Source organism: Telopea speciosissima, chromosome 1 (genome assembly GCF_018873765.1).
Source record: "Telopea speciosissima isolate NSW1024214 ecotype Mountain lineage chromosome 1, Tspe_v1, whole genome shotgun sequence".
Lineage (NCBI taxonomy): Eukaryota > Viridiplantae > Streptophyta > Magnoliopsida > Proteales > Proteaceae > Telopea > Telopea speciosissima.
In genome coordinates this window covers 13,196,212-13,253,838 of record NC_057916.1, presented here as the reverse complement: position 1 = coordinate 13,253,838, position 57,627 = coordinate 13,196,212, and the positions used below count along the sequence as shown (strand labels likewise).

The 57,627-nt window shown below is 39.3% G+C and overlaps 5 protein-coding genes and 1 pseudogene across 8 annotated transcripts; 3 read left to right on the top strand and 3 right to left on the bottom strand.

Annotated features, from left to right (window-relative positions):
* Nucleotides 1-3,406: 3,406 nt before the first annotated feature.
* LOC122645864 (diaminopimelate epimerase, chloroplastic-like) lies at nt 3,407-29,172 on the bottom strand. Of its 2 annotated transcripts, XM_043839262.1 has the most exons (9): nt 28,836-29,172; nt 28,541-28,708; nt 26,466-26,536; nt 16,920-16,977; nt 14,577-14,756; nt 13,005-13,089; nt 4,219-4,278; nt 3,865-3,938; nt 3,407-3,757 (listed from the first exon to the last, which is right to left on the bottom strand). In XM_043839262.1, exons 1-9 carry the CDS (start codon nt 29,103-29,105, stop codon nt 3,641-3,643), a joined length of 1,083 nt encoding a protein of 360 aa, XP_043695197.1. In that variant the 5' UTR covers nt 29,106-29,172; the 3' UTR covers nt 3,407-3,640. The 2 variants fall into 2 exon arrangements, with proteins under 2 accessions (XP_043695197.1, XP_043695204.1); XM_043839269.1 differs by lacking the exon at nt 4,219-4,278.
* A 2,032-nt stretch (nt 29,173-31,204) lies between these two features.
* Nucleotides 31,205-32,909, bottom strand: LOC122642331 (aquaporin TIP1-3-like). Its single transcript, XM_043835770.1, has 3 exons — nt 32,734-32,909; nt 32,401-32,651; nt 31,205-31,855 (listed from the first exon to the last, which is right to left on the bottom strand). Exons 1-3 carry the CDS (start codon nt 32,864-32,866, stop codon nt 31,481-31,483), a joined length of 759 nt encoding a protein of 252 aa, XP_043691705.1. The 5' UTR covers nt 32,867-32,909; the 3' UTR covers nt 31,205-31,480.
* Nucleotides 32,910-34,792: 1,883 nt separating this feature from the next.
* Nucleotides 34,793-37,968, top strand: LOC122660378 (annotated as a pseudogene).
* Nucleotides 37,969-42,699: 4,731 nt separating this feature from the next.
* On the top strand, nt 42,700-50,049 carry LOC122661559. 3 transcript variants are annotated; one of them, XM_043857008.1, is made up of 3 exons: nt 42,700-42,717; nt 47,251-47,302; nt 48,952-50,049. In XM_043857008.1, the coding sequence occupies exons 2-3, from the start codon at nt 47,267-47,269 to the stop codon at nt 49,897-49,899; spliced, it is 984 nt and encodes a 327-aa protein (XP_043712943.1). In that variant the 5' UTR covers nt 42,700-42,717; nt 47,251-47,266; the 3' UTR covers nt 49,900-50,049. The 3 variants fall into 3 exon arrangements, with proteins under 3 accessions (XP_043712943.1, XP_043712936.1, XP_043712927.1); XM_043857001.1 differs by lacking the exon at nt 42,700-42,717 and adding an exon at nt 42,854-42,858 and having other exon boundaries at nt 47,243-47,302; nt 48,952-50,048; XM_043856992.1 differs by lacking the exon at nt 42,700-42,717 and having other exon boundaries at nt 47,066-47,302; nt 48,952-50,048.
* A 481-nt stretch (nt 50,050-50,530) lies between these two features.
* On the bottom strand, nt 50,531-53,396 carry LOC122651665 (receptor-like protein kinase THESEUS 1). Its single transcript, XM_043845183.1, has one exon. The coding sequence runs from the start codon at nt 53,146-53,148 to the stop codon at nt 50,614-50,616; it is 2,535 nt and encodes an 844-aa protein (XP_043701118.1). The 5' UTR covers nt 53,149-53,396; the 3' UTR covers nt 50,531-50,613.
* An 872-nt stretch (nt 53,397-54,268) lies between these two features.
* Nucleotides 54,269-56,066, top strand: LOC122656741 (pentatricopeptide repeat-containing protein At5g42450, mitochondrial). Its single transcript, XM_043851379.1, has one exon. It carries the CDS (start codon nt 54,359-54,361, stop codon nt 55,940-55,942), a length of 1,584 nt encoding a protein of 527 aa, XP_043707314.1. The 5' UTR covers nt 54,269-54,358; the 3' UTR covers nt 55,943-56,066.
* The last annotated feature ends 1,561 nt before the right edge of the window (nt 56,067-57,627 follow it).

Sequence of the window (57,627 nt, the reverse complement as noted above, 5' to 3'; positions counted from 1 at the left end):
TTTAGGATGATAAGGACAGGATCAGTTTTAAGTAGTAGTGGTTCCCCTTGCTAATCCACCAATTTTAAAGGTCCAAAGAGAGAGAGAGAGTGGTTGTCAATTTTCCATTATTTGTGATAGGGTAGTTTAAAGAGAGAGTGATATGCAAGTAGACTGCTCGATACGTCAATTGAGTGTTGAAGTGGGGCATATAGTGCAAAACAGCCATTTCTTTTACAAATTAATTAAAGGAAAGGAGAATTCTACTTGGACTAGTGCGCTACTCTTGCGCCTAGACATAGGGGTGAACAAAATGACCACCACATCCCTGATAAATTCCGTGTTCTATCTACCTTAATTAAAATATACTAATAGTGCTAATAATGCTCATTCTGTTGGACAAACAAGAAAAGGAAATCCATAGATCTCTGTCATGGATATTCCACTTGCTTTATTATTGTTTACTTACTATATTGTACTTCATTTTTTAAGGTGAATCTGTTTAGATTTGCCACTCTTGGGTTGTCCATCTTAACCATAAAAGGCACCGTTCCACCATATAGTGGATGCTTCCCTTTGTCCAGCTCCAACAGAACTTCAATGTGCATGTCATGAAAGCATGGATCATAAGGTTTCAAGAAAACACTCACACAAAGTAATACATTCCCACTCAAACCAATTAAGACACTCATCCTTAAGCAAGCCATAAATTCAATCCTGAAAAAGCAATGAATATAACATAAAAGATAATCTCTTTCATAAACTGATCTTTACTGTAAAATTTGAACAGAATACTCCAAAGTGTTTTTTGGATCAAATTTTCAGAGTTGGAAGGGGATTAGATCATAGTTCAGATTTGTAAAATTTCTGATGAGTTCTTACCATCTATTTTTGGTTGTCTACCTATCATCTTCTTCTTCTTCTTCTTGTCCATCTAATGAAATCATTTGCTCAAAAGATAACATAAAATATCAGGCAAATACTACAAACCACCCATTAAGCTAGAATATCGCTATACACTGTTTGTCGGGTCTTTCTTAATCACGATCTCATTCATTTATATCTTGGACTATTTATCATTCCTTACTTGTCTTTTGTGATAAGAAGAGGGGTTGGGAGTGCGAAAAAAAAAAAGAGAGAATTAAGTAATAAATTAGTGTCCCTACCATCAACTGGGGGCCAAAAAGAGAAGAGAAGAAATGTGCTAATTAGGTATCCAAATTAATTAAAAAGCAATAAACAAAAATGGAATTCTGTATTTAGTATTTATAGGGCCCTACAAAGTGGAGGATAAGAGATAACATGATAAGAGAGATTTCCTCAAGACAAGGCTCCCAAATTATACAACACACTCCACAAACCATAAAAAACAACTCAAGCTGAATAAGCTGCTTTCAGAGAGACAAGAGTGGGTCCTCATGCCCAAGACCTAGTAAGCATCATGAGAGTCCAGTTCCCATATCAGTGCAACCTCTACTCAATGACGTTCCCATTATTTCATTTTAACTCATTTGATCTCCCCATCGGTTGATATGTGATGTAAAATATCATCATCAAGACATCAACATTTGTAAATCCAAGGCAACCGTTGCTAAAAAAAGGATTCTTAAACCCATCCAACCCAATGAGGTTGCTCACAACCTCATTTCCAACATTACTTGGTCCCTCCACCAAGTTGACATGTGATGTAGACCATCATCAACCTTTGCAAATCCATGATAAGGATTTGTAGGCCACAAATAAAGGGCGATTTTCCTTCCGCCATGTATTCTTTCACCGTGGTCATGATGGTCATGGGATGGCTTAAGTATTTTCAAAATTCATCTTAAAAGGGAAAGAAAATAACAATGGTCTTAGATTTGTGGGTTTTCTCCCATAGTGGAGGAAGACTTACAACCACATATAATGTTATAATGGACAAGGGCCAGACAGTTCTCAGTCCATCGTAGGAGAACTCACCGATCCAAACGACTGATCTGAGGGCCTATCAGGCCAGCTTTACTAAAACATTGGCGACTGTTGAGCAGTTTCAATTGGTTTTCTACCAGGTTTGACAGTAATCCTACAGCCTGGATCAAAATAGTAGAGGAAAAAATTGGCCACAATAGCAGGTTCATGATCCTGTAAAACCAAGGATTTAAAAATTGGAATTGAATTAGGGCAAATTGGCCAAGCCGGATAACGATTACTGCTGTTCTGGAACGGGAGATCCATACATGGTTTCAAAGGTTCAGGTGGAATCTAGCCGATTCCCAACCAATTCCAGCTGATCCAGAACAGAATTGGTATCTGGACCCGATTCGTATACGGATCCCTTGCTTTAAAACCCTGTGTATAAACCCACTGCATTGTTCCTGAAATATCATACTTTGTATAGTTTTCCACCGAAAACAAAAATCCCAAAGAAAAGAGGGGTGGGTGGATGACGCAACCGGAGAGATAAGATGGAGAGATAAGATGCCTATCCTTTTGTGTCAAAGAATTAAAAATACTATCTTATTTGACTTGAGAGTGTCTCAGCTTGTCTTCAACTCTTTTCTCAAACCTAACTTTTTCATCTTTTAGATTCTGAGAATCAGGCTCTTCAATCACATCTTTCAATCTTCTTCTAAAGCTACATGTCCAAAACATTTCTGATTGCTGGTTATTTGGCAAGAACTGGTGGTTCCTCCTTGTGGTCCCCTCCAATATCAAATATAATATGGATTGCCACTCTCTTCAATAATCCAAAGCCCAGACTACTCAACTAAATTCCAGCAATTTCACGTCATTCACATAATTGCTGGAAGCAACTTCCATGGAGATCATCACCAACTCTGGAAGCATTTCCAGGAAATGGTGCATCTACAACGTGGATAAAAGAATATCCTTCTTCGGGAAGGGGAATGAACTTATTTCAGCAGATGACCCATCAAATCCTTCAAGTAAACTCTCTAGAAGCCATTCGGACAGAAACCTGATGACTACATGAACCTAGCAATCCAAAATAATGGGTCCACTCTAGATATGATGATGATCAATTAAACATTTTCAATTCTGATCTACAGAGACATAGCCACCAATCGAGAGATTTTACTCCTGGTTATGTTTGACAAGTACTTGAGTCCTGAATGAAAAATATAAATGCATTTTAAGGGTGCAGAAATTTTGTTCGTGTTCTTCTGTAGTTTTAGGCTTTTTACTGCTTCAGAATGCACTCGAGACCCAGAATCTACTCTGAGAATGCACACCAAACACAGCTTGAGGTGGGTGGGTGTGTGTGTGTGCTTTGCATGTGGTGGGGGTGGGGGTGGGGGTGGGGGTGGGGGTGGGTGGGAGGGTGTGGTTCTCACATAACTGTGGGTACAGCATCTAGGTCAGTGTATTAAAAATCAAAAACTATAAATAACTATTGTCAAATATATAAAAAACAATGTCAATAGTAAGATGTCAGGGAAACTAATCACCATAATAAGAATGTTTAACTCATCACAGGCGTTATTCAGAAATATGCTATGGAAACTAGAGTCATACAGCTGTTACAAATATGGAACAAACTTCAAGATTTGAGATTTGCCTAGGTCTACCCTAGAGCTAGCATGTAAATATATGGATCTACAAAATCCTGGTTAAACCATCTGTCACTGTCAGCACGTGATCCTTGAAATCATCAGAATCTAAATTAAAGAGGTACAGATCCATAAAACACTACCTCGGCAGGCCCAGTCATGTAAACATGATTGTCTTCCTTACTCCATTGGATTTCCAAAGGACCCCCGGGCAGATCAACCGTGCAGCTCTGGGAAGACAATGAAGTATTGAGGAAACATCTATAAGAAAAACTAAGCATAGGGAGAAGAATGATCTAAGTTTAATTTCCATTAAATGAAATTATACTCTACTCACCCTCTCAGAACGGCCCTCAAGAACTGCTGCAACCACAACTGCGCAAGCTCCAGTTCCACAAGCTAGTGTTGCTCCTATTTTACAGAAAAGATTTAAAGTTTAGGAGCCCTTAGTTGAGTAATTCAAATGACTATTTAAATGGTCTGGCATGTTCCAACACATGGATCTTCTAATCTATGAAAAGACAGCTTAAACCCTGTTATGAACCACACACAGAATTGGAGCAGGAATTCATTTCAGAGGTCTTCTTCACCAACCAAACTTCAAAAGAAAATGAAACAAGCCCACATATCAACTAAAAGAGATGAATCAAGTCCCAGCGATAATAGTTCAGATGTGAAACAAATGACTGACCGGCACCACGCTCCCAAACACGCATTTTTAGGTGCGAACGAGAAAAGACTTGCACAAATTCTGAAAAAAAAATTAAATAACAAAGGCTCATCAGTCATTAAGATCCACAAGTTCATATAGAATCCAAAAGCATGTATGCAAAAGAAATGGAGCAGCAAAGACCAAGAAATAGTGCATAATAACAATAATAATAATAAAGCAGTGGGTGACCCTCAGAAAATATTTCAGCTTCAATAAGCCCGTGCACAGTTCAATACCATAAGTTAGACCCATAACCTTATGAGTTCATAAATCATAATAATGGAATCTGTGAGTTAAGATCAAGAACTGAAGAATGAGAATCATATCAAAATGGTATGATCCAAGCACTAGGTAGCCAGTCTTCTAGGTATGTCTATCATCATCAGTTCACCACCACTTGAAGGCCCTAAAAAACCAGTGCCCATGGGTTTTGCGGGTTCACCAAGTCCCAAAATTTTCCATGTGGTGAATGCAAAAAGACGTGAGTGGGTCCATGTGATAGAGGACACCACACCCATCCCACTGGTCAAATTTTAGCTCAAAATGAGAAAGGGAAGTGGCTCATAACTAAAATAATGTTACGATGGAACCTAGAGGCATTTTTAGGAATCTATTGTCACTTTTGCACTAGCTTTTGACGCAATTCTGTGTCTTGTTTGGGGCAGAAGTTTTGCCAGTTAGATAGGCTAAATTTGACCCTCTACTTTTGGCATCAAGGTCTAGCAATCCCTATGGTACACAATGAATCAGCTGTTGACTTTCTGCAAGGGAGAATGCTCACCATAAGATAATCATACTTTTTTTCTTCTTATGATGAATAAAGTTTTAAGTATCCTACTGTATCCGTCAAAACTAACCGATATGTATCGTATCTTTAAGTTACTGATATGATACCTAAAGAAGTTTGGTATCAGTACATGTAAGAAATCTCATTCTTTATACATAATCAATTGAATGCACTTGTCTCGTCGTACTTTATTCTCCTTTTTATAAGGGAGCGTTACAGTACACGAGGCTCCCGCTAGTGCAGGGTCTCGGAGGGGCAAATGTACGCAGCCTTACCCCCTGTTTCGCAGGAGAGGCTGTTTCCATGCGTATCTTAGAGTATCTTACATCTCTCTGATACGATACGATCCCCGATACCGACACTTTAAACCTTGATGATGATAGACATTGTACATTTTTTCATTCCACCAATGTCTTATTGACATTGCAAGGGTTCTCTCAATTGGAAAGGCTATGAGTCATCTCCTCATGGAATATATCTGGAAGCTTGTACCTTGCTTCAACCCTTGTACACAGAATCTTATTTATTAGTTCATAGCTAACTCAGTACAGTAACTGAAGGAAAACATAAGAAGAAACTGACTGAATCAGAACAGAGAAAAGGGGTGCCGCAGGGAGTATAGAACTAGAAGAAGCCAACCTGTGATATTGAAACAGAGATAGATAGTTATCCAGGCTAGAAATCCATCTAAGCCCTCACTTGGAATCCACCAAGCACATTACTGAATCCACAACAGCAAACTTCAGAAACTGAAGGCTATATTTCATAAATTCATGTACCTGAAAGGCAGTCTATATATATACACTCCCAAAACTCCTAACATTACTAGATAACAAAACCAACTAGTAATCAAATTAGCTACTTAATTGACCAATTAAAGACTTAAAAACAATTCCTATTCTAACTAGGACTCCAAAGTAACTAAGTAAATCCTGTATTCCTAACTACTACCCATATTTTAAGTCCATTAAAGTGGCCCATTACAATGAAAAGCCCTTGGACCAATGACCCAACATGTACAGAATCCAACCCAAGGCTTAATTCCACTAAAATATGCCCATGTATGTGATTTATCGACATTATGATTTGACTGTCAAGGGTTAGTGGTGGGCAAGGTTTAAGAAGTTGGTTTCAACCTTGGTCAAAACCAAAATATTTCACGAAACCACCAAAATTCGGTTGAAACTCTGCACATTTCGGTGGTTGGTTTCGTTTGACCATTTCAGTGGTCAAATGGCCAAATTTAGTTCGAAACTTCATGAAGACCCTAATTAAGCATCCCTAAATACAATGGAACCTTTAGATTGTTAAAAAACACACTCAATATGTTAGTTCAGTTTCATACCATAGGTTGGCAGAGTATGGCGTACCTTGGTTGTATATTTCTCAAATACAACTTATGCTACACATAATTGAGTACTATAACACACCAAAAAAAATGAAAACAACTAAAATATGCAATTGCAATTTACAAATGGAGAAATTTATTTAATATTATTAAATGTCAAAATGTTACAACCATAGTTCAAAATTTCGTCTTGTCTCGCCATTTCGGGCTGGTCGAAATTTCCGAAATTTCAGTAAAATATGGTAATTTTTCTGCCATATTTCGACACTCCATCTCGGTGGGTTTTTGGCCATATTAAGGTCTGATACTTCATGTACACCCTTATTTAAGCTAAATAAACATATTTAAACATTCATATGGCAAAAAAATGAACTCAAAGTGGTGTTTTGGGTTTGCACCCTTGATTGACAGTATAAGATCAGACCCTGATGTATAAATAGTTAAATATACATTGTTGAAGTACTAAAAGACATAATAACAAATTTAAACAAAGTAATAAAACAAAAATAAAGTCAAATGTAGCCTTTAGTTGAAACTTTAAACTCATAAAGTCATAAGAGCATAACATCATAAGTCATAACTCATAAACTCCATAATAGTCAATAGTTCAATACTCAATACACCAAGTCACAACTCACAAGACTCACAACTTTCATAAAACAAATTCTAGTAATAATTGATATGCCTTCCTGGATCGACCCCTCTCATGCTCCGCTAGAGTCGACATCCAAGTATTGAACAAGTATTGAACATAGTATTTTCCAAAAAATAGTTTTAGAGAAGAAAAAAAATTACCTTAAACAGTGAAAAAGCCTTCACAAATGTGCTAGGAGGTGTTTCTAACGTGTTTCCGGCGATGATCTATCGAAAATGATGATGAACAAGTGTTTCCCCCACAAAGAATGGCTTGGAGGACCAAAAAAAAAGCAACAAAAGCACTCTCTACAAGGTCTCGGTCGAAATTTTGACCGAGACCAGCGAGATGTTGCTTTTATACTTAAGTTTAAAGAGTCACGTGCATAAGGATGTAGCAGTTTCGGCGATATTTCAGTGAAATGCCGAAATTTCGACGAAATTTGAACATTTTTCATTTTGGAAGCCCATCTTGTCTCGGTAGTGTCAAAATTTAAGAAATTTGCCAAAATTTCAGCGATATATGGCGAAATTTTGAACCATTGTTACAACTTACAACTACAAGTACACCATACACGTACAAGTGTACAGATGTTACAACTATAACTTCATACATGAACAGTCAATCACTAAGTAGTAACCCTGATTTATAAAAAATTTGTTGCAAGAAAATCAATTTTTAAACCAGGAAATTTAAAAACAGAAAATTATATCCAACTCCGTGAAATTGTAAATCGACCTATGATATCTAACATATACAAAATTCAAGCCTAACCACTACATATTTACCCTATTTTTTGCAAAAATTAACTTTAGGGAAAAGGGTATACTTTTTTCTTTCTTTTCTTTATTTTTTTTTTTCTTTTTTTTTTTTAAACCCGAATATTACCTGGGACCCGGGCTAGCCCCTAAGCTTTTATTAGAAACCAAATAAAATAATAAAGAATACAAGGGGGGACTTACCGCCTTACCCCAACCCAGAACATCAATAAAACACACCACTCAAGAATGCCTCGCCACCCTATACAAAACCATCAAGAAGCAACCAGAATTAACATCGTAGGACAGGCAACCCGGCCTTGTCCTCACTGAGAATGGTATGGAACTGTCCCAACGGCATGCTCCCAGGCTCAAACCTAGCAGATGTCTTTGAATCACAGGAATACTTTGCTAACCAATCAGCCGCTCTGTTGCTCTCCCGGTAAGCGAACACAACACTGGCCCATGTTGCAACCACTAATTCTTGAATCTCCTTGTAGTAGTAACATCCTTCCCATAAGTTGCACCTCAGCAAGTTAATTGCCTTGACAGTTGTTTCTGAGTCACAGTTAACCACCACATCTACTAGACCCATCAGCTTGCACAGTTTCAGCCCATCCCTCAAGGCCCTTAGCTCTGCCAATGAGTTCGTGCAAGGGCCATAAAAGTTAGCAAAAGCAGCCAGGACTTCCCCTTGTTTGTCCCTAATAACCCCTCCCCCACCGCCCAGGCCAGGGTTACCACAACAGGCTCCATCCACATTCAGCTTTACTGTGACAAAAGGAGGGCACCAGTATACCGGCAAAGGACGTTTCATCCTGAGGTTTGGCGCAGACAAGCCAAGGCACTGCAAAATCAAGCCTGCCCTAGCAGAACTGTGAGAGCCTATCTTAGCCGGATAGGTCAACTCCCTCACCCAGGTTTTGATGCATTCAATGATGGAGCTGGCTGTCCTCCTTTTTTCCCCGTGCCTTCTAAGGTTCCTCTCCTTCCATAGCTCCCAGATGATCAGAGAAGGTAGAATTCCAGTAATATACGCACTAACGTTATTGCAGCCTGCCAGACCTTGCCAAAACAGCACCCTACTCCTTGCATCTTGGGTGGGAAGAAGGGGTATGTCAAAAATTCTGGAGAAGTGTTCCCATACTCTGGTTGTTGTGCCTCCAGCGACGAGGCAATGATCCGTCGTCTCACTACGGGGCCTTCCACAGCAGCAGCACTTTGAAGCCAGAGGGATACCCAGCGCCATCACAGAGTCATCTAATGTAATTCCAGATGGATGTCAATCCAACTAAAACCGAACCAGAATCGCTTGGGTATAATGCAATTGGTTAGGGTAATGGAGGATTAGATGAACCGAGGGTTAGGGTTAATGGAGTTAGGGTTTGATGGTACGGATAGGAGAAGAAGGGTTAGGGGATTGGGATGAAAGCTTACTTGTGTTGGATGGATCCTTGACCGAGAACAGATCCGAGTAACTAATCTTTGAACCTTCACACAATCGGCAACAACAAACTTGACAAACTTGAATGCACTCGAAGGAGAGAAAAAGTGAACTAGTGAAGGCTATCTCACCTCACCTTCACAAATATCTCATCTCGTGACAAGGAATGCATTAAAGCAATAATCTTCTTCATTAAATCGTGGGGGCTCAATGGAGCTCTTTACATTATATAGCCTTCAAGGTGGACATAAAATAAATCCTAACTATGACTAGGACTCAAAATAGAAATAGGAATGCCAACTAGGACTAGGACTCAAAATAGGAATGCTAACTAGGACTTAGGACTTTTAATTAGGATTCAGATTTGCACTAGGAATCCTAATTAGATTACAACTCAATAAAAATAAAACATAGGACTTCTAATTAGGATTCAGATTTGCACTAGGAATCCTAATTAGATTACAACTCAATAAAAATAAAACAAATACTAAAAATCCCCACGATTGTTGCTAGTGTAGGGATTCATCCCTACACCTACCCGATGGTTACTTAGGCTGGTGTAGGGAAGAATCCCTACACCTGCGGCTGGTTTTAGACAGCCAGTTTACATCATCATCAGTGGGTATCTTCCCATTCAACTACTGCCAAGAGAAGAAACCCACTGTCACCGGAAGAGTTTGGTTCCACAGCCACTTTGCATAAGAAACCATTGCTGCCCCACTCCGCACTACATTCCAAACAGCCTTGGTAGAGAATAATCCATTTCCACAGGGGGTCCAGACCAACCTGTCCTCGCAGTCCGATAAGCTGAAGGGTCCCGATAAGATATGCTCTCTAACAAGGTCCGAGTCTATGATGGCTAACACCTCCTGCCTCCAAGAGCCATCCTCAGTGACGGCGTCCTTTACCTGCTGCTCCACATCAACGACCAGGCCATTATCCACGATGTCTATCAATGGGCCAAAACCTGTCCAGTTATCCCGCCAAAAAAGAATGTTACCCGACCCTAGTAGCCATCTGGAATTGTTCAATAGGAGGTCCTTGTGTTCCAAAGTGTTCCGCCAAGATTTCGAACCGGTCGTAGGTGCCCCTGCTAGAGCCACATGCTGATTTTTGAACTTGGCTTTAAAGAAATCACTCCATAAGGATTGCTCCCTAAGGACCCGCCATAGGCCTTTCAGCCTGAGGGATAGGCCAACGTCCTCCAGCAGCCTAATCCCCAAGCCCCCTTCCTCAATCGGTCTACAAACTCTGTGCCAGCTGACCCAATGCCGTCTCTTCCCCCACTCCGAACTACCCCACAGGAAATCACCAAAGATTCCATAAATGCGGCGAGTGACAGCCTTGGGTGGGGACAAAGTAGCAAGGACATGTAAGGGGATCGAAGACAGAACATGCTTCAAGAGAGTGATCCTGCCTCCTGCAATCAGTAATTTTCCTTGCCACCTTGCAACCTTAGATCTAATCTTCTCAATCAAGCCCTCGAACAGACAAATCTTCAGTCTTCCTGAGTATAGAGGTGCCCCCAGGTAAGTGATAGGGAGAGACTTCCTAGGGAAACCAGCGATCAAACCAGTGAAGGGTATACTTCAAATTGTGAATTTTCAAGAAATCTAACTCAAATGCAACAAATCTTTATTGTACTTCAAATTGTGAATTTTCAAGAAATCTAACCCAAATGCACTAACTCTTTGCTGTAGATGTGTTGTAGAAGCCTCCAACATGTTCCGCCAAGATTTTCAAGTAGAATGGCCAAAACACTCAAAAGCAAGGGGTTGGAGTCGAAACAATGACCCATTTTGACAAGATATGGTATTTAAATCAAATCCATGCACTGTTTCAGCGGTACGAAACTGAACGCCAAAACAGTATGAAATTTTGACCGAAAATTGAAAGTTTAGGTCGAAATATTACATGCCTCTAGAATCGCACACAGTTTCGTTTTGACCGAAATCACGAACCATGGTTATGGGGGTTGGCACCTTTAGTGTAGCATCCTAATCTTTTTTTTCTTTCTGAATTGATTTCTTGCACGTTTGGTGATTAGGGTTACTTCATTAATTTTTGTTACTCATATCAGTACAAGCTTGGTTCAATCAGAGGATTGGGTTTGGTATTTTATGGTATCAGAACTTCAGAAGTTATTTGCGTTATCCTTGGGTTTGTTAAGACTTAAGAGTCCAGGCCAACCCATTGTTTGAATTTTCAAACTCTATATACTTGTTAATTTTGTTAGCATGGTTGTTAATTTGTGATGAATTAAGGTGCGTCATGGATACGAAAGCTCTCTTTTTTATCTAAATGTGCATGCTTGCGTGCATGGGCCTTTATTTTACTGATCCAAGATAGTCTCATGGATTTACAAGGAACATTAGAAGGTAATAGAGTCTTCCAATATTTCTCTTTCTTTTATATCATAGCCCACCCATGCTGAAATGGTGATGAAAGCAACCCCCAAAACTACAAACAAAAGCAATGCGAACACTCTACAACATATTATAATGGAATTGAGGATACAACAAAAATAATAGGTAGAATTACTAGCTGTTTAGCAGTCTCATCGCCTATCGTTTTACAACATCTTAAAATATCATGAACGAGAAGTTCAATTGAGACAAGATGATGGAGATAAGTCACATAATGAGCTTATTTTATTGGAAATAAGCCTTGGGTGGGGTTATGTATACATTGGGCCTTTGATTCCATGTGTTTTCTTTGTAATGGGCCACTTTAATGGGCCTAAAATGTGGGTACAAAAAAGGCATACGGGATTAGGCTTAGTAATAGCTTATTTTCATAATTTAATTCCTAGGTTAATTAATGTAGTGGGTTATAGTTTCCTAGGTAGTATTAATTAGTCTTTTAGTCTTCCTAGCTTAGTAGTCATTATATCTTGTTTGTAGTTCCTATGTCTTGGGAACAGCTTTCTATTTATTGGGGTTAGTTTCTAGGTGTTGGGAATTCCATTTGGTCTCGGAATTCCAACAGTCTTTTAATTCATTTTGAAGTAATCCAAGAGACTATTAAGCCTCTTTTTTCCCTATATAATAGAATGGTGGAATGCTATTTCAGCACACCCAGAATTTTTTTTTTTTAAAAAAAAAATCCTCTTGTGAGACTCAAGTGGCATCAAGGTGGGACTCCTTCAATCGTGACCTTGGTGGGACTCCGACAGTTGGGCAACTAGTGGGACTCTAGGCTGCCAAAGCTATCTTTTATTTTCTGTTTATCTTCTTCTCTTAATTTCAACTTCATCTATCACCATCATCTTCAACCTTCCATCAAACCACCTTGAACTTAAACTGTGGCTAGGTGACTCTTCATCTTCCCTAGCTTGCGACCTTTCTATCCCTCTTTGGTCCTACACAACCTGATCTTAATCTGGTTGTCCTCCAGAATCGATCCTGTAAGAATCCCTTCTGGATCCTTCATCACAAGATGCCTGATCTGTCTAACTTGGTGAGAAAATGTTGAAGGTTCATTCCCTGGATTTTTAATCAATCCAATCACATTGGCCCAATTTCCATCGACTAAGACCCTTTCAAATCCTCACTTGAACACATAAAATAAAACATATTGCACTAGGTAGTTTAGCCCCTAGTGTAATCTGCTTTTCCTTTAGGACTCGAGGGTGATAGATCTTCCCATGCCTAACAGCCAGATTGTCAGGGTGTGTTATGAGTAGCATCCACAAAGAATACCCAAGATATAACTTGATCAAACAAACAATAATTTGTTGTATACTACGAAGCGTAGGAACTCTAAAACAAGACTAAAGAAAGATAGCAGCTAACCTGTGTTAGTTCGAGCAGGAAACATTCCATGATGCTCAAATTTTGGACCAATTTCTGCCAAATTTAATTCATCAATCTGCAAGTTCTGTCCAAAAACAAGCACAAGAAATTTAATAACAGAAACTAATGATTCAAAATTCTCAGCCATTTAGCAGTTCTGCTCAACATTTTAAAAAACTTCTGTTATTCTTGGACTTTATTTGAATTCTGTTCATTCAGAAGAAAAAATCTAATGATACAATATTTTGAATATCTCATTATAGCAATATGCCAATATCTCTTTAACTCGGAAAAAGTCCTAAGAATACAAGGCAATACATTGAAAACCATAATAACGTGTTCTCACACAATGCAGAAATCTACAATTTTTCCAGTATTCCTAAAGCAGGCATCTACTCTTTTATTTCAAGTGAAAGAATTATATGAGTGAACTTGTAAATGATGAACAGTAAAGATCAAAAGAAAGATGAAATAGAGAATCAACCAGTATGAGAGGGTGGAAGCATAGCTAGACAGGTTGTCAACACTATGGGATGCTTAGTGACAGTTTTTTCACACGGATATACCTTAAAGATTTCAAGACCTAAATTCGTTTGTGACATTTCTTGTGTTTCTGCATGGTTCATATTATTGTCCGTGATGTAAATCAACCAGTTGATGGGAACCACCTGAGCCACATAGGGTGTACATCATTCCGGGCAGGAGGATTTCTCATCATGCCAGCATTTGGGCCAGCATACAAGTCAAAAGTTCAATTAAATAGATTACTGAATGTGTTTTGGGCTCTTAATTTCAATTCGTTTAAGCTGTAAAAATTTGATTTACATTACAGAACCATGGGAACGAATCTACAGGGCTATCACCTTCTTTGGCCAGATCTTCCAACCTTTTCACAATTACAGTTCACTGGGTGCTCTTGAGATTTCAATTGATTTTCCTTGAATCCTGAGCCAAATATGAACCAAGTACCATTTTTACAGTGGTTACTGAATATGGTTTATAGATCAATATTCTTAATTGTTTTGTTATGCCCTCCCTTCAATTAACATCTTTTAGTGGATTGCAGTTAACTCTATAGGGTTTTAAAACTAACCAAACCATATTCACTATTGATTTCTCTCATTGACTCATACCCTATACCAACAAGCTACTTAACAAGGTTCAGAGACATCTCACCCACCTTAGCCGCATAGCCATAACTCCTGGGTTTGAAGTGAGGTTAGCCTTGATTGAATTGACAGGGTTTGTGATTTCACAATGCAACCTATTGCATTCACTAATCACTACATCCTTGTCAGTTACTTGATCTCATCTTTGAGACATACACTATCCCCTACATCTTTCGGGCCATACTAGCAGGGTTAATGATTCATAATTAGGTCAATGGTTTTCCAAAGCAGTAAATATATTTTCTAAATGCATAGCTTCCAGTTATAATCAGACTGCTATTTTTGGACAGGAAGAGAAAAGGGAAATAATGTAAAAGAGGCACTTTCAAAGAAAACAACATTACAAAAATTGAGCTTTAATTCATACAATAAACACAAATAATCTTGGTACTCTAAAAGATACCTGGTTTTCTTTTGTTCCAAAAGTTACGCAATGCGGATTCCCCATGCTAACACAAGTCACATTCCAGGTTAATCCATCAACTTTTAGTTCTGATTTGATAACGGCTTGATCCTTGTTTGCTAGTAATTTAGTAGGCACATCAGATGGATTAAGTATTGGTTGACCCATGTCAACTCTAACCTGCACATTGACTAAGAGTTGTTTTTAAGAAGTCCATGGCTCGAATTAAAAGCTGACTTGATAAAACAATTGCTTAATGACATGTGACTACAATTGTATATACAATCATAGTTACGGAATATCTTTCAGGCACTACAAGGTGCATCAATAACATGCACAATACCAAGAACGTCACTGATAAGAACTATATTCACTAAATAAAAATAGTCTTGGAATGATGATCAAAAGGCTCTTTGAAAGAACCTCTAAAATTTTAGAGATACAAAAGAATAAAAATGAATAACCAAATAAATAAGAAAAAAGAGAAGATTATTTGAGGCATTCTGCTAGTTGACCATGTGAAGCTGCCTAGATCACATAGATCCACCAGAAAAACTGATCACAGTAGATACGAGAAGCAAGGACATCCCCACCTACACCAAGCTTCCCTGCAACTACGGCTCAACTCCAGTTTATGCAGAACTGCAATAACTGTTAGCAACATGAGATAAATTAATCACTAAATTCAGTTTAGGAAATTTTTTTACTTTAAAGTCACCCTTAAACATTTAGCAAGTCAAAAATGTTATAGCAGTCTTGCATGTTGCGCAATTTGCTATTATCATTATCAACCAGCACATACTTCTCTCAAACTATTTTGACCGATAAAACCAGAAGCCTGTCATATAAATCATAACATGGATGAACTTATATTTGTCAGCCACAAAAATCATAATATGGAATTATGGATTTACTTATAGATGATCCGTGAAAGATTGATTCATGACAGGTTAATATTAAAATACAAATCAACTAGAATAAAATATTTAAAACAGGTTAAATGATAGGCATGGTTCTAAGAATCGGAATCAGATTGCCGATTCCTGTAAAATCGGATCAGAATTGGCTGGATCTGATTCACGATTGACTGATTCCCTCATCAGATATGAAACGGACCCTGAATCGGATCAGATCATGAATAGGCCACTCCGGCCCGATTCGTCATATGCATGTTTGACATGTGTCACCAAACTGACAATTTAAAAAAAATGGTATGAGAGTTCCAGAAGATCCAAGGACAGAGGAGGAGGAAGATGGAGGGGCAGGGGAGCTGGAGACGAAGAGGGAGACCCAGAGAAGAAAGGTGGGAGCGAGGGAGCGAGGGAGAGAAGGGAGAGGGAGAAGGGGAGAGAGATAGTTGCAGACCGAAGGAGGCATGGGATTCCTCAGTGATGGCAACCCAAAAGACATGGGTGACTTGGTTGGAGATGGGAGAGAGGTGGAGGTTTGTGTCATCCAAGTTTGGTTGGAGATGGAGAGAGGTGGACGTTTGTGTCGTCCAAGTTGACGGTGTCAAAGGTGATGTAGCGGTGACAATGGAGGGGAACCAGGTAGGTTTTGGATGCCGAGCGGTGCCGTAGACTCTCCATGGTCCACCCAGTGCTGTAGGACTTTTGAGAGACAGCCAGGTTCAGGCCGGCCATTCTCATTATGTCAACGCTCAGGGGTACTTACTTTTGTGGATCTACATTTCCAGCTGCTCCATCTCAGACATGGATTGAATTGATGGTTGGTCAAGGTCAAGAGAAAGCAAACAATCAGGGCTACTGATGTTTGATGGATTGAAACGATTCAATCTTTGCTTGCGGGTGAAGGAGTGGATATGTCTGAGAGAGCACTTCACAAAAGAATCGTGTATTCGTGTGGTGCAGTGAAAAGTTTCCCATTGGATTTTCCGGCCCTCCAGGTCTTCACCTAATCGTAGAACCGAAATTCTTTTGCCTCCAGGCCTTTACCTGTTTCCTGTTGGGGTTTACTGTCGAGTCGATGGACGTCCAAATTTTTGTTGAGGGGGTTTGCATGCACCAATCGAGAAAAGAGAAGAGAGGGAGAGGGGAGAGAGACGCTAACGAGGGAGGGAGGAAAGGGAGTGCCAGAGCTGGAGATAAAATATCTTGATTTTTTATTTCTTTTTATTTTTCAATATTTATTTTGCTGATTCTAGGTCTGATCCCAAAAATTAGATCAGTGGGCCGATTCTAGCGTATCGGAACAAAATCAGAATCGGCTGAGGCCGATTCAGACTCTAATTCCGATTACCAAAGCCCAGATGACTGGGTGTATGTTGGACAACAAAATGTTATGTTATGAAAGGCACAATGTAGAAAATAAAATTAAACATACCTTACCACCATCTTGAATTTCAGGAACAATTAGACCAGCACCGGTGTGTACAGAAAAACTGTAGGACACAGAAGAACCAACATTTAATTCTGTTTCAGCTGTCAAGTTGTGAGATAAAACCTATGGTATAGATTAGCCAATATATGTCTTAGTGCACCAAGAAAAACCCTTGCTCCAGAGTCAGTATCTGACAGAGAGGAAATGATTAATAAACTTAGAAAAACTTACGAAAATTCAAAAATCACAGGTATAATTCCTTTTTCTTTGTCTTTTTTCTCTTCTAATAAAAATCACTTAAAATATGCTCAAATGACAATATCAATTCGATACAAAATGAAAGCCCGCAGGGAGAAGAGAAAGAAAATGAAGAATTGAATTTTCATAAATTGCATCTCTACATTGATGTAGACTTCAGATTTTCTCTGAAATGCATTCTGATGGAAACTATAAATAACACTTCAAAGTTATCAAACATGAGAACTCAAATCTATAGTCATGACAGCAGGAAACAGATATTAATAATGTTTTTCTTGTTATCTATCAAAAAAATAAAGACATGCTTAGTCCCATGCTTCAACCATATATGGGGGAAGGGGAGTTCATTCTATTAAGATTAGTATCAGAAGTTTTAAAAATTTTGTTTTAGTGGCTATTTTCTTTTAACTAACTTAGACTTTCTCGCGTGAGTCATTGATCTCAATTAGTTTTAAGAGGATATGTCAAGGTAAGAACCTTTTACTTTGCTTCTTGCACACTTTTTCCGATAAAACAATAAAATGAACACCCATTGTATTTTCCTCAAACACATCTACAAAGTTTCTTTGTGACTGACCTGTAACAAAAAGTACCTTTTAACGTTTATTTACACATAATGCCACTGTAAAACCATTAATCCCAAACAGATGAGTATCTCTAGTTGAATTCACAAAACCAACGGACTCACACCATAGTACCAAAAACTTAAAAATGCACAGATGGATACATAGAGGATGCAAGAACAACAAATAAAAGAGAATTCAAACACAAATTTTGGTGATAAAGAAAACCCTTAAAAGGGAAAAATTCCAGAGCATGAAGATGCTCAGCCTGATTTTCACTATATGAAAGAAGAAGAAGGAACAAGGTTCGAGAACTCGCGAGATCTCGCCGAGATCTCGTGAGTTTCTCGGTTTGGGCAAAACCGAGTCGAGTTCCTAGTCGGTACAAAAACTACAATTTCTCGACCGAGATCTCGCCGAGATCTCGAGATCTCGCCGAGATCTCGGTGATATCTCGAAGGTGAAAATCATGGTTTTTTAGTACAAAAAACCAATATCTCGCAGAGATCTCGTTGGGCCCAAAGATGCTAGTTAGTTGTATTTAGCCCAATTTTCACCCAAAAACCATTTCCAACATAAGAGAGAGCAGAAGAAGTTCTTAGGCTCTAAACCAAGGGAAAAACCTCTCCTTCAAATTTCTTCTTCTTTCTTTCGATTGTTGGATGGAATGCACTGTTGGAGTTAGATTGAAGTGCCAAAGTGAAGATTCAAGTGCCAATTTGGAGCATCATCACCTATTTGCAAGATTTCAAAGGTGTTTTCTATTTCTTCCCCAAATCTATTTTTTCCAAAAAAATTTTGTAATCCTTGTTAGATTCATGTGGTTTTAATATATGTTGAACATCTTTGCCCGATCTATCACTTCATGGAGTCGGATTTTTTTCAGTTAATAAATTATTTATTATAATTTCTGGAAAAATAAATGATTTATTTGAAAAAGAAAATGAAAAAAATAGGATGAATAGTGATTGTTTGAAAATGATTTTGATATATGTTAAACTACTTGGGATGCTCTACAGCCCCATGGATTAATTTTTATTTTCACCCATTAAAAAATTATTTTATTTTTCAGATTTAATAAATATATTATAAAAATTAAAAAATATATATAATATTAAGGAAAAATACTTAACATTGCTTATGGAAAATTATGTACAACATATGTACATAATATTCAACTTCAAATGGTGTCAAATTCATCATTACATTATATTTTTCTTATACTTTAAGGTATAAATAGTTTTAAAAAAATTCAAAATATTATTTTTAATTAACAAATAAATACTTGGGTTAGGGGATAAATAAGATATAGTTATTTCATAGTTCTAGTAGCTTGACATTACGTTTAAAAGTTATGAATAGCATACTTTAAGTCTTGAATACCTTACTTTAAGTGATCCATTTGAAAGGAGGAAGGAAGGCTTACATCCATAATGCAAGACTTGACATAACTAAAGCAAAAACTAAATAAGATATAAAGTAAACAACCCATGACAAAAGTCGATAAATGACATGTGCCGTGACATAAAGTAAAGTTAGACATGACTAAAAACAAACTTATGGAGCACACCATAATAATGCACTGAGCTATAAGTGTTTCCTCCAAATTCCTTCCGGTCTAGAAACCGTTACAGTCTGAGGAAACTAATAAAGATCGTGTTCCAGGCGATGATGGATTCTACCAGTGCCTTGGTAATCCAAGGACTTTTAAAAATGCAAAGATTGCAATGCCAAGAAGATGAAGATGAAATCAAATTACTTACTTCACAGAACATATTTATTGAAGTCATTACAACTTGACAAATCCGAAACTGATGAGGCTTACAACTTGGTATTTACACTACCACTACTTTACGACCAAATTGCTAACATAGAAACGAATTTGTTGTAGTCTTCACAACTCTCCCAGCCACGAACTATTGAAGCTTGCAACTTGATGATAATGGATGTCTTTTGAAGCAAGCCAAAAGACATGGTTGTTGGATAAAATCTACATTACACTACTCCTAAAAAAGAAAATAATAAATAAAAGATAAAGACTTGCTTGATTGATTTGTGGATCCCTTCCTTTGTTTTGAATTTCTCTATTTATAGGCATCCTTGGCAGTTTTGGTGGTTTCTGTAGTTATCAGGTAATTTCACAACTCCCACTTATTTGAAATTGGCTATAACCATCCTGGTGACCGTTTATCGGTCACTGCCAATCCATCAATCTTTGACCGATAGTCGGTCACTAACCATTTTCGGTCATTGACCATTCGTCGGTCATTGACCATTTTCGGCCATTGACCGTTCATCGGTCACTAACTGTTTTCTGACCGTTTTTTGTCAAGGCCATTTTCTAACCGTTCTTCAGTCACTGGCCATTTTCCAATCACTGACTAACAGGTCAATCTTGATTGAAATAGATTTCGATCTATTTCTCTATTGACCGAAATAGACCAAAAATAGGGTATAAACAATGCCCCTCACAAATCCTTTGAATGGGATCAAAGGTCCAGAGTTCAATGGGTTTGTGACATCTCAAACCCCAAAGAAACGGCTAACCCTTATCACATGAGTTCAAATGGGATTGTGGATATGGTTTTTAGCGGTCTCATTTTCTTCTCCTTTGGAATGAGGTTCCTTCCTCTTATCAATCATTTTTTCGGTCAATATTACCTGGACATCTAGCTCATGTTTATAAGTTGATCGGTCATATAGCGGCTTTCCTGCTCAATCATAAGTGGAGGATTTCTCTTTACCTCCTGGCTCCAATTAACTGTTCACTTTGCTGGAAATTAAACAACTTCCTCTCAGCTTTTGCTTATGGCAGCAGCATCTTTTGCTCCTCCATTTTAACTTCTAAATTTCTTATTCTATTTTTTTAGCATCATCCTTCTACTGCATCATCGTTGTAGAAGAATATAGGCACGTGGAGTCATGGTGGCTGCAATCCAACCCACTCACCTGTCTTTCTTATACTTGAAATGGATGCTATCACCAATACAAAATATGTTTATAGAGGCCAATTCATTGTAAAGTTTTGGTGTCATTGAATGGGAAGACCAACCAACCAACCATTGGCGCCTCTGACTTCCAATTCAAAGAAAAAGACAATGAATTGTTGAAGGGATAAGATGTAAATAATTACAAAGATGGGAACTCATCGATCAAAGTGGGCTTCCAGAAGCAAGAAAAAGGTATGGGGAACGTGCTTCTCAGCCCCGGTTTCACCGAAATACGTGTTGAAGGCATCATCCATTCCACTATGTGCTTTCCAATTTCAACAATTGCAACTCTGAAACCATCCGAAGAACCATGCGTTCAATGCTGAGCAACCATGTCTTTGGTAAACAAACCAGTTTCAGGCAAAACAACATGAACCATATCAAAGGGTTATGGTGGTCAATGGAGTCACTGCAATTGCTATCGGCATTAAACCCTATTTTTGGTTTATTTCGCTCAATAGAGAAATAGACCGAAATTTATTTCAATCAAGACTGACCTGTTAGTCAGTGATCGAAAAACGATCAGTGACTGAAAAACGGTCAAAAATGGTCATGACCGAAAACGGTCAGAAAACAGTTAGTGACCGTCGAACGGTCAATGACTGAAAACTGTCAGTGACCGACAAACGGTAAATGACCAAAAATCAGTGACCGACGAACGGTAAAAGATTGATGGATTGGCAGTGACCGATAAATGGTCACCAGGGTGGTTATAGCCAATTTCAAATAAGTAGGAGCTGTGAAACTACCTGATAACTACAGAAACCATCAAAACTGCCAAGGATGCCTATAAATAGAGAAATTCAAAACAAAGGAAGGGGGACACAAATCAATCAAACAAGTCTTTATCTTTTATCTTTTATTTTCTTTTTTAGGAGTAGTGTAATGTAAATTTTATCCAACAACCATGTCTTTTGGCTTGCTTCAGAAGACATCCATTATCATCAAGTTGCAAGCTTCAACAGTTCGTGGCTGGGAGAGTTATGAAGATTTCAACAAATTCGTTTCTATGTTAGCAATTTGGTCGTAAAGCAATAGTAGTGTAAATACCAAGTTGTAAGCCTCATCAGTTTCGGATTTGTCAAGTTGTAATGACTTCAACACAAATATGTTCTGTGAAGTAAGTGATTTGATTTCTTCTTCATCTTCTTGGCATTGCAATCTTTGCATTTTTAAAAGTCCTTGGATTACCAAGGCACTGGTGGAATCCATCATCACCTGGAACACAATCTTTATTAGTTTCCTCAGACTGTAACGATTTCCAGACCGGAAGGAATTTGGAGGAACCATTTTTGGCACGCCCGGTGGGACTCCAGCCAGAAATTGAATCATATTGCCAAGAAGAAGAAGTGTCGATGAAGGGAATCCAATCCCGAATCAGGCACTGAAAGGTGCTCAACCAGGGGCAAAAGCTTGTTGTCAACCGTAACACCTGATATTGGTCAATATCGACCAAGCAACAAGGGGCACGGTTTAATCTTCATGAAATGGCGAAGATATCTGTTATCGCCATTTTTTGTAACCCAGGGGCAAGGTTTATTCTACAGACGTCCAATTTCAATTCTGCTTGAACCAGCAGTCTTAGAAGACGGCGTTGGTATGGATGTTTCAATTTCAAGATTTATTTTGTTTTGTTCCACACTTCCACTAGGGGCAAGATTTGTTCTGTTTCATTCTGTTTTGTCCCTCCTGCTTAAATCAATTCACGAAGACATGTTCAAGTAGAGCAGTCCTCACATGACCGATCTTGACACCATGACCGGAGGAACGATTGCAGGCCGTGAGGAAGAAGTCGCAGAACAGAAACAGAAAACCCAAACAACTTTGTCTTCAACCATTACAACCTCTCTTGAGAACGTGACGGTAGGCAAGAACGAGAATCAGAGCGGCGAAACCGCGACAAAGTACGAGAAACTTCTTTGATAGCAGCAATGATCTTCACTTGATCTGTCAACTACTCCATCAACTTGGCTCCAATAATAGCTATGAACAGTTAAGCCCGAGTTGTGTTCGATCAGTTGCTATGGGCGGTTAAGAACACTTAAAAACAGTTATGGCAAGTTTGTTGTATCCGATCATTTGTTAAACTTCACATGGCCATCACCAACCAGGGGCATGCAGGTGTTTGTTGGTCAAAGCTTGGAACAACAACGATCTCTGCACAACTGCAAGTGAAGTCTTGTACTGCTTTGACCCAAGCTGCAGAAGAAGATGCCGACTATAAACAATAAGTAATATTTAATATTACTGGTGAAGCTTGCGGACCACGCAAAACCCATGTCTTAACGGGAAAAAAAGCCTGAAAATTTCTAATGTGAGATAGACTGAAGATTCCCGAGACATAAAGATTGAAGATACCAGTTATTATACTCGAACACTCTAGAGCATACTAGGGGATGACAAATTGTTTCTCATACTGACTCGGCCAAGAATATCCAGCAAGGTTGACTGCATAGGATATTTATATCTGTCTACCATACCAATATACCATAGCTTGTAGGATACCTAATATGGGCCTTGCTGCTTAGCACGTCCATTGGGAATCCTAGAGTAGATGAGTGCATCAAAGGGCTGACGCCGCCTCAATCATTGCTTACTTCTGAGTCTGATGAGTAATAGTTTTCGCTGGTTTTGTAACCACATTCTGCTTCATATTGGTAAATATAGTTCAGGAAATGTTCTCAGTCAAGATGAGAAAATGCCCACTCTGGAGATTGTCAAATAACCAATGGCACATGCTCGAGATCAATGTTATTGCATTGACAAAGCTAGGTAATAACATTATTCCACTGTGTTCTATTTTCAAACCAGGCCAGAGTTCCAGACAAATTATAATGAGCCCGCAAATAAATGGTAGCATGAGGATCCTGGAGTATATAATTGTCATCAACTTCACCTATGGGTTCCATTAGCCAGTGAGGAACATATGAGACTGGGTTATGATGAGTGACAAAAATGTACCATCCACCAGGACTATTTAGATGCTCTATCCATTGTTCAAGAGACATGAACCAACTTAAGAAGTTTAATTGGTCTGTGGGGTAACTAACTCAGGCTGGATAATGCATTGGTTCAGATAGGCCAAGAGTCTCAGTATGTAAATATAATGGCTATGACATAGGACTCGTAAAGAAGAGAAATCACAATGCATCAATGGATAGCTGATAATAACTATTAACTTCGAACAGAGAAAAATGGATAATCAGGTTGGATAAGAAAACCTCGAAGATCATTCCGTCCATGATTTATGATGGTAACCTCATGGAATTTGAACATCCAATGTTTACTTCGAGCCTTAAGAAGATGATTCATTATATTCTGTTGGACCAGATAAGGAAAGTGGTCAATCTCCAAGGGTAATATGGTAAGCATAGTGGGATATTGAGAGAGAAAATCAGCCAGAATATTTATCCCTCCCTTGAATGTTTTTGGCTCCAAACTTCCACTAAGAGAACCAATTTGCTTATCGGAGTAGTTGTGGCTATGAGCAATGACAACTTGTCATCCCCCGATAAGCTCCAAAGTGTTTGAGTATAGTAGTTGGAATCTTCAATTTTTATGTCTCGAGAATCTTCAGTTTTTATCTCACATCAGGAATCTTCAGGATTTTTGACCCCGCAGTGGCGGGTGCCTCGTGCACTAAGTACGCCCTTTGATTACATGGGTTTTGCGTCGTCCACAAGCTTCACCAATAATAATTAAAGATTTTGTATAGCTCAGTGCATTACTATGATGTGCTCCACAAGTTTGCTTTTAGTCGTGTCTAACTTTACTTTGTGTCATAATGTCATTTATCTACTTTTGTCATGTGACTATGTTTACTATATATCGTATATGGTTTTTGTTTTAGTCTTGACAAGTCTAACATTATTGATGTAGGCCTTATCTGTAATTGTAAAACTTCGAAGTCCGTGGATTTGTAACATGTTGAAGTCCATGTACTCCTAATAGCTTAAAGTTTGGGCATCTATAAATAAGTGTGTGATGTTCCATTAGGGGCATAACCAAGGGAGAAATGTCCTGACCTCCATGTATAAGAGTCATGAGTGATGTATTTCTTCTTCTTTCATATAGTGAAAAACCAGGCTTAGCATACTCTTGCTCTGGAGTATTTCCCGCAAAGGTTTTTCTCCGTTACCAACATCTTTGTCTGAATTCTCTTTTATTTGTTGTCCATGCATCCTCTATGTATCATTCTGTGTATATTAAGTTATTAAGTTTTTTGGAAGTCTAATGTAGTGTGAATCTGTTTGTTTTGCCAGTTTTGCATGGACTGTCTCTAGTTTGGTATCAAAGCCAGTCACTTATCTTCAGGTTAGTTTGATTGTGTTTTCTTGGTTATGCGTGGTACTTGTGTAATCACGTAAAACCAAAAGGGTTAGCAGCTTGATTGGTTGTATCGCTATAACATGGACAACCAATCTTCTAGCTTTGACAGTTCTAACTATGGACTAACTAAGAATCCGTCATTCTAACTTTTCAATGCTTCTAAATTAGATTCAGCATATGAGATTCCACATTTTCCTGATGATGTTAAGGTCCCACAAACTCATCTACCAATGCTTCATCCATCTCAAGTTTATCTCCGTTCTACATCCACCTTCTACACATCTGCTGAGCGAGTCCATTGGTTTTGCTGATTTTTGTTCTTTCCATGGGTTAGCAGTACGCCAGTACTTGAATACCCAACCTCAAGGTCACTATAACTGTATTGTCGTGAACCTTGGGTGATAGAACTGGTCCTGCATTTTTTTATTGTTAATATTATTCATTAACAATAAACCAGCAGCTGACAAAGGATGCCGGGAGCAGAACTTAAACAAGGCGACTAATCTGGTGGAGAAGTTGGGGAACAACTTGACGTGGGAGCATCTAGGGTTTCTAAATCCTCAATGTTAGTAAGGCCTTCTCAATTAGTAAAAAGGGTAAGAACTGCTTCTCCAAGGAGGTATTATACAAGGTTTACATCTCTATCTCATTCTCATCCATAGTTGTCAAGGCATCGTCTAAGCGCTGCCTACGCATCCAGACACCTTCTTGGTTCCAAGGCAACAACACGCCTTGTTTGAGCTTGTTTGATGTAAGAAAGGCAACTGCCTTGGACACCTAATAGTCGCCTTGACAACTATTATCTGAGATTCTGGGAAGGGTCTTGTGTTCACTTCAGGAGGTCATTTGATCAGGGTCTGAACACTATAATTTTCCATATTAGCGTAGGTTTAACTTGTCAACCTTTTCTCATCAAGCACCAAGTCACTGGGAACAAGATCGGCGAAGGATGTCTCAAAGCATTAATTAAACTGATGGTGTTTTAAGGCAAAGCACGAAAGGCATTCTGGTATCCAGACATGTAAAGAGTTTAACAGAGCCCTTTTCTACTTCAAACTCTTGAGTTCTCCCTTTGGATATCAATTTTCTATTCCACTCTTATATCCATGTAACTCTAGCCTCAATAATCAAATACAAATGCTACAAGAGTCCTTGTGGTTCATAACCTAGATTTTTTTTTTTTTTTTTTTTTTTTTTTTTGGGGGGGGTGGGTGGGGTTGGTGGGATCGCCTGGTATGTACAGGATTGGTTTTACAAGACCATCCTACATAACAAATTCAGAAAAAATAGAGACCATATCTTGGATGTATGACACCACAAAGGATTTGGATGGTATAAGTTTACAAGATTTATTAACTGTAAACATAGGAAAGGAGAATAAGAAGCCAGTCAGCCACTAAGAAACATACCTGTGTTTTCCTTTTATATTATCAAGTTCAGCAATGAATCGAGCAAAGCATCGCACTCCATTACCACACATCTGGATTAATGAAGAAATTGTAAAGAAATGATGAACAATTGGTCATTCAACGTGGATGATAAGTTTGAATTTGGAGATAAAGCTTTCATTTCAATAAAGAGACATGCAAATGGATCCTAACAACCAAAAACTACTAACAAAGAGCATTATACTTAAGACAGAAATATCACTAGAAAATGATCTTTAACAGGCAGAGAAATTCTTAATGACATACTACTTTGTCATCAGCAAAAAATCCCCTAAAGTTTATTCTCGAGCTTGCAAAGGAAATGTATGTCAGTGTTTTCATGAACTATTGGACCTGGCAATATGCAGTCCCTGTAAGAACTGTCGACCGCTAGGCCTACATGATCCATCTAACCCTCCATACTGGCAAATTTTTTCAGATCCATTGACTGCTCAACAACACATCTGGTGGGAAAAGTCAGATTGCTCTAAATATTCTCACCAGACAGTCCGCCAGTCGGGCTAGTGAGGAATATAAAACAATTAGAAATTATTATGACTCATGTAAAAGGTTTGATTCAAATTCAAGCCACCCTGTGCAACTTAGCAAAACCTTAATCACCATACCAGAAGTACTGGTTAATGGTCATGCTAATGATTGAGTTACTTTTTGCACATATATTCAATACTACAGAATATTTACCTAATCAGGTTAGACCATATGGATTTTATGGACCGACCGGCAGACTACCGACCGCCAGGCCAGAATGGTTCGACATCCAGTCCAAAAATAAAAACACTGATTACTGCTATGCTCCCACTCCTTTCCTCTTCATTAAAGACATCTAATTAGACTCTTCTTTTTTTTTGGGGGGGGGGGGCGAGGGGGAAAGGGATTCAGGATGGGATTCCATTATAAATAGTTTCTTAAAGGGATGTCTATCATTTGTAATTTGGATGATACCATTGTGATAAAGTGCTACCAAGGATCTCCAGATTGAAGGTTGTCTGGGCAGTAGTACCACAGGTATCAAAATGGAGTAAGGAGAGATCTAGGACTTCTTGCTACAACATTTCCGAAGCTGTTGGCTGGTTGGAAAGAAGAGGACTAATATCTCTTCAGAAGAGAGTATTACTTTGATCCGATTCAACTTCACCAACCTTCCTATATATTATATCAGTATCTGAGAATAAAATGGGATGAAGGAACTAAGAGGTCTAAAGGATCATATTTTTTTTTCCCTTTTAACTTGGTGATTCTGAAAGTATCATTTGATAAATTGGAATATTTATAGGCATTATAGTCTAGGGATCTTCATTCAGGGAGGTAACTTAATAGCTATGCAATTTTAGAGATCGCCTATGAAACGTGGCAAAATAACAAGTATGATCCGCACATCCCAATAGATAGGAGATTGGCAAAAGAGTAAAATCACCTTTATCATTTTGCTTGAAAGAGCTGCTTATAAGAAGTGGGTAATGGAAATAGGATCAAATTTCATGAAGAGATCCGGTTGGGAAATAGTTTTGTTAAGTTTTAAAAAACAAAGGTCACAGTTCTATAGCTCTCATCTCAACACCAAGTGAAATCTACTCAGATTGTCTTCACAGGGACTTCAGTTCTGGATTGGGATCTAGCAGCTCATTGAGCTTTGGAAAGCATGAAGCGGGTAATGATATGAGCTGAGATGGGAGGATGGAAGGGTATGGCAGTTGCTGCAGAAATTCTTCCACAGTCAAAATCATGGGTAACAGTCTACTAAGAGTTAAGCATCTTTCTCTACAGAGCTAAGTCGGTGTGGAGAGCAAAGCACCAATGTCCCTTACAAAGGTGACATTCTTGGATTGGATAGTAACTATTGATAAACTTCTGACCAGCAATCATCTTCAAATTAGTTGGCATTTGGGAAATGGACACTTATTTGGAAAGCGAATATGATGAGTCCATTTCTATCTTTCTTCTTCTTTTTTTTATACGTTACTTTTTTCCATTTCCCTTTCTTTTCTAGTTTGCCATTCACATTCGACAAAGTCACGCATTGCAGACAAGAACATTACCTCAGGCTCGCTACCATCGGAATTGAAAATCCTCATGGAGTAATCAGTACCGTTAATTCCAGGCATTGCGAATATGACTCCGTCCGCACCAATACCAAAGTTACGATCACAGAGCTTCACAGCTTGCTCAGGAGTAACCTTAGGCTCCATAGAATCTCGATTATCAACCTATTGAAACCCTCTTCCATAGATCAAAATCAGTATAAAGAAGGAGGAGTGTTCAACAGAGAGACATTGTTGTTGATGATAAAAACAATAAAAACAAGGCAATGAATATCATAAATAGAAGTATTACCAAGATGAAATCGTTCCCAAGGCCATGGTATTTGACAAAATAGAGAAACCCACTTTCCCTGCGATCCAAGAAAGACTGTTTAGAGAACTTTTCGGGAGCAGCTTCGATGTTCATGGAAGAGGCAGAAATACGAACAACGGGGTTTCCAGGGATAGATGGTGAATTGAAAGGGTTCAGTCGAAGCGAATATTGAAAAGCTTTAGCAGATAAGAACGAACGGCAAACAGACGAGGTACGAGGAGTGAGGGAAATGGAAGCCGACATAGCCATGGTTCGCCGCCGGTCGATCGCTGCTGTATAATAGCTTTTAGGCAACTATTCAGTATTAACCAGCTTTTTAGTCGTTTGTTGTTAGTGCATTCTTGGACTTCCTAGCCCGCCCTAAGCCCGGCAAGGCCTGGGATGGACTTTTGAGCTTGCGGCTTTGGTTACGTTGTACGGTTCGATTCGATTTACGGTGTCTAGTGGTGTCAACAGGCCGGGTTGGCCGGGCTTGCCCTAAACCATATCCCAACCGTAGGAGTCTTAACCTAAATCAAAGTCCAGCCTGGCCAGGGTCGGGCAGGGATTTTACAAGCTCAGCCCAGCCCCGATTAACCCTAAATATCTTGACTCATTGAGTTGTAAAACTAGCAAAGCCTAATCATAGCTTACTTAACAAAACAAAGTCCAAAATATAGAAAAAAAAAAGGCATTTTTGTAGAGAAGTTGCTTCAAGACTCGAACATTATGTGACTAAAGTCACAATGGAGGAACATTGACCGTTGCACTAAGGCTGAGTTTGTTGTTGTTGTTATCTAATACAGAGTTGGTTTGACCCTGTCAGGGTTGAGGCCTCAACCCAAACCTGGCCCGGCCCTTTCAGGGCCAAAAAAGCACTAAACCCAGTATGGCCTATATTAAACACAGGCCAGGCACGGCCCTGTTCGAGCTCAGGCGGATTCGAGCTAACCGGGTGTTTAGACACTTCTAACAATGTCAAATGTAGAAACTAAAATTGAATCGTGTATTAAATGGTTTCATATAATGAAATAAAAAATGAATCATTTATTAAACAGTTATATGGTTCACAAATGGTTTCATAGAAGATCCTACACCCAAAAACCTACTGTTATGAAAATAAACCATAAGCAATTATTAAAGATAAGATTATTCTCATATAAAATATCATAAACAATTATTAGTATAAACATACTCCATCTTTATAAACTTTGAATGATTGCTTTTAGTAAAAAGGTATAAATAATTTCATCAATGTGAGATGAGCCAATAGGTTGTTGAATGTATGGGAATGCATTATTTATTTAATATATAAATCTAAACTTAATTGGTTTAAATAATTAAAACCAAAATCGAATCATTTATTAAATGATCTTATTTTTAAAACAAGAATGAACTATTTATTAAATTGTTTCACGATTCCGATGTAAATGATTCGGTTTAGTTTCGATAAACGATTTTTTTTTTGTTTTTTTCTTCGGTAAATGGTTTTAGCTTGGTTTTGACACCCTTAGTTGAGCATGACCGTATGTAAACACAATAAATATATGAAAAAATGATGTATATACTTTTTGGTAGAAAAATGATGTATATACAACACCTTATAGATATACGCCCTCTCACTTATCCTCTCTCATCATTAATGCTCGTGGGCTACCTCTTGTGCACTCCGACACCCACCCAACAATTTACATGCTAGTGTATAGATCCCTCTCCCTATATATACATGATAATGTCCCTAATATAAGTATCATAGTTTATATTTAATATATGTGCATCAGTTAATTTAATATATTACGCATATAAATATTTACGTTATAATTTTGTTCCCATATTTGGTAAAAAACAACACAAAAAATGACAAACACAAGGCCAAGTACGACATGGTTGAGATATTCCACTTGTTTGAGCGCTAGGGACCTAGGCACGACCACTGGCACCCCCAATGGGAATATCTTCCAAATAGTTGGACCAATACAAAATGCAAAAAGCTATTCTCATCCAACCATGGTGTGTCCCCCCCCCCCCCCTCCAAATAAACAAGTATAGGGCAGCCCAATTTTTTTAGAGGATTTTAGTTTGAGACTACAGAAGGTCGTGCTTGGCGCATTGGTCAAGTGCTCACTTGCTAAACGCTTGGTCATGGGTTGAAGTCCTGAAAACAACTTCTCTGAAAAACAAGGGTAAGATTGTGTACATTTGACCCTCCCAAACCTTGCTAAACACGGGAGCCTTGTGCACTGGTACGACTTTTTTCTGTAGTAGTTTCATAGCTGCTTTTTTTTTTTTTTTGGGTAAGGAATTAAGGATAGCCGGTTAATTTTGACCAACGAACCAAAAGTTTGCCTAAATGAAAACAGAGAGGGAAGAAACATTAAATTTTACAGCAGCCTTGAACTCTTACCAACTCTAGAATGAAAAGGAATTAAAACATCAAAAGCAAACCTAGACACCCACAGCACAGAAAAGGAAAAAGAAAACCAAATTCCACAATCCCAGACCAGGCCATCACTTGATCAAATCAACCATTGCACTCTTTCCCCAACATCATTCTCTGTGCTCACTCAAGACTTAATAGAGGGAGTTGCAGAGAGACAGAAACATAAACAGAGACCTTCAATTGAATCTGACACAGATTAATCTTCTTAATAATCCGCGACGGGAAGTTGCTCGTGCGTGTTGCAATCGATGAAGATGTGATCATAGATAAGGGCAGCAAGTGTAGCACCAATCAGTGGCCCAACCCAGTAGACCCAGTGACTGGTCCATGTCCAGCTTACCACTGCAGGACCAAAAGACACGGCTGGGTTCATGGAAGCACCATCAAATGCCCCACCAGCCAAGATGTTGGCACCCACAATGAAACCAATCGCAATGGGTGCAATGGTCCCAAGGTTTCCCTTCTTGGGATCTACTGCAGTAGCGTAGACGGTGTAGACTAACCCAAAGGTCATCACGATCTCGAACACCACAGCATTCCATGCGCTCACATCAGTTGACAACGAAAATGCCGACGTTTCCTGTGGAAAACCAGATCAGTTTGGTTTGATTTAGTAATAAGGTTTTAAATCGAAACTCTCAATGAAACCCAATGAAATGGGTTGTTCTTTATCAAAGTTGGGGCATGATAATTCTCATTTGGTCAAGGATTATTGGGTTTGAAGTATATCGGGATCTCAAGCAAGATTGTTAGGTTATCCACACTTAAAAGACGAAAAAATAATCCAGATATGAATGAAGAATATTGGGGTTTATAAGGACTTGATCCCAATTCAAGGATTGAGGTATCGATATCAGATCCCGATCTGCATTGGTCCGTACTGGCCAAGATCCATCAATTTTACCCATATTTTTCATTAAAAATCAAGTTTTTTATTTATGATTTTACTCTTGATCCAATATCAATACCCGATACAAAATCGGCTAAGTATTGATATTGCCCGATACCGATCAGCGATACCTCAACTAGCTTTTGAGAATGAGTTATACTCTGTATGAGAGTTGTTTAGAATTCATAACTAAGCTTAATGAATAGTTTTAGGCTTTATTGTTTTTGGATCATTACCAATCCACCGGTGGCGAATTTAAGAAGCAAGCAAGCAACGACAGATCCGAGCAACTGAGCAATCCAGTACAAGATTCCCCTTAACAGTGTTATGTGTCCGCAAACGAAGGCACCAAAGGTCACAGCCGGGTTGACGTGTCCCCCTGAAATGTTAGCACCGACGGAAACCGCCACAAACAATGCGAAGGCATGAGCCAGAGACGCCTGAATAAGGCCAGCCGGCGTCGAGGATCCATTGCTAGTGAGCTTGTCTGCCAAACGCACAGAAGAATTTCACTACTCATTTATGAATATTAATGAGAAAATTTTAGTTAATTAAGTAGTGTAACTTACTGAAAGCCATGCCGGAGCCCTCGCCGGCGAAGACGAAGATAACCATTGAGAAGAATTCAGCTAGTGCGGCCTTGAGAGCATCGGGATGGCTGGCCTCACCGGGCGATCCAACTGCAATTCTTGTGATTGGCATTTTCGAGTTTCAGCAACTCAATAGATCAAATTGTTAGTTAGAACTTAAAGAAATTCTTTCTCACGTGGTGGTTGCTCTGCCTCTGCTTATCTGAAACTCGGTCACTGGACACTGGTTTATATATACAAGCCAAAGAAGACGGACATAGAACCGGTCCAACCGGTTCAGCAGCAGAAATTTCAGGATGACTTTTCTTAAATTTCGGAACCCCCACTTGTCCTTGGCTGGAATCATTGGATAGCTAATGGACGGGGCCTCCGATTCGTTCGCTTCTTGACACGTGTAGCATGGGATCGCCGACCAAGTGACTTGGGGTCCACGAGCTTACATAATCCACGTCGAGTGTAAAATGTTGAATGTCTGATTTGATGACCGATGACGTGGGTGTTTATTTCTCCAGTAACTGTTTTTGTGGGCCGGAAAAGGGCCGACTTGTGGGCTTTTTAGAATAGAGTACTATAGACATGTTTTGGATTTTATTTGCCGACCATTGCGCGCTGAAAAGCTTCTTCAAGTTCTACAATTAGTGGTATCAAAATAACCCTTTCTTTTTCCATCATATGGTTATATATGATGGTGTTGCATTTATCACGTGTGGAGTAAAAACTAATAAAATGAAGGGAAAAGGAACACTAACCTGTGCTTTAGTGCGGCATGTAGCAGTGTAGCATCCAGGCACAGTCGCATGCGAAATGATCGATACACCCCTGGTCCTTTTCACTTTTCTAAGGGGGTGTGCCGATCATTTTACGTGTGGCTGTGCTTGAGCGCAGATACACGCCATGCTGCAACACCAATTAGCATTCTTTCTACCTTAAATGAAAAATCTTTTCTTTTCTTTGAAAAAATAAATTTTATTTAATAGTAAATAAGAAGCATGATTTTAAATTTTTTTAATATTAGTATCGTATCAATCAGAGTTGACACGGATCGATTGGTTATATCGGCCAATATATATTGGTATTGCTAATACGTATGGATCGAAAGTATAGGTTAAAAAGTGGCTTAATTTTTACTTTACACTTGATATAGGCCTGATAAAGCTCAATCCATATCATATTGGTATCAATTTCTAAGATGACCCATACGGCCATCGATACTGATACCTATAACCTTAATGTCAGTCACTCACCTGTAAGCTTGTCAAGTGGTTCAGTTCCGGGTATTTAGTTCGATTTAGATTCAGTCCAATGGAGTGTTAGTGTGAATCAAAATCGCACCAAATACATATTCAGTTGCTAACTTTAATATTCTAACCGAACCTATTAGATTTGTTATTTCGGCCTGTATTTGTTTATATTCGGTTTGACCGACGGTTCCTAGATTGGAACCAAATTAGGACTGAATTTATTCAGTTTCTATATTTCACAATCAAATTTGGACCAAATCTATTCGGTTTAATTCGGCTTATCTAGTCTAATTTCGTTTTCAGTATTTAATTTTGGTTCCAATTTGTGCAAATTCCATTAAGGCACACTCCACCAACGAGGGTTTTTCTTTAAAACAAATATGGGGGCGGTTTTCATGCACGGTCGTGTATAAGAGGAATCTTTTACACTGGATTTTAGTAACCGTCAGATCGAATTGTTTTAATTTGAACCGTCTAAAAATAAAATAATGATATATACTTCTCCTATACGATTACCTTTCGGTTACTCTTTCAAATACGTCTACAAGACTCTGTATTTATTGATTAAAAAAAACGATATTTTTTTTGTGAGAAAAAAAAAGAAATTACTTCCATATTTTTCGTTCTCTGCAACTCCCTTTTCTCTTGCCCAAAAAACCTTCTCTCTTCCTCTCTTCCGCAAAACAAGGTTTCTTCACCTCAATCTCAACTCTCAATCGACCATGAATCTTTTCATTCTTTTTTCTCCTCCCTTTTCAGTTCGCTTCACCTTCTATCATAACCAATCGAATCCCACAATGGCTACCGCCGTTTCCATCGTCGGAGCTGTTAACAGAGCACCTGTACTGTGTTCTTCCCTCCCTTTTCACCCTTTGTACCAATCCTTGCTTATTTCTTTCTTTCGTTTCAATTTCACATGGCAGAATGGAAATAGTTCCACGATCTCTTCTGACTTTTGCAGGCTTGTGAAGCTCAGAAATACTGCAACTCTTCTTCATGTGGGAACCTTGTTAACATCAGCTACCCTTTTCGCTTGAAAGATGATCCTCCAGACTGCGGAGACCTTCGATGCAACCTCTCATGTAAGAATAACCGCACCGTTCTATACATGTTTTCAGGGAAGTTCTATGTAGAAGCAATCTCTTATCAGAACCGATCCATGAGAGTGGTTGATTCCGGTCTCTAGATTCAAAATTGCTCCTCGGTACCTCTTAACTCCTTGACAAGTAATGGTAACTTCACTTTTACAGACCCTTTCTTCTACCCTAGAGTTTATGAGTTGGAAAACTATATAATTTTCCTGGGTTGTGAAAACCCAATCACAGTTATTAAATCTTCTCTTCACTTTGTGAATACCTCTCCATGTATCAATGGTTCTTCTTCTTCTTCGAGTTCCCAATATTCTTACGTTTTTGTGGAAGATTTAAATTATTCATATATACCGGAATTGTGTACAATCGACAAGATGGTCCCAATTCGGTTGCAAGAAGCCGCCGCCAGCGGCCGGAATCATCATCGCTCTTTCTTTGAGATACACCATGAAATGGCCATGGGTTTTGAACTCTCATGGTTTCACAAGCCTGTAGTCTGGAGGATCGTCTTTGTAAATTTTGTTTTTCCAGTTATAGTTTGATTGAGGATAGATTAAGAGGGAGTTGTAGAGAAAAGCATGGAAGTTGTTTCGTTTTTTTTTTTAATTATTATTGATAAATACAAATGGCAATCTTTTACACGTATTTGAAAATATAATTGTACAGGATGAATATATACCGTACTTTATCCTTGAACAATTCAGATTAAAACTCTTGAATCTAACGGCAAATAAAATCCAGTGTAAAAGATTCCTCTTATACACGACCGTGTATGAAACTTTTTGCCAACAAATATTTAATGATAATGTAAGCACAGCTGGAACTCTCTCCCACCCCCCCGCCCCCGATCCCGATTCCGATTCCGATCCCTATCCCAATCCGCTTCTCTCCTTATTGAAATGGCTAACCTTATCTTTATCAACTTATAGTAAGATAATCAAAGATTAAAACAAAATTCAAATTAAAAAAAAATATTTCCATAGAATAATATTGTAGAGACAAAAAATATATATATATATATTAGGGATTTTTATAATTATCACCCCCAAATCTTTCATATCTACTATTATCCTCCCAAAACTTTTAAACAACTATTACCCTCCCCTATTGCATACTAATAACAAAGTGAACCCCACCATTACAGACCTGTAACGGAAAGGGTTAATAGTGATACTAAGCTATTGTCATGAAATATATAGAACCAAAATGCCCTTCGTCCAAACCCTTCATCTTCGCTTCCTCTTCACTTCACCGATTGCAGCAAATCAGAGGAACAAGAACTTCGCCGGCTTCCTTCTCCGACAAACACCTCCTTGTTCCGTGACGACTTCCTTCTCCGGCAAACACCTCTTGCTCCGGCAGCTACCATATGTTCTGGTTGTCAAGGTACATGAGGTGGAGTTGTGGGCTTATAATGGGAAGAAGGGCTCTGGAGTGGTCGGTATCTTTCCCAATAAATGAAACCTCGTGCTTCCATTAACCATTTGACACGGCTGACGGCTACTAAAAAGTCTGAAACCGGCACCTATTACTCTTCTTAAACTATAATTAAATGCAAATAAACCCCATAGGTACTTAATACGTTATTGTTAATTGGTAGTAATTTTTTCATGGAAAGAGGAGGAGAGTTTCGATTCTCTAAAAAACTCTCTTTGTCTGTTAAAATCTTCCAAGAGAATCTGGTTTGATGGAGTAGTCTCATGGTGAAAGTTGGCATCATAGCTTCTTCTTGTTTTTTTTTTTCTTCTTTCCCTTTTATGTATAGTGTATGGTCGTTTAAGCAGCCTTTTCAGCAATATACAGTTTCTATTCTCTCCGCCTGGGCGATTCTTGGCATCTCTTCATCTTTCTTGTAGATGATTTGGGTACTACTACTTGTCTACCTATCATGTATTATTTTCCTAGATTATTTAAGAGATGGGTTTTAGCAGAGATTGTGAGATATTGAGAGTGAGGCAAGTCTAAGTCCCATGTTTGTTTGCTTCTCCAAATCCTTTTTACGGTCTACATTCCCCAAATTTGTCTCTAATTTTGGGGCCGGGGTCTTGTCGTTTCCCTGAGTGAGTGCCATTGGTGTCTTGTTTTGTGAAGGAGGGTCCTCCAACAATCTGAAACCCAGATTATTAGAGCCTTGAGAATCACTTCTCGAAGCATTCAGGGAGATGGGTTCTTGAATTACTTGTTATATGACTGAGGTAGGAGATCTTTTTCCCTTTTGCATTATTTTTTTCGTTTCTTCCGAGTTTAGTTTCGTTTGGGTTCAATCTCTGCTACCAAAGAAAGATCAAATTGTGATACTTAGCTGATAAAATTATGGAAGAATCGAAAAGATTTATCTTCAAGTACCAGTAATTAAAGCTACTAAAAATCTAGTAACTTGCGTTTACTAGGGTAAATTGCGCGGAAGGTCTTGCTTAATCACTATCACATGGAGCAAGAATCTGATGGGTCAAGGTCTTAGTGTTGGGATCGATGACTCGACGAACCATTGCCTCTGTAAAGTCGATGTAAAACCATGGCTGTTCTCCAAGAGAAAAGGGTGCAAAAGCTTGGAGGCCGAATCGAGTAGAATCGATATATATTGGGATCTCTCCTCTGCTAAATTTGGATCAGGGCCGGAGCCGTTAGAGGGGTTTTATGTGGCTGTGGTTGTCGATCGGGAGATGGTTCTCCTTCTTGGGGATTTGAGTAAAGAGGCATACAAGAAGACCAACGCGGTTCTTATTCTTTCAAATGCCATCTTCATCGCCAAGAGAGAGCGCATTTGCGGGAAAAGGTTCTATGGCACCAGGGCTTAGTTCTACGACAACGGATAGATCCACGATGTCACAATTGAGTGCGACACTGGAGGCCTGCACAGATGGTCGCTGCCGGAGCAATAGGAGTTCGCCAGAGAAGGAAGTCGTCACGGAGCAAGGAGGTGTTCGCCGGAGAAGGAAACCGACGATGTTCTTGTTCCTCCGATTTGCTGCAACTGGTGAAGTGAAGAGGAAGGGTTTTGACGAAGGGCATTTTGATCCTATATATTTCGTGACAATAGCATAGTATCACTATTAACCCCCTCCGTTATAGGTTTGCAAGGGTGGGATTCACTTTGTTATTAGTATGCAATAGGAGTGAGTAATAGTTGTTTAAAAGTTTTTGAAGGGATAATAGTAGATATGAAAGATTTGGAGGTGATAATTGTAAAAATCCCTATATATTATAATTATGTAATGTGGAGAGATGCAAGCTGGTGGGTAGGTCTGTCGAAGGGAGGGAAAGGGACTTATTGGTTGGCTGAAGATGAATAACTGAATTATTAATTAATATATAATATAATATTGTAATTTGCATAAATTATTGTCAGTAATTAATCTTTCGTATTAAATAGATGAGGATTTAGATGAAGTGCTTTGTGATTTGTGAGTTGTGACCACCGGCCAGGCCACGAGTGCTTAAGCAATTATTAGCAAATTAAAATAGTTTATGCCAAAAATAAAAATGAAAGTGATGTTGGTTGGCCAAGGCACATACCTTTAATTATTAAAAAAAAAATAAAAAATCCAGAGTTCTCTCCTTCATCCTTGTTGTCCTGGGAATCTATTGGATCGACCTCTGTCCTGTTTATTGGTCCATTTTCTTGCTTGGCTGAGCAATTGTTATAAATGAATGGTTGTGGTAGTTAGAATATACCCTGACTTAGAATTCTATATTCCTTTTGATTTGTTTTTAAGGAGACAAATTAGTCATAATAGGCCCAATTAAAGGTGCAAGTTTGGCCCCATGAACCCGAACCCACCCAAGCTCTCCCTGAGCCTAACAGGGTCTGGGTTGGGCTTTTCATCCTACGAGCTGAGCCAGGACTAAGATTTTTAAGCTCAGGGTTAGGTTGTGTACGTCGGCTTTGGCTGAGGTCTTGGTTTGAGCTCAGCCTGGTATATATATATAAATAAAGAAAAAGAACGTTGTTTGGTTGTGAGGCTTGCACCCCATGCACCCTCTCACATTAGCGCGCGAAAAAAACCCCATCCCATCCCACCCCCGCTGTCCTATTCTCAAAACATTATATAGTAAGACATGGAAACTTCAGATTAGGGGTCGAAAACTCCCGACCCAAGAAGCACGCAACCCCTTGTATTTTGGAAGGGTCCAATTCCTCAAGTAAGCTGAATGAGCTGGGTGGGTTTCTTGGGCTATTGGAGGCCCAGTGACAGTCAAGACACCATGTTGAACAAGTCAAGTAATTGATTGTAGATCGGGCTCCTTTCGTGTAAGCCCAGCGCCCAGCGGGTGCCCAGTGTGGCATCCAAGATACGTGTCAAGCCCCAAGAAGGCACACATCACCGCGTGCCCATCAGTCCAGTAGTTAGATGCCTCACTGGGCACCCGCTGGGCACTGAGGTTGCAGGAGAGCAGTCGAATCCATTGGTTGTGGGTGTTCTATAAGTGAAAAATAATTAACAAACAGTAATAGCCCAATAGGCTCAGTTTTGGGATGGGCTCGCATTCCTTTCTCAAACCCCAACCTGAGTAGGTCCTTGCATGCAAAAAGTCTGAACGAAATGCAATTCTCAGCTAGGGTCCTACTGCCGCTCTGCCCACGAAATTGGGGAAGTCTATTTGCTATCGGAATCCTGCCCATAGTTGCTTCCTATTTGTTTCCAGCCAACTTTGCGTCCAGAGCCATGGTATTATGGGTCGAGTTGGGCCCTATTCCAAAACTTTTTCTTATATTTGAGGGTCAGGCCAGGCCTGGTTAGTATAGTAGTCACTTTGGACGTTGTGGAGTCCAGCCAGCAATAGGACTAAATGCTGAAAAATGATGCCCAACAATGGGATCATAATGTGGGAAGTAGGCTAAGTAGGGATGCCAAACAGCCGGATCAGTCTGGTTCGATCGATTTAATTCAGTTTTTTGTATGTACCAGGCCATACTAAAGCCAAACTGTTAAGGTGTTCGGGTTTCACCCGCTCCTGTAAATGCTTTCACACACGCTTCCATTGGCCATGCAGTGACGCAGGGGCCCCTGCCTTTCAGGGAACCCCTCTCTCATTAATTTCATAGTTATTGTAGAGAAGATCTTATTATGCAAAGAGAACTAGAAATTCCTAGTAGTTTAGTTTCTAGTTTTCAATTCAAAGACTCCTTACTACACATGCACATATCTATGACTGGTGGTTAATTAGGTTGGTATCAAACACACAACATGCACACTGATTGGTTCCACTGGGGGTGCAAGAAATCTCTCTTTTTTCTCGCAGTCTCTGTCACTCTAGATTTTGCTGTTTCACAAAAGAGTATGAGTGGTGGTCATTGCTTACCGATGAATGTCTCTTTAGTTATAAACATGGCCTGTCGTCTAGTTCACAACCTGGCGTAGTACTTTACCCAACTTAATCCAGTTTGGCAAATCTTTGAAGTCTTAGGATTCTCAATTTGAAAAATAATCTTCTATATATATATATATATATATATATATATATATATATGTGATTAGGAAAGGATAAGGACTTATATCTATATCTATATCTCTGTGTATGCATTTGCTTTGAATAATGCTTTTGTATCTTTTTGACAATTTTGTAGTAAAAAAAACAAAAAAAGTCTTGGATATCATTTGGCCACTCAATCTGATCAATGACGTATAGAGGAGTCACAAGTGTTTCTCTCCACTTGTGGTAAAGAAAGAATATCTTCATCCATCCCCCATCCCATACCTCTTATATATTGAACTAACAAAAGAGCATTTTGGATCATAAATAATAAAGAGTGAGAGTTGATGACAAATTTATAGTCCAATCATAACATCACATCATCATGAATGAAGGAAAATTTATTCTTATCTTAAATGACTATGAAAATGGTTTTATGACTTGAACTAGACCGAGGACTTAAGGTAGCATCTAACATCCTTCAGTTGAGAGCTAAAAAGTAAAACAAAGTAAGTGTGTTATATGAACAATATTGACATTCCTTACAATCAAAAGAAACAAAAGACCTTAACCCTATGTAGAACCGGGTTCATAGGTGAATGGTATTATAAGGTCCCAATCCCAAGTCTCAGAAACAGGAGATCCCAATGTAAATCAGAAAATATGTAAATACGTATTGATATTATCGGAGATTGATATCAATAATGCATTGGTGGTATTGATATCGTTATATCGCCACATATATATATAACCTTAGATAGGCTAGATCAACTTGCTCTTCACTTCCATTATACGAGCAACTAGTGGATTAGACTAGGCGGCGGCCTATAATAAGCTTTAAAAGACGCTCTCCTTTTAATTAGTTGATTAATATTAATTAATTAGTTAATTAAGTATGGAATTCATATACATGGAAGAGTTGGGGGACCACCACTAGTTTCAATTAAATTCAGACCTTTGGTTAGATTTTTCTTGTCATTCGTTTTTGGTTTTTTAAAGAAAAAACTTTATTTCCAATTTCTTAAAACCATGTGCATGTGCCTCGACGTGCGGGGATGATGCCACGTGGTATCTTATAGTGAAGGGTTGAGAGATACCTGACATTCAATGGACACGTGTCAGATAAAGAAGGAAGGGAGAGAGCGGTCTTTGAAAATTTTGAATATTTTCCCAGTCTTTCTCTCGCTCTCAACATGACGATTGGTATATACCTAACCGGACTCCATGTGCTAATTCCCGCACCGATAGTGCACTAGAGGACAACCGCCTGGGCTGATGGGCCCATGGGCTCATGGGCTCCGCCGAACACTTCCAACTAAAGTCTGAATTCTGAATTCTGATTGGGGAGTGTAAGTACTAAAAGAAGTGACACGGTCATCTTAATCTGTTATTAATTTATATTATTAAAAATATAACCTCCCTATTATTTATAACCGAGTTTTTTTTTTTTCTCTTGGATAATGGATGTTAGACTACACCAAGTCACCAGAGTGCTTTCGAGAGATTCCCTTCGCGTGGGGCACTTTTTGAAGAGAACACGTGGCACTCTCCAGTAAAGAGACAGAAGAAGAGGAGAAATTGTTTTGTAACAGTTATATTATTAGTTCGTTCCATCTTATCTTCTTTTTATTATTATATTTTATTTTTTTCCATCTCTCCCGCCCCGTTTCCGGTTTTCCACACGCTGTGTGGGGTTGGGAAGCGGGTTCCACATGATTAGGTCGACCGGTAAAGCCGTTGGTAGCTGTTGGAAGAAAGTATAAAGTGTAAAGTGTCAAAAACAGTCTCCACTTTTTCGAACCGGTTCTCCGACAATCCTCGGCTCCCCTGGTTCCATGTCTTCAGGCAAAAGTCTTCAACTCTTTCTCTCAACCAAAGGTTTTAAAAATCAGATCGAAAACGAGTCTCCGATCGAATTTGAGCCGAATAAGAAATGATAAGAGATTGATTTTGCAATTGATTTCGAGTTTTTAAACCTTGTTCTTTTCATCTTTTACCTCGTCTCTATAACATCTAATGGAATCAATCAATTTGGGTCAAGCGTTGATGCAAAATTACAATTGTATCCCTATGAAAAGTATTATTAGGACCTAAAGGTGTCACTTCTGAACCTATATCAAAAAACTAAATCAAAACCGTTCATTTAAAATCGAATCAAAATAAATCTAATTGTAAATAATCAGTTTGATTTTGCAGAGAAAGAGAGAGAGAGAGAGGTTTCATCCTCTCTTATTTATCGCTATCGTTTGTTTCTGTAGAATTTGATGAACTTCCACACTCTTTTAATATTAGAATTTATAAATTGTTCAATATCGATTCTTTTGTGTTTGTATGTATGTGTGTGATGTTATGGAGTTGTTTCTGCAACTCTAATGGGAAGAGATTGTAAAGGAGAAACTGATTAAGAAGATTCGACTATTAATCAATTTTATTTTTGAAACATAGAAATGATTAATTACATCTTGAATCAAATTGAAATGGAACCAATTGGGTGAATGCGGAGAAGTGGTGGGGCAGGTTGGGCAAACGGGGAGGTGGGTCAGAAGGGGGCAGATGTTGGAGGGGGGTGTGGAGGGGGTTGAAAAAAAGGGATGGGAGGAGGTTGTGAAGAAAAAAGTAGGGTTGGTGCAGGTTGTGCAATTAGGTGGCGATGGTGGTTGCAAATGGGGTGAGGATGGAGGCTAGGGAGAAGGACAATGGATCACCTATGCATACGTGTAGGTGAATATACATTTGAGAGGCAACCAAAATGTTCTTTGTGTTTTCATAAATAGTCTCTCTGCTTGTAAATAACCAGAATGGGACATATGGTTGTGTCTCACACGTGCACGTACATGTACGTGTAGAAGAACTAAACTCGAAGAGAAAGTGGAGGTAAAGGATGAGTTGGAACGCTAAAATAGAAAATTTGTGTCATTTATAAATTTTTTTTTTAATCCAAAATAAATAAATAAAATTATTTACAAGATACCCTAAATTGTCACTTTTGAATGATACTTTAAATCTTTTTCTTAAATATTAGATACATTAGATATAATTTTACTTTTTTTCTTTTTCTTTTTCTTTTTATACTTTCTATATGGTCGGTGAAGGTTCATTTTCGCAGATCACTCACTACTCACTGCCGCTTATACCCAAAAAAGAGGGGGAAAAAATACTCACTACCGTTCTACCCCAAAAAAACAAAAAAAAACTCACTACCGCACCGCATGTTACGTGTGGAATTAAATAACGGTGGGCCAAGGGTGGCTAACGCCTAACGGTGCAACACTAGCAGGGCCCGAATGGGATGTCCAAGTCCCAATTACCGGTTACGAATATTATTTCCTATCCATCTAATAAGTAAATTATCGGGTACTAGTAAAAAATGTTTGGCAATGTTTTGTGCTGCACTTAATTTGGGTTCGGCCTAGTTGACTTGATATTGGCCAGGACTGAACCAGGTATATTTTTGTCCGAGTTTAGACCAAGATGATCAAGTTAGGATCAGCCACCATTGGTCCCAGTAAAATTAAGGGTGTAATCTGGTTTGCTTTTAGGTATTTGGTTTGATTTCGATTTGGTTCAAGAGAGTGTTGGTGTGAATCGAGAACAAAAACGATTTTGAAAATCGATACTCAAACCTAATCTATTCAGTTCAGTTCGGTTCGATTCTTATTTGGTTCCAACATTCGGTTCTTATATGGTTTGGTTTCAATTTTTGTACTTGGTTCATATATTATAATATAATAGTAAGGTTAAAGTTTTGCACGACTCCCACCTATAACCCAAACTGTCCACCCCATCCAAATTATTATCCTTATAAAATGTCCGAAATACCCCCTATTTGACGGATTTTCTATAATACCACCTCCAATGCTTGAAACTGCACACAAGTGTCAGAGGGAACCCACCCTCATAGTAGTATTATAAAATAGGGAAAAGGTGCTATCAGGATACATAGCGTACACTAGCGCCTTCTTAGGTTTATGTCTTTCCTTCCTCCTATAAAATGACATAATTGTTCTTTATTGTGGGAGGAGAGAGAGAGAGACACAAGGAGGTGCTACCATACGTTACACAATCGGACATAGAACTCAAATCCTAAAAAATATTAATATACTACATATATTATAATATAATAGTAGTATAAAATCTAATACTAATGTTGGTAATGTATACTATAATACATTAGTATACCAATTAAATTAGGTTCATACCGACTGTTCCTATGTTGGAACCGGAACCAAACCAAACTGAATTGGGATACTGTAGAACTTAAATCCAAACCTAATGTGAATGATTAATTTCTCTTAACCTATCGTGAAGAGAAAAACTCCTCACCGTAGAAATTTGATCTTTTGTATCTCAAGAAATGTCAACGCAAACTCATATCAGTTGAGACTTTTCAGATTTAGAGGGAAAAAATGATTCTTGGTGGATGGATCAGGAACAAGCTTATAGGTATTGATATTGGAGTCCATATCGATCAGTCTCGGTTGATACTGATACGAGATCATGTTGCATTTAGGTATTTAAAATCGGATCAGATCGGTCAACAATCCCAATTCCAGGTTTTTAAACCCTAGCCATTTTTGGCCGATTCAGTCGATCCATGTCGGTAGCCTGACTGGTTGGCCTTATTTTCTTTTCGAGAGAAATGCTTTACTCTAATGTTCCATCATGATTCTACTATATAAGAAGCTCTGTTTTTACCCAAAAAAAAAAAAAAAAAACTCTGTTCGAATCTCCAAGTGGAAACCATGGCAAAGAAAACAGAATATGCTGTTGGGATTTGGGAGTTTTAACAGTTACCAACATCACCTTTTCATAAAATACAATCCAAACGGACTCTAAAGTGAGCATCAAAGTCAAAGTCAACGGGTTGTGTAGCCAATCCTATCATGAGTTGAAGCTTTCACTTCGATCTCACCATAATATGAAGAAAGAGGGACATGAAATGAAACACAGATGCTAACCTCATACACAGACGACCAGATCCAAATAACACTATTAGCCTATCATTCTCACCTCACCCCTCCCCTCCTACAATGATAATAATAATTAATCAAAAACACTTAAAGTTAAATAAGAAAGCTACAAGCGGAATCAACATAAGTAGTAGGGTCACTTCAATAAAAATTGGATTTTTCATCATTCACTCACACACACACAGGGAGAGAGAGAGAGAGAGAGAGAGAGAGAGAGAGAGAGAGAGAGAGAGAGAGAGGAGATTCTGTAAAAGAGGTGGTTCCAAACGGCTAACGCCCAGATGCAATGCACTAAGAAATAAAGAAACTCAAATGGGTTTTCATAATCTTGTCTTTTCTCCCTGCAGAAAGAGAACCCAAAAGATTTTAATAAGCCAATCGTAAGAAACAAAGAATATTTTCTGAAGAAGAATTAATTAGTGAGAAAAGAACAGTATAGACTGCAGAGAAGGAAGAGGAGAATCTAAGTGTATTCGTTTCCTAAATATATAAAGAAGAAGTGAATTAAAAAAAGTCTAAAGAGTGCCGAAACCGCTTTCCGGGAATTAAACAAAGAAAAACTGTGGGAGGTTTTACTTCTTAGAATTTCTTATATATATCAATCAATTCGTCATGCATTGCATTCTCCTGTTCACGTTCATGGGTTCTCTCAAGAAAGGTTCTATCCAGTTTAATTTCTCCTTAAATTTAAGATAAAAAAACCATTTAATTAATTAAAGGGAAAGAATAAAGATAAGGGTCAACCTTAAGATGGTTTTCTCGAGCAGTTCACACTTCAATTCACCATCCCCCCCCTCTTCCCCCGCCACCTCAAATCCTCCATTAAAGAATAGTAGTTCCATGTGAATTTTTGATTATTAATGGAATAATTTACTCTCCACCTTCCAACAAGTTGAGTAGTGGAAATTTTTTTTTTCTCTTTTTCCATGGAAGTGAAGAATTGATGAGCAAGCTCAAAAGAGTCAATACTGTACGAGGAATGTTTTGCTTCAGGCAGCTCAGAGGCTCAAATCCAAAACAAGAACATGTGATTCTGTGAATGTGAATGGACTGAAACGTTACTTTGAAATGTGAAACCAGAAAGTCTACTTTTTCAGTAAGTCGGTGATAGTGATGATTGAAATTGGAATATTGGAGGAATGTAAGGGTTTATTATGGTTAGTCTCTGTTTCCTCATATGGTAAGGAAGTCCCCTTCCTTATGAGTCTCCTGATCCTTAGTCATATACAGGCAGTACAAAGCTCAATTCCTTCCATTTTTATCATTTTTTTGGACTTTGGAGGGAATTTATATTTGTGGAAACTTTTTGAAAAGGATTTGTATGGAAATTTTACATTTGGGTCTTATCAAATGAGCGACATTAAAGGGAGAGAATTACAGAAATGATACAGAGAAAATCTAACTGGATTGACGATGACACAGACTCTCTTGTCATGAGACTCATGACTCATGAGTCGTTAGAACAGTGACTCTCAAGAGAAAGATGAATTTTTTCCCCAGAGACAGAAGCCCTGGAAAACCGGAAGTTTCTTTTTTTTTTAAATATTTAATTTTTTTAATGAGGAAACTATTTTTTACTGGCAATTCCCTTTTTTATCGTTTCCTTTACTTGGAAGGCTTCAAATTCCATATTTTCTTTGATGAGGATTGGGCTTCTGGAAATATGTGAGGGCCACACCCTCATTCCCTCGCTTATATAATCCCTGTCTTGTGATTGAGTTAGAACTCTACCACAAGGTCTTCCTTTTCTGTGTCTGCGTGAGAGAAAAAGAGTGAGAGAGCGAGAGAGCAAGAGATGGAAGGGATTTTTTCTGTTTGGAGCTACCAAGAGGTGGGCTACTAACTCTTCATTTCATAGTCTGGCACTCTTGTTTCCATCAATTTTAGTGTCCGGCATGTTGGTTTCTGTTTTCCTGTACTTTACAGGCTTATGGTTTAAGGCTTTCATGTCATTAAAGAAACTTTAGCTTCATGGGTTCCTCTTTTTCCTCTGTTCTATTTCGTGTTCTTGGACCATTTTTTGTCTCTGTTTTTTAGTTTTGCCTTGTTATAAAGCTCTGCAAGGAAAATCCAGGGTTAGTATTGAAGTTGGATTAATGGGTATCAATTGGAATTCACATTCTTTTAAAGATTCTTATTAACTTGGTAGCCACTGCTAACTCTTTGCATGTGGTAACGGTAATCCTTAATTGCTCATTTTATAAGTGGTTTCTGATGGCTTGAGCCCATGTTGCTGCATTCAAATAGCCTCTTCGCCAGAGTAGTTACTCTGTTTATGAGTTTGGATCTGTTGAAACTGGTGTTCATATCTCTTTTTCTTTCTTCCCCTTCCTAAATCTTCGACCTTTATGTACCAATACATTATTGAAAACTAGAGTTGATTGGCATGTGAATCCTCTCATTTCTGTGTTAAAAGTACCCGATTGTTAACTTGGTATGGCTTTGAGTTTGCGTGCTGTGGTACAATCGTTGCTCTTCAATTTCAATTTTGTTAGTTGCACTGCATGGAAAAAAGGGGCATCCTTTTCTGAGTTGAATACTAAACTGATTTACCTATTAAGCTTCTTAATGTGTATTCTTATGACAAAAGTAGGAAAAGGAATGCACTTCTCCTCCTCACCCCAACTTTCTTCCATTTTTGAATACTTGAATGAGACTGGAAGGTTTTGGGCCCTGTTTTGGATTTATGCTCATGTAGACTTTTTTCGAGTTCTCTGAATTCTCATATTAAGAAATCTCTGGTTGTTGATACATCTGATGAAATATAGAATAAACCCCCATCCTAAGAATTGGTTTTGAACTGCGACTGTCTACTCTGACAACCCAAATTAAATCTTAATAGAAATTCAGTGGCTTTTCTTTTCATCTTTTTATGTACACTGTGAAAAAAAGGAGCTGTTTTCTTTATTTTTTACTCTTTAAAGAGTGAGTTTCTTAAGTTGGTAAAGTCAATGGCGATTCTTGTTCAAACGCATTTTCATTCTAAAGACTACCATGAAGCAGTCTTGTCTCTATCTGATAAATGTATTGACAAGGAAAAAAAGGGTTTGACAATATAAGGTTTTTGATATCTTGGTGCCCAGGCAGGTGAACAGTGAACTCCTAACTCTTGGAAAAGTCATACGGTAGTTGGATCTTTAAATTAAGAGTTTTTTTTAATAACTTCACAAGTTTTTGATTTTCGATGTGATTACAATTGTGCATTGTATCTCAGGTGTTAGGAAATAAGAAGCTGTAGTTGTTTTTCAGAAAAAATAATTCTTGATTTTTGGTTGTTCAATCTTACCTTTCCATATCAATCTTTTTACTTTCTGGTTTATTTCTCAATCCAATCTTTGTTTTGTACAGATCATGTTGTATCTACTCCCATATAAGATGCACTTGAAGAAATTAAACAACCATACTTGCTCTTTGTTTTTTCTGATTCCCATAATTTGGATTTCCACTTTGTCTTATTAATGTATTTATTTGTTCTGGCAGAGTATTGATGAGCTGAAGCACAAGCTTCTCTACACTACTTATGAACTAGAATCTGCAAGAATGGATGCAAAAGTGGAGATGAAAAAGAATGAGGAGAATGTAAAGCAACTTCTCCAACTCCTTAATTCTGCTTACCATGAAAGAGATGAAGCACGAGTTCAGCTGCAGAAAGTACTAAACAGAGTCACTCCAAATAGCCAAACAGAAATCTTTTCTGTTTTTCCGAATCTTCAATCGGAGTGCGCTGCATTGAAACCCAAAGGACTGAATTCAAGCATTACTGAATCAGATAGTCTATCTGAAACATACAATCATCACTCGTATGGTTCATCCCCTGTAGATTCATTCATCGATGCAGTTTCTTCTCCAGAAATGTCGAACATGAATGTTGGTGATTCATGTAACCTTGGAGTGCCACAGCAGCCACCCATTCAAGAATGTAATGTCCCAATCTCCATGGACATCTTCTCTGCAGGAAATATATCTCCATCACTTGGTACTATTTCCTCAGGTGCACCCAAGGTTGATCATGCTTCATCAGTAATTGATAATCTCACCAAGGGAAAACCACTTCCTCAAAAAGGCAAACTGCTACAAGCTGTAATGGAAGCAGGACCACTGCTTCAGACAGTACTTGTTGCAGGACCTCTTCCTCGATGGCGAAATCCGCCACCTTTGCAACCATTCCAAATACCAGCTGTTTCAATCAAAGGTTGTGATCCTGAAAAAATTAATCAGAAACCAGTTCCCAGTCCGAATTACAAGGTTCAAAGTTTGTTTGGTTCATCATACCTTGAGATGTCATCTCAGATATGCTCTACATCTTTGTTGAATTTGTCAAGCAGTCCAGTTTCATGTTTGGACAATGGGGAACTATTATCTACTCCAATGAATCAGGACTTTTCCCACAGATATAACAGTACTGGGAAACGGCTAAGACTCCACTAAGATAATGCACCTTCTTATTGTCTAACTTAGCCAAGCAGCACCTATACTTTTTCTATCGTCTGTATAAATACAAATGTTGATGGTGTAGATGGAATATTTCCCTTTTTTTTCAATAAATTCTACTGACTTATTATAGCCAAACTTTACTTACTGATAAATTAGATTGACTAAATTTGATGTTTGTGGAAACACATCTAGAGCTCACCTCTAATATGGTAATTGGTATTTAAATCAGAGGCTCTCCAGCACCTATATCTTGGGTTGACAGCTGGCACTGGATCAACCAAGGCCAGACTTGGCTGTTCATGCATCTTCATTTCTGTCTTCTGAACGAACTGGGTTAAAGTGCCACTGACTGAATCAGGATGAAGAGAAGTTGCTAGAGGAGAGAAAAGAAAGTGGCTGTTCATGCATCTTCATTTCTGTTCTATTATAGCTCCATATCATTGTGTAAAGGGTAAAACGTCCTGTTATTAATTCTGTTCGTAACCTGCTTGGTAACAAACAGATGAACCCTTCACTAAATCCAAGTGACAAGATATGATTAGTATTTCAATTACCACTTGGTTTGTCTTCCCAGTACAAGAATCAGCAATGAGGGTTAACTGGAATACACGCAAGAGATTTTTCAAATTTTCAGTAAAAGCTGTTAAACAGAAAATTGATTTTCCAAAATTACACAGAAAAGTTTCACCCCCTATAAAAACTCCTTTACTATCGGCCCCTTGGATTTATTAACTGTGAAAACACTCCACTTGTTGTTGCTGCGTCAGACCCTGGATCACTGACAATATCAGCACAATCACAATCAGCAGCCTCGATGTGGGGAATCCATTCTGGTATTTCTGGGATGTAATTTGTGCTGTTTTCATCAGCTATAGTTTGCAAGGAAGCCTGTTGCAGCTGAAGAGCATATTCTAAGTTCCACAGAACATCTCCCATTGTTGGTCTTTCAATGCCATATTCAGATAAACACTTCTCTGCTGTTTCCCCGAACTTGCGTAAGGATTCAAGTTTCACATATCCCACAAGATGGGGATCAATTATCTGATTGAGGTGGCCCTTCTTCTGCCAGTGCATGGCCCATTCAGCTATGTTGACCTGTTCCCTTGGGAGAGACGGATTAATGGCGGGACGAGCACATAACACCTCCATTAGTACTACTCCAAAGGAATAAACATCAGATTTCTCTGTTAATTGCTGCCTACGGAAGTATTCTGGATCAAGATACCCGAAGCTCCCTTTCACAGCGGTGCTTACATGAGTCTGATCCAATGTAGGGCCTAACTTAGACAACCCAAAATCTGCTACTTTGGCTATGAGGTTTTCATCGAGCAGGATATTGGTTGTCTTGACATCACGATGGATCACACTCTCAGCAGCACCAGTGTGAAGGTAGTGCAAACCTTTTGCTGCCCCAATGCAAATCTCAAGCCTCTGTTTCCAAGTAAGTGGTGGGAGGTCAGAGCCGTACAAGTGTGTCCTTAGGGGCCCTCCTGCCATAAACTCATAGACCAGGATCATCTCATTGAGTTCTTCACAGTAGCCTATAAGAGAAACTAGGTGTCTGTGCCGAAGCTTGGAAAGCATCTCAATTTCTGTCCTGAACTCTGTCAATCCTTGCTGGGATCTTGGGTTCCCACGTTTTACAGCAACAATAACCCCATTGTCTAATACACCTCTGTAAACCTTGCCGAAGCCTCCAACCCCAATGACCAAGTTCTCATCGAAGTTCTTTGTTGCTTCACGAATCTCCGAGAATGCTAGAACACGACCTAAACCAAGGGAAGGTGCAGTTGAAGCATAACTAACAGTTGATATTTTGGATTCTGAATGCCCCACATGGGTAGGAAGTGGTAACCAGGCAGAGGTTGGATGCTTCTTGGGCTTCTTTGATTTACGGAAATGCAAGTAGAAAGCTGCGGCTATGAGGGCCAAGATTGCAAATCCAGCCAGACAAGTCACACTGGCAATCACCGCTACCTTCCTCTTGGGACCCCTAGAACTAAAATCTGCACCAGAAGGCACATCTAGGCTGCCATCAGGGTTGCTTAATTTTATGATCTCCAGACCATTGAGGATCGCATTGGATGGGATATTCCTCAGATTAGGAGGACCAATTTGAACCAAAATCTGATTCGAGCTCATTGAAACATCGGCAGCAAAGTCCACAAAGTAAGCAGCAGATAACTCCATCGTTTTACTTGAGATGTCGAAAGAATCCAATGCAGATTGGTTGTTAAGGTAGACGTTGAAAACCAGATTACTCAGAGCTTGGCTGACAATGTCACAGAAATGCAACCTGATGAGATAGGTGAAGCCTCCATCAACTCTAAACGCCCATGAGATGTTAAATCTCTGTTCACCAACATTCGCATCCGCCATTTCTTGCGCAGTAGCATAAACCACCTTTGGTGCAATTTCGACTGATATTCCAGTAGGGTATCTGATCAAACTGGGGTCAACTGAAACGCTCCAAGCAGAAGCAGAATTGAGGAGGAATGGGTAATCAGGTTCCCACGTCCTCCACAACGAGTCATTCTCAGGGTTTATAAGCGGACCTCCCATGTTGATCCTGTAAGCTGTTTCCAGAGCCACATGGGCTGGGATTTCGAGGGAAGGGCCAATCGGAATGGCAATGGCGGTGGAAGGAAACTGGCCGTCGGGCACTGATATTACCTCAATCCCATTGATGAATGCCAATGAAGCGTTCGACGGAGAGAGGGTGAGCACCAAGTCTTTGGAGTTGGAAACATCGACATGGACGACGAATTCCTTGTAAAGACGAGATGGGCGTTTCTCTGATTCAGCGAAGGAGAACTCGTGAAGCAGCGTGACCCCATTTGCCTCAACAGAGAAGACAGCGGCTTTCAAATTGTAACGAGGATTCTCGATCGGGTACAAGTGTAGGCGCAACCAATGACGGCCGACCTGCTTGGTGCGGAAGGTGTAGGTTGAGGTTTCTGTAAGAACCCGACAAGTTTGGTAGAGATTCCATGGAGCAGTTACATTTTCGGAAACAACAATGCGGGAAGCTGGGGATATAGAAAAACCCATGTTGGAATTCCCCGAATCAGGCTCGAATGTCCGACCATCATCAACTTTTAATGGTTTGCCTCCCCCGCAATCGATCAAGAAATTGTCCACAGGGAGAAATGCAGCGAAGACAAAAGAAGGAACCCAGAAGCAACAAAAGAGGAGGCAGATGAACACCCCAATTGCATTGGGCAATGAGTGTAGACAACCCATTTCTCTTTCATTCAAAGGTCACATGCATCAATCTAAAAATGAAAATGAAAGCAAATGAGGTGAGACCAGAAAGAGAGAGAGAGGAGGGGGGGGGGGGGGGAAGAATACCTGGAAGATTTGCAGTCCTATTGACTGAAGAGAAGAGCTGAGACTAGAGGATTCATCAAGAACAAGACTTTATGGAGATTGGAGAGACGGGTCTTTCTTTTCTCTATTGTTTATAGAATGAATTGAGAGTCAAGAGTTCAGTCTTCGTTCCCCACGTCTCTGGACTTCTCTGAAAAGGCAAAGGCGGGTGTTGGAGTCTTTGCTTTAGTCCTCTTGAAGGTGTAATGCTATGTAGTGGGTGCCGCTACCCTTTCCAAGATCTCTGGTCTTTGAGCGATCGTGGACTGACTTACTGAGTCGGACTGAGAAACGCTACTAAATTTCTTCGAAAGAAAAGATAAAGAGCAAAGGGTGCGGAAACTTAGGTGATGGAGTGATTGCGTGTTGGGCTTTCTTTGGTTTTGATACTCTATATTTTAATGGCAAAATTTCCCGGCAATTTAGGGAACTTTAAGGTCCCCACTCCATAACTGCCCTCTCGATCCTCGTAACTGTCTTGTGGATCCATGATGACTTTTAAAAACTCCTCTGGAATCTAAAGAATTGTTAAAGTGCTTCAATAACCACCAGTCCACCACCATAACTGAGTTTCTTCGAAATCCAATAATCACTGAACCAGTCTCAATCCCACCTCAAAGCCATGTTCATCTCCTTCCCTTTGACTACGTAGCACCAGAGTTTCCGATTTCTCCAATGGCTTTTGACTTCACAGGGCATTAACGAATCTGTAAATTGAGAGTTGAGACATGGCATTCTAATGGTTGTTTGTATAGGTAAAAGACCGTAAGAGGACTCTCGATAACTCTAGATTCATAATTATGTCTCCTAAATACAATTAATCATACTAATTACAGTAGTTAATTAATAACTAAAGGAAGCGGTTAGTCTGTGTGATAAGATCTTAATACAATAACCCCACTTGGACTAATTCGAGAGTAACGTTGCAGTCACATGCACTTCTGACATGCAAGTGTTTAGACCGAAATGGCCCAATGACCAAAGTGCCCCGAAGGAGGTTAACTAAGCTATGCAGATGTGCGTATTACGCACGATCCACAAAAATAAAATCTCATTTCAGTTTTAGGGCCAAAGGTTTATTAGCATGAAGTCCATAATCGGTAAGGTTTATCCCTTCCAACCGGGCTTCAGGGTCCACACTTTGGCAAGTGGGCATTTCGTTGAGGCCCAGAAAGCTCACTCCCATGTCCTCAAACTGGGAATCCCCGCCATTGGATCAGATCTTGTTAGGTCCTACTGTGAAGCGGAAGCATTCTCCGATGCACGTCAAGTGTTTGAGGAAACGTGTGGCTGGAGCTTGGTTTCAGCAACAACCGTTATTGGTCACTTTGCTCGACACGGCCGTCATAAAGAGGCGATCGGTATCTTCTCCCGCATGCTTGTTTTGAACATCAGACCCAATGAGTACGCGTTTGCTATCTTGATTCACTCCTCCGTTGTTGTAAAAAACCTCCACTTTGGCACGCAGCTCCACGCTTGCGCTGCAAAAATGGGTCTCCAATCCAACGTCTTCGTGGGTAGTTCGCTCGTTGACACATATGCCAAGTTGAGCAGCATTGAGGAAGCTCAGAGGGCCTTCAGAGATACCCACAACCCCAACGTCGTTTCTTACACTACTTTGTTCAGTGGATACCTGAAGAATGAGAGACTCGAGGCCGCTCTCTGGCTTTTCCAAGAGATGCCTGAGAGAAATATCGTCTCTTGGAATGCAATGATCGGAGGGTGCAGCCAGATGGGCCATAACGAAGAGGCAGTGAATCTTTTCATTGAGATGCACAGGGAAGGCTGGCATCTCAACGAATCAACTTTTCCCTGTGTTTTCAGTGCCGCAGCTAACATTGCGGCTCTTGGCATGGGCAAGAGCTTCCACGCCTGTGCTATCAAAACTCTAACCAAGCACGATGTCTTCGTTGGTAACTCTCTAATAAGCTTTTATGCTAAATGTGGGAGCATGGAAGACAGTCTTTTGGCTTTCGATAGAATTCCTGAAAGAAATGTCGTCTCTTGGAATGCCGTGATCTGTGGGTACGCGCAGAATGGGAGAGGAAAGGACGCTTTAGAATCTTACCAGATGATGCAGATGTCGGGAGTTAGGCCTAATGGTGTCACTCTTCTATGCGTACTATGGGCTTGTAATCACGCAGGCCTAGTGGAAGAAGGTATTACATATTTCAATCAAGCAAGGACTGAAGACCCCAATGCACTAACACCTGAGCACTACGCTTGTATGGTCGATCTACTGTCACGCTATGGGCTTTTTTCAGAAGCCGAGAGGTTTCTTCAACAACTGCCCTTCGACCCAGGAGTTGGGTTTTGGAAGGCATTACTCGGAGGATGCCAGAAACACTCAAATATGGAATTGGGTCAACTTGCAGCTCGACAAATCTTGGCATTGGATCCTGAAGATGTTTCATCTTATGTATTGCTGTCAAATGCTCATTCCGCGGCAGGAAGATGGCAGAGTGTTTCATTGATAAGGAAGGAGATGAAGGAGAAAGGGATGAAGAGAATTCCAGGTTGCAGTTGGATTGAGGTTAAGAACAGAGTTCATATTTTTGTTACTGGGGACAGGAGACACAATAAGATGGATGAGATTTATATGGTTCTTCGTTCTTGCTCTGAACAGTTAAAGGAAAACCCAGAGTTCAGCTTTCTTAAAGACCATTGAATTGGAGTTTGTTTTCATCTAATTCATCAATAAGAAATGAAGGAAAAACGGATCAACATACGGTTTCAGAATAAGGTCCCATTTGCTCATTCAGTTGGGTAACTTTAGAAGTTTCAATGACTTGCACGACTGCCTCCTCTTGTTCCTGTCACGCTTCTTGTCTTCGGACCTTCAACTCTTTTTAGGGGGGTTCAATTCTTGAATTAACCTCTACGCTAATTTATACACGGACCTGCAATTCATAGCCTCCTAATCCTTAGTCCACTGGTCTCTCTCTCTCGCTCACACACACACACACACGTATACGCCAATTTATACACGGACCTGCAATTCATAGCCTCCTAATCCTTAGTCCACTGGTCTCTCTCTCTCGCTCACACACACACACACACGTATACGCTAATTTATACACGGACCTGCAATTCATAGCCTCCTAATCCTTAGTCCACTGGTCTCTCTCTCTCGCTCACACACACACACGTATCTACTCTCCATTCAGAACCTCCCAAACCCTCCCTCTTGCTTCAGTCCGGAAGTAAGTGATTTCCCCCTCGTATGTATCTTATATGGGAAAATGTTCTCTTGGGGGGACACAGGCCACGGCTGAACACAGTAGTGGCAAAATGACCGCCTTACCCCCTATGAGAATAAATAGATAAACCAAACAAGTTCATTATAGAAAAGAGTGGGTGGTAGCAGCGCTACGGGTATAATCGTTAAACGAAACATTAAACGCAACGTTTAAAATCTAAACCGTTTAAATTTTTAATTTTAATCTTAACCGTTGAATATAAAATGTCACTTCACCTGCTCACCGTCACAGCAGGTTTCATGCTCTTCTTCTTCCCATTGATATGCATCCCCACCCATGCATATCACATTACCCTCGTGATCCTCACCGCCTCAGTCAAAACAGTCCCAGCCACCTCTGCTGCTGCTGCCATCATCCCTTGTCCCAATCGCTCAACCCCTGACAATATCCATCTCTCCCAACCTCCCCCACCCTTCCTTGCAACCACCGCCCCAGCCACTCTTCCCTGCGACCTTGCACCCTCTTTAATCATCCCAAGAAAAATATGTTGAAACTAAAAAAACAAAAATCAATAATCAAAAAAAGAAAAAAAATCAGAAAATCAAAAAGGGCACCTGAAAATTCAGTCCTAGATGAAAAGCCGAAGGAACCCAAGTGAAAAAATCCCATGAAATTTAGAAAAACCGTGAATGCAATCTGTAACAACAACTGCAATCATAGCGAGAGAGAGAGAGAGAGAGAGAGAGAGACGGATGAACAAGCGTTGGGGTTATCGTCGCTGAAGGCGGAGGCGTTTCAGATCTGAAACCCTCGGTCCCATCTACTTGCTTTTTCTTCTTCAAATCCACATCTACTTGAGTCGCTGAAGGCGGAGGCGTTTTGGATCTGAAACTCTAGGTCACATCTCTTTCCTAGTTCTTCTTCGGATCCACATCTACTTGCGTCACTAACCCAGTTCACCGACGGAACCACCGGAACGCAGTACTGTAGTTTCAGATCTGAAACTTTTGTAACAATCTCAAGATCAAAGAGGGGCTTTCGGACTAAACCCCAAATCCAAAGTGAAATAGGAAGAAGGATCTCAAAGTGAAATAAGGACAACCCAGATCTAAAACAGAACTCAATACAGAGAGTTAGCAAAAGTTTGGGATTT

Bases quoted from the DNA above. Each gene is read 5' to 3' on its own strand.
- LOC122645864 (XM_043839262.1), bottom strand. From the start codon at position 29,105: ATGGCTATGTCGGCTTCCATTTCCCTCACTCCTCGTACCTCGTCTGTT. The intron at 26,537-28,540 runs GTAATGTTCTTG...TCATTAATCCAG, and splicing joins CCGATGGTAGCGAGCCTGAG to ATGTGTGGTAATGGAGTGCG. The intron at 16,978-26,465 runs GTATGTTTCTTA...TGTGTCCTACAG, and splicing joins AATATAAAAGGAAAACACAG to TTTTTCTGTACACACCGGTG.
- LOC122642331 (XM_043835770.1), bottom strand. From the start codon at position 32,866: ATGCCAATCACAAGAATTGCAGTTGGATCGCCCGGTGAGGCCAGCCAT. The intron at 32,652-32,733 runs GTAAGTTACACT...TGCGTTTGGCAG, and splicing joins GGGCTCCGGCATGGCTTTCA to ACAAGCTCACTAGCAATGGA. The intron at 31,856-32,400 runs GTAATGATCCAA...GGTTTTCCACAG, and splicing joins AATTCGCCACCGGTGGATTG to GAAACGTCGGCATTTTCGTT.
- LOC122661559 (XM_043857008.1), top strand. From the start codon at position 47,267: ATGGAAGGGATTTTTTCTGTTTGGAGCTACCAAGAG. The intron at 47,303-48,951 runs GTGGGCTACTAA...TTGTTCTGGCAG, and splicing joins CTGTTTGGAGCTACCAAGAG to AGTATTGATGAGCTGAAGCA.
- LOC122651665 (XM_043845183.1), bottom strand. From the start codon at position 53,148: ATGGGTTGTCTACACTCATTGCCCAATGCAATTGGGGTGTTCATCTGC.
- LOC122656741 (XM_043851379.1), top strand. From the start codon at position 54,359: ATGAAGTCCATAATCGGTAAGGTTTATCCCTTCCAACCGGGCTTCAGG.